At 56.4% G+C, this 53,382-nt stretch overlaps 3 protein-coding genes and 1 long non-coding RNA gene across 9 annotated transcripts; 2 read left to right on the forward strand and 2 right to left on the reverse strand.

The window, feature by feature from the left end:
- Positions 1 to 1,947: 1,947 nt before the first annotated feature.
- Positions 1,948 to 16,789, reverse strand: ABCB8 (ATP binding cassette subfamily B member 8). Of its 2 annotated transcripts, XM_010952466.3 has the most exons (16): positions 16,591 to 16,789; positions 13,404 to 13,716; positions 12,908 to 13,063; positions 12,736 to 12,830; positions 12,485 to 12,590; positions 11,540 to 11,701; positions 11,341 to 11,426; positions 11,128 to 11,225; positions 10,593 to 10,698; positions 6,954 to 6,987; positions 6,601 to 6,737; positions 6,327 to 6,421; positions 6,067 to 6,200; positions 5,004 to 5,151; positions 3,402 to 3,652; positions 1,948 to 2,687 (listed from the first exon to the last, which is right to left on the reverse strand). In XM_010952466.3, exons 1-16 carry the CDS (start codon positions 16,683 to 16,685, stop codon positions 2,562 to 2,564), a joined length of 2,142 nt encoding a protein of 713 aa, XP_010950768.2. In that variant the 5' UTR covers positions 16,686 to 16,789; the 3' UTR covers positions 1,948 to 2,561. The 2 variants fall into 2 exon arrangements, with proteins under 2 accessions (XP_010950768.2, XP_045370799.2); XM_045514843.2 differs by lacking the exon at positions 13,404 to 13,716 and having other exon boundaries at positions 16,591 to 16,788.
- Positions 16,790 to 19,014: 2,225 nt separating this feature from the next.
- Positions 19,015 to 26,648, forward strand: ATG9B (autophagy related 9B). Of its 4 annotated transcripts, none has more exons than XM_074366781.1 (15): positions 19,015 to 19,116; positions 19,519 to 19,663; positions 19,804 to 19,847; positions 19,997 to 20,061; positions 20,252 to 20,413; positions 20,931 to 21,072; positions 22,594 to 23,348; positions 23,498 to 23,651; positions 23,850 to 24,029; positions 24,623 to 24,859; positions 25,051 to 25,184; positions 25,348 to 25,444; positions 25,638 to 25,764; positions 25,850 to 25,991; positions 26,122 to 26,648. In XM_074366781.1, the coding sequence occupies exons 1-14, from the start codon at positions 19,114 to 19,116 to the stop codon at positions 25,975 to 25,977; spliced, it is 2,373 nt and encodes a 790-aa protein (XP_074222882.1). In that variant the 5' UTR covers positions 19,015 to 19,113; the 3' UTR covers positions 25,978 to 25,991; positions 26,122 to 26,648. The 4 variants fall into 4 exon arrangements, with proteins under 4 accessions (XP_074222882.1, XP_074222880.1, XP_074222879.1 ...); XM_074366782.1 differs by having other exon boundaries at positions 19,088 to 19,116; positions 19,541 to 19,663; XM_074366779.1 differs by having other exon boundaries at positions 19,025 to 19,663; positions 25,831 to 25,991.
- Positions 26,649 to 27,093: 445 nt separating this feature from the next.
- On the reverse strand, positions 27,094 to 44,897 carry NOS3 (nitric oxide synthase 3). 2 transcript variants are annotated; one of them, XM_010952465.3, is made up of 26 exons: positions 44,641 to 44,884; positions 43,044 to 43,146; positions 42,541 to 42,689; positions 42,167 to 42,329; positions 40,755 to 40,846; positions 40,523 to 40,664; positions 40,202 to 40,341; positions 39,914 to 40,088; positions 39,251 to 39,352; positions 38,493 to 38,687; positions 38,292 to 38,365; positions 37,961 to 38,105; positions 37,620 to 37,724; positions 34,889 to 34,956; positions 34,313 to 34,429; positions 34,037 to 34,211; positions 32,289 to 32,421; positions 32,086 to 32,164; positions 31,760 to 31,947; positions 31,008 to 31,180; positions 30,509 to 30,719; positions 30,331 to 30,418; positions 29,195 to 29,316; positions 28,237 to 28,385; positions 27,628 to 27,822; positions 27,094 to 27,483 (listed from the first exon to the last, which is right to left on the reverse strand). In XM_010952465.3, the coding sequence occupies exons 1-26, from the start codon at positions 44,796 to 44,798 to the stop codon at positions 27,322 to 27,324; spliced, it is 3,603 nt and encodes a 1,200-aa protein (XP_010950767.2). In that variant the 5' UTR covers positions 44,799 to 44,884; the 3' UTR covers positions 27,094 to 27,321. The 2 variants fall into 2 exon arrangements, with proteins under 2 accessions (XP_010950767.2, XP_074222870.1); XM_074366769.1 differs by lacking the exons at positions 27,094 to 27,483; positions 27,628 to 27,822; positions 28,237 to 28,385; ... (8 more) ...; positions 34,313 to 34,429; positions 34,889 to 34,956 and adding an exon at positions 35,176 to 37,144 and having other exon boundaries at positions 44,641 to 44,897.
- On the forward strand, positions 32,293 to 34,999 carry LOC141578102 (uncharacterized). Its single transcript, XR_012508002.1, has 4 exons — positions 32,293 to 32,430; positions 32,885 to 33,045; positions 33,945 to 34,177; positions 34,376 to 34,999. It is a non-coding gene; the product is annotated as an uncharacterized LOC141578102 (long non-coding RNA).
- Positions 44,898 to 53,382: the final 8,485 nt, after the last annotated feature.

Here is a 53,382-nt window from a genome sequence, read left to right on the forward strand (position 1 = left end):
ACTGGCCTGACGTGGGACTCGGGTATCTTGCTGACCCAATGTACAGGGCACAGTGGGCAGCTGAGGGTGGTAGCTGTCATGGACAATCAGGACTGCTTGTCAGGGTAAAGCCCTGTGTTTTTGGTTAAACACTGACCTGCCCCTGTGGACCTGGGAGATGCTACACTGCAACCTGACATAAAGCAGGTTTATTTCCACTAATTTATTTACTGAAATTTATTTCTAATCTATCTCCTTCCACAAAGCATTTGAGGTTAAGGGTTCATGTTGGCGGGCTCTTGGCAGTTGAGTGGAGGGGACGACATAGTTCGCAAGCCGAACTTGATGACACTGTGCTGCTGCGGCCGCCTGGCCTCCTGTCCATCCTCCCGATGAGACCACAGGTTCCACGGGGGCAGGGATCATCCCCTGCGCAGGCGCGGTGCACGTGGTAGGTACTTAATGAACACATCTTGAAGGCGTGAATGACAGGGTTTATTGCAGCTGTCACCAGCTTCTGAGGCTGTAGCACTGTGAGTTTTAAGTACCTTACTTCAGATTGTTTAAATTCTTAAAACAAGCTCTCAGAATTAAGTACAGCTGGGTTTATGATCTGCGTGGAATTCCTACAGGAGCCAAGGTCGAGGTTAAGGCCACACAGCAAGCGTGCAGCTGACCGCAGGGCCTTACAGCTCAGGGCTTGCCATAGATCTCACTACGTCCCTAAAGGGGGTGCAGGATTTGGAAAGGCTGCCCTGAAGAGGTAAGGAGAGACCTAGGAGCTGGTGTCAGAAGGTGTCTCGGGAGGTTGGAGGCTGTGGCTGGTGCTGGTAGAGCAGGAGGTGGCCTCCGCTGGCTCTCCCTTGAAGGAGGGGCCAGGGCAGGCCAGTGTGGACTTGGCCGGTAAGTTGAGGCCTGCCCTTGACTGCCCTCACTAGGGGGGGCGTTGAGTGGCAAAGCAACCCAGAGCTGCTTCCTGGGCTGAGCTGGCCCTGGAGTACAACCTCTCATCACCAAGAAGGCAAGGTGTCAAACCAGGGTGGCTTCGGCCCTGGGATAATTCCAGTGTTTTGTCCCTAAAATAGCGTCTGGTCCTAAACCACATGCAGAAGAGACTGTGGGAACTCTCAACCTTGGTTCCTGCACTCACACCTGAGCCGCTGCCACCTCTTCCAGGCTGGCCTCCAGTTGCAGCTGCCCCAGCGTGTCCCATACATTGCTGCTGCCCCCCAAAACATGGCATCGCCCTTCTATGCCACAGGATAAACCCAAAAGGGCAGCACAGGCAACCCCTCTTCCTCATGCCAGGGCGAGGACTCAGTGGAGTCCCCAACCTGGACATGGCTGTGACGGGGGGAGGGTTCCTGGTGGTAAGCGACATGAGCAGAATCAAGGCAGGGGGTGGTTACCAGTTCTGGGAGTCGACCGTGGCTGGTGGGAAATCCTGGCTGCTCCTAGGTCCCCAGAAGCTGACCGGAGTCCAGCCCCACCCCATTAGCTTTGGCGCCACGGGCCCGTGCTACCTCAGAGGTTGGCCCATCCTCTTTCAAGGTGAGGTTCTGGTCCCACCTGCTCCAGGGAACCTCCATGACCACCAGGGAGGCTGGCCTGGCAGTGACCCCTCTTGGTTGTGGACTGATTTTGGATTTTGTCAGCCCGAGGAGCTTAGCATCAGCTGCTCCTTAGTGGTTTGGCGACTTTTAGCACTGAACGTCCCCCCATGGCTGGAGTTTAGGGTGTGTGTCCTCCTCTGTCCCCTTCAGAGGTAAGTGTCCTCACACGGGGCAGGGAGGGTGGTTCCCAATCTCTGCAGGGGACAGACTTGAGATGCACAGGGCTGGGGCAGTGGTGAGACAGCCTGGCTCCAGGGAGCTTCTCCTGGAACCGACCACAGCTCCACAGCTGCCTACCCCGCCCTCCCCTCCCCAAGGCAGGTCAGGCGCACGTCCCATCTAGACAGGGGGAGGGCAAGGTCTAGAGAAATTTATTTCTACTCCATCAGTGGAGCAGGAAGAAGGAAGGGATGTTGTTCCCAGAATGGGGACCGTGGATTTGTGGGGTCAGCTCAAAGGGTGGGCTCCTTCTCACAGGGCTGTGAGAGGCGTGTTGGGAGTCAGTGGAGGGGAGTGAGGTCCTGGCACGGGTGTGGGACAAACCCTGGTGTGGGTCCCCATTCTCACTCCCTAACAGTGTTTTGCAAACATTCCCTGCAGCTGTGGCCTGGACACCTTTAGGCTGTCAGGTAGAGGCGGAGACTTGGCAGGGTTGGGAGAGGGGCTGGGGAGGGACTGGGCAGAGGGAGCAGACAGAGCAGGGGCCCGGGGACTCTGCTCCCTCCCTGTGCAGCCCAAGGACTCTCAGCTCTGGCAGGAAGGAGACAGCCTGGAGGCAGGACGGGCAGTGGTCCCAAACTCCTCCTAGTCCAGCGCTTGGCCGCTTGGCCAGGTTTTATCGTGAGCAGGGGAAGCAGTGGCAGCAGCCCCCACTGCAGCATGCGGGCCCTCCTGGGGCCTCGGTCCCCAGGAGCTCCCCCGCGCTGAGCCCTGGCCCTGGGCACTGATGCTCGGCAGTGACCAGACCTCTCAGGACTTGGGGTGCCGGTTCCTGGGGCCTTTGGGGGTCTCAGGAAGTGGGGCATCCAAGGCTTGTCTCCGGATGAGCTCGGAATAGAGCCCGCCTTTCTTTAGGAGCTCCTCGTGGGTCCCCACCTGGAGAGAGTAAGGAGGGGCAGATGGTCATCCCAACCCAGATAAGAGTTCAGAGCCCTCCGAGGGCTAGCTTCTTATCCAGCGCTTCGGCTTGCCTTCACCTAAACCGGTATCCCTTCTGCCGACACCATGAAACCAAAGCACAGGTGGTTACAAATCGCTGCTGGCGCGTCTGTATTTGTTCGCATCACTGCCCTGCTTAGCTGGATGGTGGAAGAGCATCTAGGTCCCACTGCCTCCCTCACGGGGCCCCAGTGCCCCTTGCAAACCCCCCTCAGCTTTAGCTTAAAAGAGTGGCCGGGGGATCCAGGCCCCACACAGCCTCTAAGCCCTGCTGCAGCCCAGCCTCGGGGTGCTGCTCTTGGCTGGTCCCCGATCAGCTCCTGCACCTCAGCCCCCACGGTCCCCCCACCCACTAAGCCCAGTACGCTTCTCTGAGAACTTTCCCCTTTGATCCTGGGAGCCATGTTGCAGCTCTGCTCACCCCCACCCTGCCCCTCCAGGGGACAGAGGAAGAAAGTCGGGCCCCAAGAGGCCAGGGCTCATCTAAGGGCAGGAACTGAATCCACATGGGTGCTGTTTCCAGAACATGATCCCAAGCCCTCAGGGCCAGGCCAGACCCTCCTCACATGGCTCAGCTGAGCCACCCGTTCCACTGTGTCCATGGCTGAAGCTGTCCCAGCCCACCGACCCATTCCCTGGGCCCCAGCTGACCTCGCAGACTCGGCCGTGGGCCATGACGACAATGCGGTGGGCCCCACGGACGGTGCTGAGCCGGTGGGCGATGACCAGTACGGTGCGGCCGGCGCTGGCGCGGTCCAGGGCCTCCTGCACAACCCTCTCAGACTCCGAGTCCAGTGCGCTGGTCGCCTCATCCAGGATCAGCACTGTGGGCTGCTTGATGAGGGCTCGAGCGATGGCCAGGCGCTGCTTCTGGCCACCAGACAGGGTTGTACCCCGCTCACCTGGGGAGGAAGGGGATGGGGCAGGGGCCGGAAGCAATGCTCAGCTCTGTACTTAGACAGATATACCTTGCAGATGGGCACCAGGGTTGCCTGGATCTTCCCATCTGAGCCCTCAGGGCCCTCCCCTGGCCCTGTGTGCCTTCGGCCCGCCTCTCTGAGGGAAGGGACGATGGCCGGCAGCACCCTGATCTCACGTGCCTGTGCAGATGTGAGCAGGCACTCACATGGATGACCAGGGTCGTGCACACAGTAGGGCTCAGTACCACCCAGGGTGGGCCCTGAGCTCCCCTCCGGCACCAGGGCCAGGTCTCAGAGCCACGACCGGCCTGGGCCCCACCCCTTGCCCTGGCCCTGCAGCTCTAGCTGCCTTCTCCTGGCTTCCCAGGTCTCTCTTGCTCTGGGGACATCCAGGACCCAGAGGTGGCCTCCTGGGGTGTGGTGGCAGCCCTGTGTGATTTGTAACCCACCTGGGTATTCTGGGAAGCCCACGTTTGGGGTCCAAAATACCCACAGAGAACAGCAGAAGTGGCAGCCTAGAAGCCAAAAAGAGCCTCAAGGTAACAGCAGTCACAGAGCAGCGAGGGTAGACTGAATCCCCAGAGAGACAAGGAAAGTGCCCAAGAGAGATGTGGGCCCGGATGCTCCAGGAAGAACGAGGTTCACGGGAATCCAAGAACCCAGAACATGAAGAAAGGCCACACACAGTGGGGGCACCACTCGGGAAGCTCAGCTCAGCCAGACCGAGGCCTAAGTTTCAAGAAGAGTGGAGAACCTTGGATGTGCCCACACTGTGAGATAGGCTGGAACATTGTGCAGCAAAGCCAAGGGGCTCTGGATGATAAACATGGCCCAGAGGTTGAGAAAAAGACCTCTGAGACAAACACACAAAGCTACAAGCTAGAGGAGAAAGATTCTAGGGTGATGCTACAATATTTCAGTGTTCCCGAATCACCAAAGCCCTCTTCTGGGTAAGTCAGGAGAGAGACGTGCTCAACCAAATCAACCCCTATGGAGAGCAAGAGGGGAAACACCGTTCAGTGAAAGGATGAAAGGACAGGAGCGAAACAGGGCCAGAAAGAGAAACAATTACATGGAGATAAAAGCCCGCTGCTGCTGGCCAGGTCTTGGGGGTGGAGCCCTGGTGAGCAGATCACCCGTGTCCCTGCAAACTCCTGTCTCTGCGGCCTGCCTGTGCCTGAACCACATGGGCTGGTCTCCTTTGTCCCCGCAAGTTATCTCTGTCCCCCTCGGTCTCCCCTGATGCCATGACTGCGTTCCCGTCCCCCTTGATCCCAGTCCCACACGTGGGCCCCGCAGACGTGAGCAGGGTGCCTGCCATCCCTGAACTCACCCACTATGGTGTTGTAGCCCTTGGGGAAGCTGGTGATGAACTCGTGGGCATTGGCTTCGCGGGCAGCTGCATAAACGTCTTCATCGGAGGCACCCAGCCTCCCAAAACGGATGTTCTCCATAATTGTGGTTCCAAACAAGACTGGCTCCTGGGGGTGGGAGGTGGTGGGGTCCACAAGGAAACATTCTGACTTTGCCCTGAATACCCAAGGGGCGTGTCAGGAGGGGCTCCTTGGAGGGCAGGTAGGGGTAGCTCGAAGTTACAGGTCAGACAAAGCAGAGGGGTCATCAGATGGGGGAAGAGGCTGAGCTCCCTGCAGGACACGGAGCCCCTCAGGAAGGGGAGCAGGGAGGTGGCTGGGAGAGCAAGGCCAGCTGGCCAGGCAGGGCTCCTCCTCTCTGGAGAGATGGGCGTGGAGGGGTTTTATAATTTGGCTGTCTCCTGCTGTAAGGGGATCCGCTTCATCCACATGTGGGGGCAGGTGGACCCTCGCTGGGAAAGTGGTGGGGCTGGCGGGGTCTTGTTTACCGGGTGGGCGGGCCACCAGCTGTCCCCAGCAACACCATGTGGGTGTGTAGATCTCCTGGACACCATGGGCTTGCCAGAACCCAGGGATCCTAAAATGGCCATCCTGCTCCCACTTGTTTGGACATTTTATTTGTTTTAAATTTATTTTTTATTTATTTATTTTTTAGTGGAGGTACTGAGGATTGAACCCAGGACCTCATGCACGCTAAGCATGCATTTTACCACTGAGCTATTACCCTCCCTGCTGCTTGGACCTTTTAAATCAAGGAACAGAGTTCCAGCCATGGTGATACAAGGGCAGAGCTGCAGCAACCAGGACCTGGATGAATGCTGGGGACCAGTGAAGACAGCCAGCCTGCCCGCCCCTGCCCCTGTGAGAGCAGCAAATGATGGGGGTGGGAAGGGAAAAGGCTGGGGGCCAGGGCGTAAGGACTGAGAGAAGCAGGGCTGCAGGGAAGGGGAGAGGGGCTCAGTGGGAGTTAAGACACCCTTTCTGGGTGTCGCACACCATGGGGAAAGCCTCTCCCCTCCTCACCTGGCTGATGAAGCCGATGACCTGACCCCGGAGCCATGAAGGGTCGAGGGTGCGCAGGTCTTGCCCGTCCAGCGTCACCATGCCCGCCGTGGGGTCATAGAAGCGCTCAAGCAGGGAAGCCACAGTGGTCTTTCCTGGGAGTTGGGGTGGGGGACAGGGGCAGTTAGGGAGTGTGCCAGGAGAGAGGGACCTGTCCTTCCACACTAAGTGGCTACCGCAGGGAGGAGTCACAGGGTGGGAGGGTGGCGGGCTCCTCTTACCTCCCCCGGACTGGCCCACAAGGGCCACGATCTTGCCTGGGGGCAGCGTGAGGGTGAAGTCTTTGAGCACTTGGAAGCCAGGGCGGCAGGGGTAACTGGGAGGAGCCGAGAGACCCTCAGTCAGAACAGGTTCCAGGCCCCTCGTTGCCCTGGTCCCTCCTGAAGGCTCCCTGAACCCCTGAGAGGAGCTTATTTAGGAGACACTGACCCACAGGTCCGCAGACAGGCTCCTCGGCCTGGCGGGAAGCACCCGTGTCCACCCACTGACACTGACCTGAAGCAGACGTTGTGAAACGTGACGGAGCCATGGAGGTGCTCCCTGGGGATGCAGCAGCCCCCTGACAGCCGGATGTCTGGGCTCAGGGTCATGTACTCGAAGACCCGGGTGCCCGCGCTGAGCCCCCGCACCACCTGGGGACAGGTTTAAAGTCTGTGATGTGGGAGTGTGGTCTGGGGAGTGGGCAGCATCTCTGGGTCCCCACGCGGCGGGGAGTACTTAGGGGGCTGGTGATATCCCCTCCTCCCGCCACCCAGTTCCCGTAGCACATTAATGACATCAGGGACGGACAGGACTCCAGCCCAGATCCCATGTCCACACCCCTGGACCCATCCCGGACTGCCACTCACCTGACCAAACAGGACAGAGAGGTTGGCCATGGACCTGTGAGCAGAAGAGAAAGGCTGAAAGACGGGGGATGAGAAGAGCCTGAGAGGAGGCCAGGGCTGGAGAGGAAGGTCTGGGTCTCAGCTGCATGGGGGGCATGTCCGCTGGGGCAAGAAAACAGGTGGCCAGAAGGCAAATGCAGAGACTGCTCCTGAAACCGGAGTCCCCAGGAGCCCTGGGATCCAGCGACACTAGGTGATCACCTGGCAAATAGCTTCTTTCAGAGCTGCGTTCTCTCCTAGCCCAGACAGGGCTGACGAGTGTCAGCTCCCTCAGGACGGGGGCTCCAGGGGGGAAGCAGGTCTGGAAGGCAGACACCGGGTGCAGTGGGGTGGGCTCCACGGGCCTGCAGCCCGCGGGGCGGGCGGCTCCCGCGCGAGACCAAGGCCGGCCGTGAGGGCCAAGGGGAGGTCGGCTCTAGCGCTGTGACTCCTGGGGGAAGCGAGGTCTACTGACGGTGGAAAACAGGATGGCAATCCTTTCAGAGAGAGAAAACGAAAGACACTGGACCACAGGGGAAACACTGGGGGGACCCCAAACCCATATTCCCTTGGGATATTTTATTATGGGCTTGCCCTGTGTAAGGAACGGTGCAAGTGTATCTGCCCAGATGGTGGGTCGCTGCCTCTGCCCCTCAGGGTGGGTGGCTGCGGGGAGGAAGGTGAGTCATTACCCCTTAGTCACCAGCCCCTGACTGGCCCGTGACAGTGTGTGTCTGCGACTGTGGATGCAGGTCCTCCCTGAAGAAGAGGAAAGGCTGACTCTCCAGAAATCTCACTTCTCCCAGCACCCGGGTCGAGGGAGGGGAGGAGGAGCCTGCGAGGAAATGGCTCAGAGCACTTGCCAAAGGGAGCAGGAGGCACCAAGATAGAAGAGCCAGGACAGCCTGTTATCTGCTGATGAGAAGGGAGAACATTCGCCACAAGAGATCTGGAGGTCATTAGGGGCTGGTGGAGGTGCTGGGCGCAACTGAAAACCAGATGCACATCACCGAGCTCTCAGAGATGGCTCAGAAGGCAGGCCTGGGGGGTGGGTAGAACTCAGCAGGCATGATCACGAGGACTGGGTTCAATTCCCAGCACCTCTGTTAAGCGGGGGCGGTGGGGTCGGGGAGAAGGCCCCTGGAGGCCCGGAGCGGGTTAGGGATGGGGTGGCCCATCCTGAATGCAGACCAGGCGGCCTGGCCCTGACCGTGGTCTGTCTGGGCACCTCCCCATCTCTTCGAGAGCCCCAGTGCCACCAAAAGGAACACCTAGGATGGAGTCCAAAGTTTGAGGCTGCTTGAAGCTGGGACTGCTAACTAAAAATTGGCACTTGCCATCTGCACCTACAAGAATTGTATCACATTGGCACTTGCCATCTAACTCTGCTTGGATTAAATCATGAGCCACTGCAGCCACTGATCTCCAACATGCCCTGCAAGGAGTTCAGGATGGAGATCAGGAATGAGGCTCTCTGTGCTCTGGGAAAACTGGCTGAACAGGCCTTCAGATAGTTAGGTATTTGCAGAAGATTTTATGAGCCTAAATTCTTGCGACTCCTCATATCTAGGAAAGCACTAAAATCATTAACGGTGGCATCTGCTCCTCTTGGCTATCAGCAAGTCTCTGCCTAAACATGTGTTTGACTGCGCGTCCCCCCCTCACTGAAATCATATATAATACTGAGCTCTTCCCCTGCCTCTTTGGAGCAGTTTCTCAGAGCTCTCTGGGATGCTGTCTCCCGGGATATAGTCCTCATTCTGCCCCCAATAAAACTTAACCCACAACTCTCACACTGTGTGATTTTACTTCAGCGGACAGGGCCCTGCCTCCTTCCTTCCCGACCCACCCGCCCTGGCTAGACCCCAGGAGGAAACACACCAGCTTAACAAAATGAGACCCAATTCCTCCAAGGTGAGTAATGAAGAATCTCCGTGTGGTGAGGGGCCTCCCAAAAGGCTAGACCTAGTGGGAGCAGCCCCATCCAGCAGTCTGCGAGAGATGCTTTCTTGAGCCTGTAATAAAACTACAACTGGCTAGGAGGTGCAGTGGGGAGGGAAGGAAATGTACCCCAGCCATAAGGGGAGGGAGCCACAGGGGACGGCCAGTCTAAGGGAGGAGGGCCAGGCCTGGGATGTGTGGCTGCCTTTCCTCAGGGGGGCAGCTCTGCCACTGCCCCAAGGGGAGGGCCGTGGGGTGACTGTATGAAGCCAGCCAGCGGCGTTCCCATGGGTCAGGCCAGGGGAGGGGCAGCAGGGGGAGGCCAGAAGTTCCATTTACACAATAATCAGAGCCTTTTAGTCCTAAGGCAACAGTTCTGGGCCTCTAGGAAGGAAGGATGAGGCTGGCCAGGACCAGAGAGGGTCAGAACGGGCCCAGATTAGAGAGCACCTGGTAGAAATGGAGCCAAGGATGGTGCTGTGTAGAATGCTGGGGAAGCCAGGGCCAAGAGAGGGTGTGTTTTCTACCTGCCTGCGTCTGGGTTAGCGCCATCCTGCCCAGGCCAGCAAGGCCAATGGTGAGGGATTCTGTAAGAAATGGCTGACACACAGAGGCGGTAAGGCAGAGCAGAGCCAGGACACGAGGACCACAGGAATCAGCAGTGAGGAGGAAGGGACACAGAGGGGCGTCTGGGTGATGCTCTAGTCTCTCGGTGTAGCTGGTGGTAACACAGGTCTTCACTCTTCGATTCCTTATTAGATCATATCTACACTGATTATTGACCTAACATATCTTTGTCATGTTTTGGTGTAAGTGGTATGTGGGGTGGGGGGGGGGGCACAAAGTGAACAGAGATGGTGGGCAGAGATGCTAGTGCTTGGCTTGGAAGGGACAGAAGGGAGGCCTGTCTGGGGGCTCCGGTAGCAGAGCCGGCTGGGAGCTCTGGTGCCCATGGGCAGACGGAGCCAGCGGGGCAGGCAGATCTCAGAGCCGTGGACCCAGTGAGCCACCAGGGTGGACCATGCAGGGAAAGGTCAGGCAGAGGACGGCAGGCCAGCTCTTAAAAAGCATGTCAAAGATGGTCTATCCAAACATGGAGTCTTACTCAGCCTTAAAAAGGACGGAAATTCTGGTACCTGCTCTGACATGTATGAACCAGGAAGATGTTATGCTTAGAGAAATAAGCCTGTCACAAGGGGACAGGTACCATATGATGTCATCTATATGATGAGGACCTAGAAGAGCCAGACTCACGGAGACAGAAAGCAGAATGATAGTTGCCAGGGGATGGGGAGGGTGGGTCACACAGATGCAGCATTTCAGTTTTGCAAACTGAAGTTCTGAAGGGGACGGTAGTGATGGCTGCACAGCAACATGCATGCATGCAACTCTATTAAACTGAATACTTAGAAATGGTTAAGATGGTAAATTTTGTGTATTTTACTGAAATTTTTTAAAGAAAAAAGTTTGTCAAGGAAACTTCTGAATTGTTTGGAAGCTGAAGATGACAATCGTATTTCTGAATTAGGCTGGAGGCGCGGCTGGGAGCCTGGGGCTCCCTCTCCCCCGCCCAGTGCTGCGCTGGGGGACCGGGGTAGTCGTCCCCAGAGCAGACTGGCAGGCATGCCCTGTCCCTTGGCCCAGCTGGGCTCTTAGGAATGGCAACAGCCCCACACTCACCTCTGCACTGTCTGGGAGGCTACCAGGAAAGACATGAGGTCTCCCCCTGTCAGCTGCTGTCCAGCCACGAGGGAGCCCCCAATAAACAGGGTTCCCAAGACCATGCCTGCGTGGGGAAAGGACAGGTGGTTAGGAAGGCGGCTGTGGAGGACAGAAGACAGACCCGGCCCACGTGTTGGTCTCCAGTTCCAGTCCCTGCTGTGCTCCCAACTGACTGGAATTTTGGCAAGTCACTCGAATGGTCTCTGCCTTTGTTTCCTCATTTGGAAATGAGTGGGTTGGGGGCAGCTCCATGGCTCCCTCCAGAGTGGCCCGGCAGCACACTGCACATAGTGACGCTGGGCCTACCTGCCCGTCGCCTGCCGGCATCAGCAGGCTCCACAAACTGGCTAACTGGCACTCAACAGACATCTGAAGGCCATCAAGCAGGTGGAAAGCCGCCCCTTGCCTGCCTTGCTGGGACCTGTCCTTCCCGCCTCTGCGCTCACCTCCAGCCACAGCCTGGGTCCCCCCAGGTGCGGCCTTGCTCACTCACAGTTGAAGGCGATGTTGGAGAGCCCTTGGAACAAGGCGATGCCTCTGCCCAGCTCCTCTGCCTTACAGCGGGACGCCTCCAGCTCTACTCTGTAGCGTCTGGGGACAGAAGTCAAACTGGCCCTCAGGAAATAGGCGGGGTGGGGCGTGGGGCAGGTGGGAGGTACATTTGGGGGTCCCCCTGCTTTTGTGCTCCGCCTCTGCCCCGACTCACTCCTCTTCCCACTGCTCCATGGCGAAGGCTCGCACTGTCCGAACGTTGCCCAGGGCCTCATCGGCTACACCTGTTGCCCTGGCGACCTGCAAGAAGTCCAGGAGATAGGGAGCCAGGTTGGAGATGGAGAGGGGTTGACAGAGGAGTATGGGGCAGAGAAGGAGGGTAGGGTAAGGAGGGTGGGCAGGACTTCTGGTACCTGCTCCTGACACTGGCGAGACAACTTCCTGAGAGCTGAGCCCATTAGGGTGCCAGCTCCCATCAGGGCAGGCGTGGCCACCATCAGGAGCAGCGTGAGGCGCGTGGAGAGCATAGATAGGGACACCAGGCAGCCGGCCACTTGGGTACAGCTTCGCAGCCCCTGAGGAGTGGGAAGGAAGGCTGTTTGACATCAGCACCATGACATGGGACATGGGGGACTTTACCAAGAGTCAGCTGGCTACAGCTAGCTCTATACTCACAAGGGCAAGGCCACAGGTCTGACCCCTGGGAAGTCAACCTGCAGTCTGCGGGACACAGAACTTAACCCTTCCTTGACCAGGCATAAAGGCGCTGGGTGAGGATGCCTATGGACAAAGGCATCCTTCCCCTAGACAAATCCCACTCTCCTGGTCTTCCGCTCTAGAAGCTGAACAAAACAAGAATCACCTGGGGATGCCACCTGGGGACTGCTGTTGGCCAGTGACTGGCAGGATCTGGCAGCTACAGTGACAATCTGGGGGTATGCAGAGGGGACATCAGGACACAGCAAAGAGCCATTGCTTGTTCTCCTGTTAGTGAGCCAGGCATTCTGAGGACAAGACAGGCCACTGCGATTTTGCTCTTGGCAATCTGGGCTGAGACAGGCTCTTGTCTGAGTTTTTGAGAAGGTTTTCCAGGGAAGTAAGATTTCAGGACAGGAAAGAAACAGCCTGTCCTGACCTTGGACAGTGCCGTGGCACCTCGCTTCTGTGAACTTCCCTGTTCCCTCACCCACACCCTCACCAGACAGCAGGCTTCTCACTTCAGTGTGAGCCTAGGCGCGAGGCCCAACAGTGGGGTGGGTGGGGCAGGGCTGGCCTGGTGCATCTGCACCAGGGAGTGAGTGTGCGTGCGTGTGTGCGTGTGTGTGAGTGTATGAGTGTGGGGGACCTGGGGCACTCACCTGGGAGATGACAAGTTTGAAGGACGATTTAAACTCCTGCACGTCCGTTGTCAATCGGCTCACCAGCTGCCCTGTCCTTTTAGCATCAAAGAAAGCAATGTCTTGTCTGGCGGTGGGACACGGGGTTAGCAGGTTGGGGAAAAGAGAGAGATGTTACCTGAGGACAAGGCCCCACCCCCAGACATTCACCCAGACCCCCTCAGGGCCCCTCAGCCCCCTGCCTGCACCCCGCACCCCACGGCTGGCAGTACCGAAGCAGGTTGCTGAAGAGGGCCCTCCTCATGTCCACTGCCATGCGTTCACCGATGCGGGACAGCAGCACCAGGTACCCGAAGGTCAGCAGGCCCTGGGAGAGAGGACGGGGCTCTCAGGGGTGCCCAGGCAACTCCTCTGGGTGCCCCCAGGCCCTCCCTTCTGCCGTACCTGGATGCCATAGAGAATCAGCAGGCGGGTGCTAAGGTTCCGGGACTCAGTCAGGAAGCTGCCCGCACGGTCCCTTGTATACTTGGCCACAATCTCCACCAGCTGACCCAGGAGAAGGGGGATCTGCACGTTCACCAGTGCTGCACCCAGCGCCAGCTTCAGGGAGGGGACAGACGTTTAGGGGAACCACACTCTTCCCAATCCCTGGCCTTTCCTCTCCCACTGTTGTCCATGCATTGGAGGCTCCCATGTCTCTCTGAGAGTTAAAGTTCAGCTGCCAGCCCCTGGGGACCCCCGTGTCCACACAGCCACCCTGTGCAGGTCCTCAGCCCCTGTCCCCAAGCCAGCTGGCTCTGCTGCTTCCTGAGGTCTCCTCTGAGATTTGGCCAGGCAGGAGAGCTGTCCTGATGTGTCCTCTGGCTGGGGCTTCTGCAACCCCCTGGCTGGATCCTTCCCTGTCCCTGATGGGGGCAGAGGGGGCGGGAGAAGACCTCACCACGATGGCTGCCCCCAGGATCAGCAGGTGGGGGCGTAGAAACTGCCAGAAGAGCTTCCAGTTAAAGCGGGACTCCACGACCCAGGGTCTGGAGCAGTCAGGAGGGGCCTCTTCTGCCTCACACAGTGCCACAGGGCAGAGGCGGGGGCATTTAATCAGAACCACAGGGCCCAGGAGGGCTCCCCCAACCCAGCACCAGGCAGAGGGGCTCCGGCCAGGAGCTGGGGGTGCTCGAGGGATGCGGGCCTGGAGCTGGGACCGCAGCTGGGCCACGGCCCTGAGGAGGTAGGAGCTGGGGCAGCCGTCGGAGGACCTGTGGGGAGAGAATGCCATTGATGGCTTGAGGCCCCAACTGTCCCTCGACTGAACGACAAACTGCTTGAGCCCTCAGCGGAGCCCCATGGAGAGCAGCATTTCCTCTTCTGTTGGACCCACACTGCCTTTCTCAGGGTGTTCTTAAGCAACCTCGGTTTCTGAGACAAAAAACCCATGACGGAAAGCAGTGGAGGAATGAGAAAACTGAGTGGTCGAGTCTTAAAGGCGTCCTCAGACAGCTGGGCCCTGTCAGCCTCCAGAGGCACCGGCCCCCTGGGTCAGTGCCAGCTCCAAGCCCTGCTCTTTCAGAGTCACGAGACATTGGAGCTGGAGGGCACTGCTTTCACAGAGAACATGGAAGCTCTGAGTGAATGCAGCTCAGAGAGGTAGAGCGGGAGAGTGCCAGCCACGTCACCAACGCGGCCACCGCCCCACTGTCACCAGCCCGTGGCCTGTGACCCTTGCGTCCCTGGGAGGGGGCCGCTGTTATTCTCACTTGATAGACGAAAAAACTCACGTGAGGCTGAGAAACTGAAATAATCTGTTCCCAGGCAGCGGAACTGGGATGAGAGAGGAACCCTGCTGTCGGATTCCAGGACCCAGGCTCATTCTACTCTGCCCTGTGTAATAAGCTCAGGTGATGTGTTGCAGGGCCAGGACTAGACCCAAGTCCCCTGAGCTTACTACACCCCATCAGCCTCTCCCCTTCCAGGCCTACAGTGCTTATGTGACAATGCACAGAAGGAAAGGGTGACAGACTCCTCTGTCTGCTGAAGATAGAAAAAGAAATAAAAATCCAAATAATGTATCTTGTCATCTTGCACAGGCCAAGATCGTCTCCTTCCTGCAGTTTTGGTATCTATAGGTGGCAATGTAGGGTCTCAGGCCTACTGTGCACCGGTGTTCTGCTCTGAGGCACAGGGAACAGGAGGTGAACAGGACGGACCAAGTAACTACCCTCATAGTGGTTAAGCTTTAGTGTGTGTGTGTGTGTCCGGAGCCGGGGGCAGATAAGGGGGAACAAATAGCTAATGACAAAGCTTGCCATGGGTGGGGGGCTGGGTAGGGGGAGTCATTACAGTCTTTTTAAAAGACCTGGACTTGAGGCAGCAAAAGGACCGTAATCAGATTTGCATTTTGAAGATCACAGCAGAGGGGAGGAGACTGGAGGACAGGTGTGGTTATAGAGAGGCCTGTTAGAGGCAGAAGTTATCCAGCTGAGAGAATATGGTAGGATGCTCAAAGATCCAAATGAGATTATTGATGGGGAAAGACTTCAAAACAAACAGAGAGGTTTTCCCTTTACTATGAGGGTCTTCCATATTTCCAGACCCACCTAACTGCAGACTCCATCTCATCGTTCCCTTGTCTCAGTGAGGCCTGGGCTTCTCTGCTACCTTTATATTATGCCTTCCCTCACCCTATCCACCTGTCTGTTTTCTGCTGGGCACTTTATGTCTATCCAAAACTTAGATAGAGAAGCTCACTCTCCTTCTGCACTGGGTAAATGTCTCATTTCCCCATTAGACTATGTATTCCTTGAGGGGCAGGAAGCTCTATCTTATTCACCACTGTATCCCTAGCAGTTAGCAGAGCTCAGGTACATAACATCATTCAGCCAATAGTTATGTTTGTTGAGTGCATGCCCTCATTAGAAATGCAGAACAATCTGACCTGACTCGCTACTGCAGCATTTGCAAAGTTTTAAACTTACTGTGACAACAGCAAGGAATACATTTTACATTGCAATCCAGTATAATGAACACAATATGTCACAGAAAATTGAAATGCTTCACAAAACTACTTTCTCTAATTTCTTTTTAACACATATTCCATCATATTCACTTTTAAATGGCTTGTACTCACTAAATTCACTTTATGATCTATTGTGATTTGCACATCTGAAAAACACCAATGAACATACAAATACTAGAATATTATTTGATGGCTTTCCTTGGGTTTCTCTCTGGTTTAAATAATATCAACACCCCTACTCTTTTCCTAAGGACTGTTTTCAAGCCTTTGAATAATTTACCATGGCCACTTTCCAGCTTTTCTCATCTTCTCCAAACTAAGGCTCTAAGCAGTACTCGGCCCCTGCCAAGAACTGGCGGATTGCTTCTGAGCACCGGTACTTGTAGCTTCAACTCCGCCTGGCTCTTGCCCTCCATCAATCAGATAGGCTTTCCAAACAGCACAAGTCCACATCCACCCGCCCCTGCGAATCTGCTGCCTGCCTGGCCCACAGGTTCTTCACTCCAGGAGTAGAAAGGAATCAGTCCCTTTTCATAAAGCATTTACCAGTAAGTCGCCGTTTCAGAGTCCTTGTTCATTTCCCACCTGTGTGTCTTCCTCTTAGGACCAACGTGTAGAGCCAACATACAAGAACACATACATACACGTGACTAAATTGACTCTTTAACTCTGCTGAAAGTATCCAGATTTAGGAACCATTTCACACTGAATCTTGGGAACAACAGCAATACTAAATGACTCTGGACACTAATAATTTTTGTCCACATCGCAAGACCAATTCCAAGAAGGACAGGGGCAGGAAACGGGGGCCGGAACACCCGTGCAAAACGGCGCCCCCTGGTGGGGAGTATAGGTCGGGAGTGGTCACCACCCCGGAGCGTCCCCTCCGTCCAGCCCACACGTGCTGATACAGACGCACCGAGTCTCCTGCTGGTACCTGGGTCGTCGCTATAAATAATTGAGGCCAATCCCTCAGGGAGTGACATTCAACTCTGGGCCGGGCCAGCCTACGACTCCCAGCAGGCCTCGCGCGAGCCCGGGACTCCATCTCCCGGCAGGCCCCACGCCCTGCCGGCAGGTCAATGGCCCGCGCTCCCGTAGGTTTGTCCCTTTTTACCTGACGGCCGAGAATGTCTGGAAGCGGAGGGGTAGCAGCGGCCTGCCTGGGACAGGGCCACCCCGAATCCCGACCCGAAATAAGTGCACCAGCATGGTGGAGGGAGAACAGGAACAGCCGGCAACAGCGGTTTCACCCTTATCCCGTTGAGGGCTCCATGTTGGCTCCGGCCCCCATCCCGACAACCCCTTCGCCACTTGCCGATGATTGGTGGAAAGAAACATCAATTTCGTTGCAAGCTGTGATTGGAGAACACCTTGTTCGCGCGTCTTCTTCTGGAGCTGTGATTGGAGAGAGCCGCCTGTAGCCCGCCCCCAGTCCTGGCCTGGGGCCAAGCAGGATGTGGCACCGCCCTCTGACCGCTGCCGGAGTAGGCTCTGGAGTGACGTTTTGAGGGTGTGCGCTGTACGCCGTCCGCCCCGGGGTATCCATAGTAACGCGTCAGCTGCTGACCTCCGGGCTGTTCTCTTATGGGTGCTTCTAGCGGACTCGAGACGTCCTGGAGTCCCGAGGGAGTGTAGAGCGCTGGTTCTGGGTGACGAAGGGACAAAAATCGTCTGGAGCGTTTTTTCAAAATAAGTGCACGTTGCCCATCACAGTCCTCCCCGGGCGAATCAGAGCTCCGGGGACGACAGTCACTTATACTTGGAAAAGAACTCCTCTGGTGATTCTGATACTCTTCCCCCTACGCAGTGGTTTAAAACCACTGGTGTGGAGGTACTGTAGCTTATCACCGCACGCCCTCAGTTCCATCTCCCCAACAGATGCCTTCCTCACAGTATATCAGGCTCGCTTGCCTAAGGCTGCCAAAGCACAACTCTTGTACCTTTGTGTGCTTATTTATTTTTTCTGTGTAATGATTTGTTTGCATAGCTGCCTCTCTCACTGGGCTGTGACTTGCTTTTGGGTAGTGGCTTTGTCTCATTCATCTGTCCCCTCCTTCCCCTCCAAATGCCTGGCAGGGAAGTGTCCTTTATAATAAATGGACTTGAATTGGGGGTGGTGGTAGGAAGGCTGCCCATCGATGAATCTGGAATGAAACTCGGTAGGAAAATGTGGCAGGATTAGTTTGAGGTTGGGCTGGGTGCGGAGGGATATAGGAGAGTCCTAAAGTGAGTATGGTGGAGTATCTCAGGGTGAATGAAGTTGGGAAAAGACCAGAGGAAACCCCTTGTAACCCATCTTGACAGACGTCTCAGAGAGATCGTGGGAATTTCCTAGCCCCTCTGCAGTGTGGGATTCCATTTTGGGCACTAGGAGTCTTGTTTTTATAGTTCAGCCTCCTGCTTGGGGATAAAACTATGCAAGTCCTGAGCTACTGTGACAATGCCCCTCACAGGAAGGAGGCGCAAGGAAAAAATAGGTGTACCTGGACTCAGATTTTGTGAGCAATTCCTCGACTGCCTCTAAGTTCCTCTGGTGGACAACATGGGAAATGTTCTGTTCCTCTCTCTCCGGTTCCTGCATACTGGTCTCTACAGCAGCCCTGGAGCCTAAGCCCTGGTGGCTCTGACACCTGGGTGGCTGAGTCAGCACCTCTGGAATGGCCATCAGTAGGTAACCTGATGATTCAGGGACTCAAGAATGGCGTTGGACAAGCCACCAAACCAGTTGCCTGGGCCTCCGCCTCCTCGTTGAGGTGACAACAAGGAAGTCAACTCAGTCAGTTCATCCATGGGGCACCCAAATTATCCTTCCAAATTCCATGCCCTCAGCTGCCCTCTGCCATCAACCCCGATGCTTCTCAGAAGGCCCCAGAAACTGGATCAGGATTTAGGGGAGAGGGTTTCAAGAGGATAAATAAGTAAACAAGTAAACATAGCGGCGCATCCAAGAATCCCCACTTTTCTACTGTAAGCTCCCAGAACCATCTCACATCCAAGATAATTAAAACCTCTCCTATCTTTACTTCCTCTCCTTAGTTTCCCCCAACCTGGTTGCAAAGTCAGGCAGTCTCCCCCTTTTCTCTTCCTTAGTACTGTCACACACACAAAACATACAGCCTTTCTTGTCTTTTTCTTTTTTTCTTTCTTACTGTTTTTTGTCTTAAAGCATTTCTCTGTTGATCACTCTGTGTTTGTATATGCAGGGAGGAGAGATAAGGTTTTAAGAAATCAAAGATTCACTATCTTGACCCCATAGTCCTATAGTCCTTAATAGGATTCTCTTTGCTTTTGTTATTGGCGGCTACCCTCTGGCCTCCTCTGAAATCCACTGGGAGTCTGAAGATGGGACAGCAGGGATCTCCTTCGATCTACTGTTCTTCAGCTCCTGCCTCCCCAGCTACTGTCCCTGCCAGGCTAGAGGTGGGGCCCTAAGAGGTTTGGCTGCAGGTTGCCCTGGAAGGGGTGTGAGTGGTCAGACAGGTGACTGAGAGTTGGGACGCCTGAGGCCTGCCCCACCTGAGTCACCAGGCTGTTGTTGTCACTGGCCTTGTTGAAGTCCCTGCTCAGCCAGCCAGACCTCGGCGGGAACAGCAGCATCTCCCATCCTTCCAAGCTTTCAGGAGAAGCCGCTGGCCTTATGGTGAGGCGAATGGGTTGGGGGGGGACCAGGGGGCGGTTGGGGCGGTGGGGAGACTTGGGGCCTGGATCAGTGCCCCTCCTCCCCATGCCACTGCCTCCTCTTCCTCCTCCTCCAAGTCGGGGGCCTGGGGGAGGGAGGGTCTCCATCTTCCCTCTGTCCCCTGCCCCTCACACAAGAAGTGCCCCGTCCTCGGCTCCTCCTTCAGCCCTGGGGCTCCCCTGCCCAGCAGTGCAGGCGTCAGGGGCTTCTCAACCTCACCATAGTGCCATCTCCACCCCAGCCACCCCCACAATGCAGGCCAGGCCTGCGATGACACCCATCTCTGTACCCCCCTCCTGGGGTTCCCGCTCTGCCCCACCCTTGGCCTCGGTGACTCCCCCTCCCCCATGCCGGTGCCCCCAGGACCCTCCTGGGCTTCGGATAGGCCCTCTGATCCCTGAGCAGGATTACGAGCGGCTGGAGGACTGTGACCCTGAGGGGTCCCAAGATTCACCCCTCCACGGGGAGGAGCAGCAGCCCCTGCTTCATGTACCTGAAGGACTCCGAGGTGAGTGGGTAGTGGCGGGGGCTGGGGAGGGTCTGGGGGCTCCAGAGTTTCCTCTGGACTAGGCCTCTGGCAGTAGCTTGAGGACGTGGAGAATTGTCCCGGTGAGAGCCGAGTCCCCATGCTCTTCCCTCTGTGCCCAGGCTCCTGGCACCATATCCAGAACCTGGACAGCTTCTTCACCAAGATATCCTTTTGTGCTTGGCCTGGCAGCAGTGGCACCGAAGGCAGGGAGCCAGGGGTGCAGTGGGTTGGGGACTTGGGGGAGGGAGGGGGAGGCGTCCTCAGGAAAGGCCCATCATCACACCTCAGGCTTATTTCTTGATGGGTGGCCACATCTACAGCTACCACCAGAGGAGCGGCTTTACCTGTATCCTGCTGGAGGATGTCTTCCAGCTGGGGTGAGATGCCTGTCCCTGGCCCCAAACTCTTCCTCTCATTTCCTCAGTAGCGCCTGCTGCTTCTAGTTCCTCCACTGCCTCCCCAGGCAGCCCCAGGGCTCAGCAGGTTGGGTTAACCAGGCCAGCCTGGAGGCTGGGGCTGGAGCCCACTGGCCCTTGGGCCTGACCACTGCACTCCTTGCCGTCCCAGACAATTCATTTTCATCGTCACCTTCACCACCTTCCTCCTTCGCTGCGTGGATTACAATGTTCTCTTTGCCAACCAACCAAATAACCGCACAAGACCTGGGCTGCTCCACAGCAAAGTGACCTTGTCAGATGCCATCCTACCCTCATCCCAGTGTGCCCAGCGGTGAGTGACAGCCACTGGGGGAGGTGATGGAGGGGACTAGCAGATGAGAGCCCCCACCTTCTTTTGTCTTTTGGTCTAGACCAGCTGTTCTCCAAGTTTTTGGTCCTGGGACACCTTTAATACACTTAAAATTAGTTGAGAACTCAACTCCCAAGAGATTTTTCTTATGAGAATCAAATCTATCTCTATTTACCTTATTTGAGATTCAAGCTGAGAACAGCTTTAAAACCTGAAAATGTCCAAGCACACATTCCATTGACTGTGAATGTGATGTCACGTAGCCTCTGGAAAAGTCCTCTGTATATTCTTGAGAGAATGAGAATTAAAATGGCAGAAAACCTTAATATCTGAAAAGTTTTGAACTTGTAGATACTTGCGAGGGTCTGGGGAGCCCCAGGGCCCACACTTTGAGAACGACCGGCCTGGCTGGGTCCCCTCTCAATGACCTCCATCGCTCCCCAAGTCTGGTCTCCCTTGCTACCAGGCCCCTACTTCCTGTCTGTCCCACCCGACACAGGATCCACTCCAGCTCCCTGATGGTCTTCCTTCTGATCCTGGCTACTGCCTTCTGGCTGTTCCAGCTGCTTCGCTCTGTCTGCAACCTCTTCAGCTACTGGGACATCCAAGTGTTTTACAGGGAAGCCCTCCACATTCCCCTGGTGAGTTGGGTGAGCGTGTCTGAGGAGAGGTACAACGTCGGGGGGGAAGAGGGTAGGGAGGAGTGAGGGGCTGCAGAGACAGAAGGACCTACTGGAAAAAGGGCAGAAGGACTTACTGACCCCTACCCTTGGCCCAGAATATTGTTAGGAGGTGGGTTACCACTTGTAACACAAGGCCCTTACTGTGGTGGAGCTTAGTTGATTTAGATGGTTATAGAAGATGATGTATGGTCACATGCTTGTGGTTCAGGCAGTGGGTATTTAGAGGAAGGGCAGTCATCTGGCTTTATAGGGCAGGGGGGTTTGGGATGGGGCTGGGAAGGGTAGGAGGTGGGGACGCATTCCAAGCCTTGGGCAGGGAGGGGGGAAACGCTGAACTCTGTGGGCAGCAGTGAGGAGACTGACCCACCAGCCTGCATCTGAGCATTCCAGTCCCCAGTGGGTAATCCTGCCTCCCTTTCTGGCCTTCCCCCTGATTGCAAGAAGCCACTTCACAGGCCCCTTCACTGTCCCTGGTCACGCTTTCCTCTTTCTTTCCTCCCTGCCTTGCTCACACTCCTTCTGGCTCTGTACCTAAATTCTTTCCTTAAGGCAAAGCACAGAGGCTACCTTCTCCCCTCAGAAGTGCAGAACCTTCTGCACAGCCCTCCTGTACAGCAAAAGGGAGAGGTTTCAGAAAGCCCCTTTGAGTAGGAGAGCACAAACCATAGCACAGGGAAGAGTCACGGGGGCAGGGGTGGAGGCAGGGAAGATCAGGAGCTGGACCGCTGCTCCGCTGGGAATCAGCTGACCCTTCTTTCTCCTTCCTGCTTACCCCATTTCCCCTATTCCTTCCAGGGGAAGGGGAGACCCTGGGATGGACTGGAGAGGCTGGCCTGGAGGGACTTGACTAAGCTGGACTGGGGAAGCTGGGTGAAACTGGGCTAAAATGAGGTTTGCAGATGAGTGAGATCTGACAGCCCCCACCTCCATGGCCAGATGTGGCCATTGTCTTAGGAAGGTTAATCTGACAGAATGGGATGGGGCTGGGATTCTCAAAGCAGGCTGACATAAAAAGTGGTGAGGCTTCTGGGTTGGTGGGTACCCTAGGAACGGGGAAGAGGGATTTCCCTGTTACCTGCAGCTGGGATGTGCCTTCTACGTGTAGGGCTGTGTGTGTGTGTGTGTGTGGGGGGGGTGCTCAGGAAAATCTACTCTTAAGGAGCTGTGCTCAGATACGTGTAGAGTTTAGCTTAGGAGGTGTCCCTGGGAAGCACATGGCTCATGGCCTCAGGAGTGGCAGGGGTGTGAGGAACACAATTCAGAAGCAGATGAGAGGAAGTAAGGGTTCCCATTGTTAGAGACAAGGTAAAGGGAGAGCGAGAAGGCAGAGAGCGGAAGGTGACAGGTGTCATGCCTGAGGGACACTGGGTGAGAGTGGTGGGCACGGGAGGACACTCAGGGACTCTGGTCACGGTGAGTGTGGGCATCACTGTGGAGAGGAATCCAGGTCGCTGGCTCTCAGCCGTCCCCTCTCCTCAGGGGGAGCTCGGCTCAGTGTCCTGGGCAGAGGTGCAGTCCCGCCTCCTGGCGCTGCAGAGGAGCGGGGGCCTGTGCGTGCAGCCGAGGCCGCTGACGGAGCTGGACGTCCACCATCGCATCCTGCGCTACACCAACTACCAGGTGGCGCTGGCCAACAAAGGCCTGCTGCCGACCCGCTGCGCGCTGCCCTGGGGAGGCAGCGTAGCCTTCCTCAGCCGCGGCCTGGCGCTCAACGTCGACCTGCTCCTCTTCCGCGGGCCCTTCTCGCTCTTCCGCGGCGGCTGGGAGCTGCCCGACGCCTACAAGCGCAGCGACCAGCGGGCCGCCCTGGCCGCGCGCTGGCGGCGCTCGGTGCTGCTGCTGGCCGCCGTGAACCTGGCGCTGAGCCCTCTGGTGCTGGCCTGGCAGGTGCTGCACGCCTTCTACAGCCACGCCGAGCTGCTGCGGCGCGAGCCGGGCGCGCTGGGGACGCGCCGCTGGTCCCGCCTGGCCCGCCTGCAGCTGCGCCACTTCAACGAGCTGCCGCACGAGCTGCGCGCGCGCCTGGCCCGCGCCTACCGCCCCGCCGCCGCCTTCTTGCGCGCCGCCGCGCCCCCGGCGCCCCTGCTCGCGCTGCTGGCCCGCCAGCTCGTCTTCTTCGCCGGCGCGCTCTTCGCCGCGTTGCTGGTGCTCACCGTCTACGACGAGGATGTGCTCGCCGTGGAGCACGTGCTCACCGCCATGACTGCCCTCGGGATCCTGGCCACCGTGGCCAGGTGTGGTGGGAGATGCCCAGGGAGGGGGGCGTCTTTCCGGCCTGGGGCTGAACCTCTCGCGAATCTCTACCCCTCCCACCGCTAATGCATCCCACCCGCACATCCTCTTTACTCGCCGGCCCCTTCTCCACCCCGATGCCGCCCTCTAGGTCTTTCATTCCGGATGAGCAGGCCCAAAGTCGTTCACCGCAGCTCCTGCTGCAGGCGGCCTTGGCCCACATGCACTACCTGCCGGAGGAGACCGGCCCTGCCGGCAAGGCCAGCGCTTACCGGCAGATGGCGCGGCTGTTGCAATACCGAGCGGTGAGGGTCCAGGCTGAAATGGGGCTGCGGAGGAGGCTGTGTAAACCTCGAGGTCTGAGAGAGGGCGGGGACAAACGGGCTCAGGGCTGGCTATCCCGGGAGTCTGGGAAAGGCGGAATGACGGAGTTGGAGGTTTCCTGCCTGGCGAGTGTGGTTGCCCTCAGCAACCCCTTCTCAGCCTCGCCCCTGCTTCTCCAGGTCTCCCTCACGGAGGAGCTCCTGTCCCCTCTCCTCACCCCACTGTTTCTGCTCTTCTGGTTCCGCCCTCGCGCCTTGGAGATTATTGACTTTTTTCATCACTTCACTGTGGATGTGGCCGGGGTTGGAGACATCTGTTCCTTTGCCCTTATGGATGTGAAGCGCCATGGCCACCCTCAGGTTAGAGCCTTTCACTGGCTGTGCCGGGTTGTGGTTAGGTAGGAGTTTGCTTGCCTCACTCAAAGCAGAGCTGGGTTCCACCCCCAGCTCCATGGTTTGCCACCTGTGACCTTGAGCTAATCACCTCACTTCCCTGTACCTAATGCCCTCGTTTGTCAAACGAGGACAGTGACCAATGTGCAGGGCTATCATGGGGATTACATGAGATGACGTGTGTAAAGCCCTAACAGAGTTCCAGCACATCCTGACACCAGTAAATGGGAGCCAAGACTGGTAGAATGGCTGGAAAACAGGTTGATCAGTGGATGGGGCTGGAGTAAGGATGGGTTTCCTGACCAAAGCTGTAAGGCAGGCCCTGGCATCCAGTGTGCACCTGCTGGCAGAACATTGAGCCTACATCCCAGTGCTGGATCTGGACCCAAGTTCTGCTCTGCTGCTGTTTTTGGGTGATCTTGAGCAAGTCCCCATTGTGACCTCCATCCTTTCACCTGGAAAATGGGGCTATTGTCTTCCATCCTGCCCACCCCACGAGGCACCCACTGCAGGTATACAAGCAGTGTTCGTGGCACTTGAAGGATTGTCGTTGCTTTCAGTGGCTCTCGGAGGGACAGACAGAGGCCTCACTATCTCAGCGTGCCGAGGATGGGAAGACTGAACTGTCCTTGATGAGGTTCTCCCTGGTTCATCCACAATGGCGCCCCCCAGGCCACAGCTCCAAGTTCCTAGGGCACCTTCGAGGCCGGGTACAACAAGATGCAGCCACCTGGGGCGCCAACTCTGTTCGCAGTCCCCCCACCCCCGGGGTCCTCAGCAACTCTTCCTCACCTCTGGTGAGTTGAAGCTTGGTTTGCCCTTCCACCTTCACACCCTGCCCCCTCCTCTCCCCTCCCCTCCTCTCTCCTCCCTCAGCCTCACCTTTTGCATTAACCTACTCACTAGTTCAGCCTGCTCTCCCACCTTACTTAGCCCTCCTCCCTCCCTTTCTGTCTTCTCTTCTGACCCTCTCTTCTCTTGCTCCCAGCCGGAGACCTTCCTGGCCAACCTCTTGGTGCAGCCCCTCCTGCCCCCACAGGACCTGAGCCCCACAGCCCCTTGCCCAGCTGCAGCCACAGCCAGCCTCCTGGCCTCCATTTCCCGAATTGCCCAGGACTCAAGGTGAGGGGTGGGGACTTGAGATGCAGGGGTCAGGGGTGGTGGGGCTGATCAATGCAGGGGTATTGGGGGGCTGAGCAGGACGAGGAGATAAAGCCTGGCGTTCCTTGTGGAGTGCAGGGGGGAAAGGGCATGTCTTTCTGATCTACTGCACCTTCTGTTTCAGCTGTGTGTCCCCAGGAGGCACTGGGGGCCAGAAGCTGGCCCAGCTCCCAGAACTCGCATCTGCTGAGATGAGTCTCCATGCCATCTACCTATACCAGGTGAATAGAGGGATGCCAGATAGATGGGGAGAAAGCCTCAAAACAAATGGAGACTGTGGAGGGGGCTGGAGTGTAAGAAATTATCCAACAGGAGCTGGGTAGGAGGTTTCAACACCCTCTGTACGTAGCCTGGGGGCTGGGTCTCACGCTGCTGGGCAGGAGGGAACCCCTCATTCTTCTCCCTTCCTTTTAGCTCCATCAGCAGCAGCAGCAGCAAGAACTGTGGGGGGAGGCTTCAGCCTCCTCCCTGTCCAGGCCCTGGTCCAGCCCCCCACAGACTCTCTCGCCAGATGAGGAGAAGCCTTCCTGGTCGAGTGATGGTGAGGCAGTTGGGGTGTGTAGGGGACAGACTCTGGGTGAGCAGCAGGCATCATGGCACTGCCCAGCTGATGGATTTCTCATCAGGCTCCAGTCCCGCCTCCAGCCCCAGACAGCAGTGGAGAACCCAGAGGGCCCAGAATCTGTTCCCTGGAGGGTTTCAGGAGCCCACAGACACGCAGAAGGAGCCTAGCCAGGCCCCTAGCATTGACTGAGAGGGCTCCTTAAGGTCAGTATTACCTAACTGGCATGGGGGTGAGGGAATGAGTAGGGAATTGGGTGGAGTCAGACTTGGAGGGATGGGAATCCCGGGAACCCAAACCCCTGGACTGTTTGCAAAGAGCTTTCTCCTTCTCCAGGTTTCCTGGCTTCTCCAGCCCCAGGAGATCAGACGAAGTGGAGTGGAAGGACGTGCCAAGCCCCCCTTAAAGACCCCCATGGATGCTTTAGTTGGGGAGTTGGGCAGGACTTGGAGTCAGTGATGCCCTGCCCCAGAGAGCAGAGAAAGGGTAGGAGAGGAGAGGCAGCTGGAAACACATGTTAGAGCCCACATGGAGGGGCAAAGGGGACAACTATTTGTCCTGGAGTGGTTGCCTGGGAAGAAGTTCTCAAGTGACCTCAACGTGGAGGGCTGGGCCAAGGTGGAGGCCAAGCTACACAGAAGGGAGCAATGAGGGACTGGATCTGAAAGGCAGTAGGTTCTTCAAGCTCGCCTGACCTTCAGGTTCCCCTGGGACTCGTGGAGGGCGATGGGGGTGGGTGAGTGGAAAGCCTCTAGGGAGGCCTGCTGTTTTTGGAGTTCAGCCTTGGTGTGATGCCTGAGGAAGTGGGTGTGGTTTCTCATCCTGTCTGAAACAAGCAGTAAAGGTTACTCCTGGCTGTGGTGCACATGTTTGTGACTTTAGTCCTTGGAATCCCCACTCCTGGTAGCTGAGGGCTGCATCTGCTTCTCAGTCAAGATCAAAGGAGCGACACAACAGAATTGCCTGTAATTGGCTGGAAACCATGTTTTTAGAGGGCTGGGTCAGAGAGGAGTGTGTAGGGCAGGACTCCCAGTCGAAGAATTACTCCCTCCACCTCCCTCTCACTGCAGAAGTTAAAAGACAAAGCTTGTCATTCTGTAACTGTAATTGACAGTGCTGGGTCGCACATCTTAGTAGCTCTCATAACTTCTGGTCCAGTCTCTTATGGTGAATCTTCAGTAATAAATATTTGAATGATTTAGAGATCAGGTTTCAAGATAAGATACTCCTTCCTGAAAGAGATGAGGGGAATCTAAAATTCACCTATCAACACGAAAGGGCTGACAGTAGGCTCAGGAACACCACTGCTGGGAGGGGCCTTCCAGATTTACTCAGACCTGGGTTAGGGAAACAGGCCTAGAGAGAGATAGAGACATTCCCGGGAATAAGGCCAGTCTCTGGACAGGCGTGGGAAGGCACCTCGGGAAGGGGGCGGGGGAGGTGGCTGGTCCTGGTCCGGCAGACAGGAGAGCAGCACCGCCGTCGTGGACTGATGGCCCCTCTTTCCTGGAACTGAAGTGGAAAGCAAGCGGGCTCTCAGGAGCCAGGGGTGTCTGGTCCCGGCAGGTCGAACGCCCAGGGCACTGCGCCCCGGAGATGCCGCTCCTGCAAGGAAAAGCTCTGGGTGCGTATGCGGCTTGTCACCTCCTGGGTGCGCAGCGTGAGCCCAAAAATGTCCTCGTGATAGCGTTGCTGATCCTGCGGGCAAAGAGGGCGGAGGATCAGGACCCCGGCCGAAGCTCCGTGCGGAATGGGCCCCGCCCCTGGCATGGCCCCCTTGCCCCGGCATGGCCCCGCCCCCGGCTGGACGCCCCCCGGGCATCTGGCCCCGCCCCTCCGCACCCGCAGCACGCCGATGACGTCGCCGGCCTCGTCCAGCTCCATGTCGCCCTCCGTTGCCAAGATGCGCTGCACGGTCTGCAGGACGTTGGTTGCCATGGTGACATCGCCGCAGACAAACATGTGGCCCCGCTCGAGGCAGAGGACGCGATGCACCTCGGCAGCAAGCTCTGTCCGCAAGATGTCCTGCACATAGGTCTGAGGGGAGGCGGGATTAGGGGCAGACAGTGATGGGGCTGCCGGGGAGGGAAGGACAGGCCCCCGGGGTGCCGGGGAGGGAGTTCCCGGGTGTGGAAAGATTGCTGGAGCGCCAGGTGGGTCCTAGGTGCGCTTGGGTTGGGTTTAGAGAGGCAGAGCCAAACAAGGGGCGGGGCTTGGGTTTGGATGGGTAAGAACCGGAGGGGCCTTGGCTCGAGGGTGGGGCCGGGTGGGGCCAACTGGGGTGGGTGTCTGAGTGCCATTAGGTGGAAGCTGAGTGGTGGTGAGCGGAGGGTCAGCACTGCAGGGGGCGGGGCCGGCCTGACCCTGGACCCCTATGTTCCGATGGAGCGCACGTCAGTTCTTTTCCTGTCCCTAGCTTCGGGTTACCCCAGCGTCCTCAGAGTCCCGCACCTTAGGACTGTCGGGTTCCCGGGAGAAGGCGGTCAGGACGCGGCCAAACACCCCGCGCTGCTGGGCATCCTGCACCTCGTCACGGTAGAGATGGTCGAGCTGGGAGCATCGGCAGCCGAACACCAAGGTCATGGGGGCGGGTTGCAGCCCTGCGAGCATCACTGCGGCTTGGGAGAGCCCTCCTCCCTCGGGACATAGCCCTAGCGATACCTCCCACTGGCTGCCCTCACCCAGGTTGACAGACCAAACTTCCAGGCAGATACAACTACTCTTGGCTGTTTGGCCTCCAGGAGAGTGCAGGATGCTTTCACAGAGACCCTGCCTGACTCTGATTTACAGAGAAGTCGAAGGTCACAGGAGGTGGTGACTTTCCACTGGTGGAATGGCCAGTGGTGACACTGTGCTACAGCTGGGGCTTCTGACTCAGAATCCATGCCCTTTGTACCACTGACACTGCAGTCTGAGACTCTGTCTAGCTCCTTTCTTGCTCCAACCCCACATCCTCCCACACTGTCTTCCTTCCTCTCAGTCACAGCCCTCTTTTGATTTACCAGTCCCCTGGGCACCCTATGCCCAACCTGAATACCCTGTAGCCTCTTTGGGTCTTGGACACATGTAGGTGACCTCTGGCACAGTCCAGAGTCCACCTGGAGCATTTCTGACTTCTGAGTCCGAGCCCCACCTTCTCCAGACTTCCAGTTCCCTTTGTCCTTAATCTCACCAACACCTACTTTGTGCCCGGCACCAGGAAGCCAGACCAACAGTGCCCTGCCGTTTCCTCTAGGGCCCCTTCCCCCAATACTGTGCCCTTGGTCTGATATGCTTCTTTCCACCTTTGTAGCCCTGTTCCTTGCCCTCTTTCCTACCTGGTTCCTGCTTTCCAGCCCTGTGTCCCTTTGCCCCTAAATTGTGTAACTCCCTCCTACCTTCCAGTCATTCCCTTGGCTCCCAGCCTCACCTTTGCTCTCAATGTCATGCAGCCGCTCCTGCCAAAATCCTCGAAAGGGGGCGATGCCAGTGCCAGGGCCCACCAGGATGCAGGGCAAGCTGGGATCAGGTGGCAGCCGGAAGGAGGGAGCCCTAGCAAAGAGACTTTCTAGCAGGCCCCCTTTCCTTCACTAGCTACCTCATTCTTATCAACCTCAGCAGGGTGGAGAGGAGAGCTTCCACTGAAAATGAGTTAATGTTTGTGTCCAGCTCATAGTAAGCATGATGTGTTTAATAAAGGAACTGCTTACAGGCAGAAGCTCTCTGGACCCGTGGTTTCTGGAGGCTGGGTCAAAGGAAATATAGCTTAAACTTGAACTGAAGAATGTTTTGATGTTTAAGAGATATAGAAAGTTTGGGGAGGAGAAGGACTGAGCCTTTTGGTTCATAATGGGTTCACTGGGTGTGTTAATTTTAAGCCATAGCCCCGGTATTGGTATTTGGTTTGTGTGCACTAGATTGGCAGTTTATTTGTAATTTAGCTTCCTGGATGGGTTTGGGTCACTGGGCCTAGCTGGTGCCATCCTGGGAACTCTTCTTAGTCCCACCTGAGACTTTCAGCTCCTGGGCGCTGGATGGGGCAAGACTTCTGAACACAGCACAAGGGAAAGGTAACCTGGATCCTCCACTTGCTTTGAGTCCTCAGTGATACTATCATCGCCTAACCAGTTGTCCCTGGGCTAAGTGGGGACGGGACATGTTCCCAGGTACCCTGCCTGCCAACATCAGGCCAGCCCCAAGGATGCAGGGAGGGGCACAGTACACCTTCTAAAAGGAACAGGGCCTGCTGAGTCCAATCCCAGCCCTGTTTCTGGGAGCTGCAGTTTCAAGGCAGGACCCTAGGTCCAAATTAGTGAAAGACCCAAAGCTTAGACAGAGTTCTGAAGTGGTTTAACTGGATGCCCCGCCCTTGATATGCTAAGTGGGTCCTCCCTGCTACCAATCAGACCCCGCACCAAAATTTCCACCCCGCTCCTGTACATACCTGGAGATCCCTCCATCTGTCCCCAGCCATCCATGTGGCACTCTGTCCACCCCTGCTTGGACTGGCACTCTCTTCTCAGTGCCCCTCCCACCTCCACCCCCCCCCCCACAGTGCTCACTTACCCTCTGATGAAGCAGGGCACAGGGTCTCCAGTCTTGAGTTGGCTCAGCCATGTGGAGCAGACCCCGTAGTGCAGGGGACCCAGCCCATCTAGGGGGGTGGGGAGGGAGAGGGCCAGTGAGGGGTCCATCCCAGGGTCACTGGGTGACCCTGGCCCTGCCCTGAACTCCCTGGCCTCACCTTGTGTCCTGTATGCCAGCACGGCGACTGTGAGGTGGATCTCTCCTGGATTGGCGCTGGGTGCTGAACTGACCGAGTAGTACCGGGGCTGGAGCAGGGGCAGCTGGGTGAGGAGCAGTGGGGCAGGCAGTGCCACAGATGGAAACTGCTCCAGCACCTCCAGCAGCGTGGGGCAGCGGAACCACTTCCACTCCTCATAGCGCCGGGGGTCCTGGTCGGGGCAGAGGCAGTGGACTTGGAACCTCCTAGCCCTGCCTGTTGACCTCCCTTCTTGACCCCTCCTGAGCTGAGCCTCCTGGGGGGTTTCTCCCTCCTCAGTCCAGACCAACAAACATTTCTCGAGTACCTTCTCTGTGCCCCTTTAAGGCATGAGAATTCAGAGATGAATAGGAACTCCAGAACTGGCTGTTACAGCCCCAGTACTTGTTAGCCAGGTGGGTTCCTCTTCCCCCAGCTCATCCTGCCTCACTGGCCCCTGCTCCCCACTGAGGTGGCCAACCTGGCTGAGGGTCTCAAGCTCCTGCTGTTCGCTGGGCTCTTCGGCTAGGGTGCTGAGCAGTCGAAGAAGTTGAGGGCTGGGCGGGGAAGTGATGTCCAGAAAGAAGGTGAGAGCCTGGCGCAGCGTGCACGGGGGCAGCCGGGGATCCCGCACCCAGCAGGGAGGAGGTCCACCTGCGGGGTGGTGCAAGGGGAGGGGCTCTGAGGAAGGGGCCAAGCCTGGACTGCATTTCCTGGAGTGATGACTGCTTCTTGGGGGTCCACGTGGGCTAACCACACCTCATCGTGTTTTATCTGAGACCTGGCCCTTGAACAGTGGTGGTAAGCCTGTCTGGGCAGCCTCTGTGTGTGTGTGTGTGTGTGTGTGTGTGTGTGTGTCTGTGTTTGACGGTCCCTACTGGATTGGGTTGGTCTGGGTTCCTGCCTCTCCCCCACACAGCTTATTTTAACTCCACTTATTGGAGCGGCAGAAGGTAGACCCAATGGCAGCTCCAGAGCAGGCTAGGGTGCCTGGGGGAGCCTTTGGGAGGAGCCCAGAGGGAGGGGATGGCTGGGGTGGGGCGTGGTGGTGGGTTCTGAGAAAGGAGCTGCGCTCTGCAGACCATCCAGCAGCAAGGCCAGCCTGGCAGGATGTAGCTCAGCCAGCTGTGAGAGGAGGTGGCAGCCTCCTGCCAGGTCCTGAACCCGAGGGGACCCTGGGGCCAGAGGGATGGGGGCAGCTCTCACGGTCATGCCCCAGACCACGCCCCTCACCAGGGCTGCCCTTCTCCAGCTGCTCCACTGCCACAGGCTCGGTGGGCGGCGGCGGGTCCTCCACACGGCTCAGCAGCGCCTCCACGAGGCCCGGCCGGTTGGGCGGGCAGATGCCTATGTGGTCTCCTGGCTGGTACTGGAGCCCCTCCTGGCCTCCAGTGTCCAGGCGCACCAGGATGGTGGCCCGGCTGGGAATGGGGAGAAGAGGAAGTTACAGGAGGGCTGAGGGGATGAAGGGGAGGGAAGGCAGGATGCGGGAGGAGGGCCCCGGGGTCTGGGGAAGGAGGGGCAGGGACAGGTGTGTGTTGGGGAGTGGTCCTCCTCACGTGGACTTGCTGCTTTGCAGGTTTTCCACTGAGCGGACTGTAGCTTGGAACATCTTCCGCCTGTGCACGTGGATCAGGCCTGAGGGGTGGGGGGCCAACGAGACTGAGCCTGAGCTGGGGACCTGGGCCTGGCCCCCGAGTGAGTCTGGGGACCCCAGAGAGCCCAAAGGGCCAACAGAGTCAGGGTGAATTCACGGTCGCACCTGGCAGCAGCTGGAGGCTCTCGGCCTGGACACTCAGTCGGTACCTCTGGCGTTTCCAACTCCGTCTGGGGCTGAATATGTCCTGGGCAGCGGCCTTGGCATCTTTTCCAACGCAGAACGTCTCACAGGAGGCCTGGGGGCGGTAAGGAGATGAGGGCTGAGGACCTCTGGCCACCAGGGAGGGCTCAGAGGGGCTGGTGGGCCACCAAGCTGGGCGGGTGGCGTTCCCAGTCGTCCCCTTCCATTCCTGGGGCTGCTGGAGCGGAGGCACCATCTGAGGCTGGCACTTGTAGGATAGGCAGCCCCAGGGGCCGGAGGGAGAGTGGGCCTGAGACGGAGGCTGAGGCTGCCAGCACCTGGTTCTTCAGCCCATTTCGTACCTTGGCCACTGGGCTAGCTCTTACTTTGCATATATCTGTATCAACATCCACTCGCTTGTTAATCTGGTGAGTGTTAATCCCATGTCCCAGGGAGCACAGTGCTTGGCACACAGTAGGGCTCCATGAATACGTCCACGTGTTCAGAGCTGTGTTCACATTCTACTCCTGTACTTGCAGCTTACCTGCCTCCGTGTCCCCGTCTTTATACCTCTTCAGGGTCTGGTGAAGGCTAAATGAGATACTTTATGGGAAGCCCTTAAGTGCTCCTGGAGTGGGACACAGAATTCCGGCAGCCATGCGAGGGGGTCTCTGGCTGGTCTCTCATGCCCTGCACTGCACATAAGGAGCTGGAGGGAGCTTCTGGGGCAAGACCCCTGGTAGGGTGGATCTCCTATTTGTCTCTGCTCAGGCGCAATTCTGGCAAACTGCTTGGCCAGTCCCCAGCTTGAAATCTAGGGCTCACCCATGATTGGTTGCTCCCTCTCCTCCTGCCCGGTATCACCAGTCCTGTTAATCTTTCTTTTGTGTGTGTAAAGTCTTATATCTCTTCCTTCCTTCCTTGGCCCCCTCCCTTCCTTCCTACCCCTACTGCTACCACCCTGGTTAGCTCAGGGCCTTCCTGCTTCTAGTTGGTTGCTCCTCCGGTTAACCCCGAGCCTCTGAAGTGGTGTCCCCAGTTCACGCTGTTCTTTTCCCTTCTCTTGTCCCACTCCCAGCTTCCTGTCGCTTCCCTTTGTCTGGATTCTTTAGTCTTGTTTTCCATTCCCGCTTCTCCTCCCCAACAAACCCTCCATCTGTCTGGCCGGCTCTCCCCAGCACACCTCCTAGGATGCCTCCTCCTCAGATGCCTTCCTCCTTGCCATCACTCTTGAACTCAAGCCTCGGAACCCTGGTGAGGCCAGCGCTGCCCTGGAGCGGTGGCTGGACTGGGAGTAGGAGCCCTGTTCAATTCCAGGCATAATCCCCAGACCAGGAAGAGCTCCTCTGGAGGAAGCCCAGGCTTAGAAAGTCACAGCCCTGGACCGGGGCCTCCTTGTACTCCCCTAGGCCAGGACCCCCTCCAGTCAAGACACCACCCCAAACCTGTCTGGCCTCTGCAGTTTCTGCGTCGGCCTCAGCATCAGCCCTTGCCTTGGTCTAACTCTCTCCTGATCCCTTCTCCACTCAGCCAGAAGGGCTGACTGTGCAGTGGCAAAATGGAGGTGGATTTTAGAGGAATAGAAGGGGCCAGAGAACCACGTGAATCAGGGCACTGGTGAGGTCCTCTGTATTGCAGGTCTCTGGGGCAGATGCCCAGGTTGGCATGAGTCAGCATTGGGGTTGGAGGAGGGTGGGAGTGAGATGTCGCGACAGGCTCGGGGAGCTCACCTGGAAGGCAGCCTGGGCCCAGCCGCGGAAGGCCTCCTCCTGGCCACACAGCTCGTCGCCCTGGCCCAGCTGCAGGAGCCGCTCCCCACCCAGCTCTTCCAGCCGTGTGTCCACCGCACGAGCAAAGGCGCAGAAGTGGGGGTACGCCCGGGAGCCCAGCCCGAACACACAGAACCTGGGGTGCAGGGAGCCATCACTGGAATCCCCCTTGTCCTGCCTGTGTGCCCAGACAGCTTGTCCCTCTCAGTATGCCTCCCCTCGCTGCGGCCCCCAGACCTGAGGGTCCCCAGTGCCCCTGCACTGTCTGTGTTGCTGGACTCCTTTCTTTTCCGCCGCCAGGAGGACACCAGTGGGTCTGAGCAGGAGACACTGTTGAAGCGGATTTTGTAACTCCTGCAAGAGAGGAGAAAGACAAGGGTGTCACAGGGATCTGGAGACAAGGTGCAGGCCCAGACACAGCCAGGGGACGGCTTCAGGGTCTGCACTGGGCAGGATGGACGGGACCCTGCCTTTAGGCCTGGCCTATCTCTCTGGAGCAGGCTTGGGATTGGGGCTGAGGGCTGGTGTCCCAGGGTCTCTGAGCCTCCAGGCCCTGCTTCCCTTCCTCTCTCTGAAGGAGACCTCAGGACTGGTCGGCCCTGACAGAAGTGGGGACTGAGGGTGGGCAGGTCAAGAGGATGAGGCATCCTAAGGCTGTCCTGGGGGCCCAGGCGTCTGCTCTTCTGTCCTCCCGCTTTTTGGGAAAATGACTTGCATCCCAGAGGGAGAGGTCTTTAGACCTCCTTTCCTTTTGTGTCTCCAAATGCCTCACCGCCCTGATGCCCTCCCCCCAGAACTCCTGTCCCCACTCACTTGTGTTGTTCCGGCCGAGGGGAGCTGTTGTAGGGGCCTGACATCTCCATCAGGGCTGCTGCAAAGCTCTGGCGAGGGGAGGGGAGTGTTGGCGGCGTAATTAGTTTATTTCAAACTGTATAGGAGTTTGTCCTGCACCAGGCTGGTCCTTATTATTATTATTTGTACCTTTTTGTCTTTTGAAAATTTCAAAAAAAAAGGTATTGACTTTCTGAAAATGTTACAGAAGTGGGTAAAGTAATGAAAGAGAAACTCTGTCCTTCCCCAGTTTGATCCCCTAAGGCATGTGTACCATGGACAGCTGTTTAACTTCATAGCCTTTATTTCATTGTACTTACATACATATCTATATTTATAGTTTATTTTTAAAAAATAAAAGCGGGACCATATTATACTTCCCTGCTGTTCATCAATAACCTATCTTGGGTGTTCTTCAAGGTCATCACACCAGGACTGACCTCATTCTTTTGAGTGACTACATAGGATGCCCTCATTTGTAGGAACCATCATGTATAAGACTTCCCTCTGACAGGACGCCTGGATGATCCACACGCAACGCGCAAACACTCACACACGCGGTTCCTCATTTGCGTATTTCAGTAGGGTAGTCCTTAGAAAGGGAATCGCTGAGTCAGAGGACATAAAAGCTCGATGGGGTCATCAAATCGTCCTCCAGCATCAGGGTAGAGGGTGCTCTTTCCTCACTCCTGTCAACACTGGGTGTGACCAGTCCTTAGCATCTCAGCCAGTTTGATAGGTGGAAAACAGCTCAGTCTCCCTCCATTGCCCTGGTCGCTAGTAACACTGACATCTTCTAGAAGGCTGAGCCACATCACATGCTGCCACAGAAACAGCTCAGCACTACATGCTACAAAAACCTTTCCACAGGAAACATCTAAACATGGCAAGGCCATAAAATCCCAGTGGTAACTGTAGATGCATTTAGGTGGCAGGTCTACAGGCTTACCATAAGTAGCGTGTACCCTAATTTTACTTTTTGAACATTTTGTTGGTGTCTAATGTTCATACAGAAAAGCAATAAATTGCTTTTATAAACATGTTATAAATGCACAGCTTTATAGATCTTCACAAACTGAACCTACCTGTTCAATCAGCATTCCATCAAGAAGCATTGTCAGCATCCTAGAAGTCACTTTCGTGGCCCCTCCCCTCCCCCTCCAGTCACTCCCACTCCCACCCTGGGGTGACCACCCACTTCCCTGATTAAAACACCACGGGTTAGTTTTGTCTGTTTCTGAACTTGATCCAAAATGCTTCCTATGGTCTGATTCTTTTGTGTCTGGCTTCTTTCCCTCTACGTGATATTGGAGATTCATCTGTCTTGTTGTGTGTGGTTGTAATTTGTTCACCCTCATCGCTGCATCGCATTTGAATAGACCATGATGTGTTATCCAGTCTACAGTTGAGAGTCATTTGAATCTTTTCCAGTGTAGGGGTATATCATGAACAATGCTGCTATAAATATTTTTGTTTGTGTTGTTAGTGAATATATGCCATTTTCTGTGGGGCAAATTCCTAGGTTTGCTCCATTAAAAAAAAATGAGGTGAAATTTATGTACATTGAAATGCACAGAACATAAAGGTGCAGTTCAATCTGTTTGGCTGTTTGGCAGTCTCATTAGAAAAAATTAAACATACATCTACCCACTGACCCAGCAATCCCACTCCTAGGTATTTATCTAAGAGAAATGAAAACATAAGGCCACAAAAGCCTTGTGCAAGAATGTTCATAACAGCTTTATTCACAATAGCCAAGCGCTGGAAACGGCCCAGGTGTCCGTCAGCAGGGGAGTGGAGAAATAAACTATGTTCATGCTATGGGTGCGGTTCGTGGACAGAAATGAACCACTGAATCATTCAACAGCGAGATGAACCTCCAAGGCAGGCTGAGTGAAAGAGGCCAGAATACCATGTGGTCCCCAATCTATGACGTTCTAGGGCGGGTGATAGATGCCAGAACGGTGGTTGCCTTGGGTGGGGAGATTGGGACGCAGACCGACGGGAAACTGACAAGGGGACTTTTCAAGTGATGGAAATGTTCTCTATCTTGATAGGGTTGTGGGTCACATGGGTGTAAATATTCCTTTTATACTAAAAAAAGTTAGTGACTATTTTTCTTTGAAAGGCAGATCAGAATGAGGACGGAAATGGGTGGCAAGGCAGGGGAGAAGGCTTCCATCTGCACTCTGCTCTGGGGACTGAGGAGGTGCTTAGTGCTAAGAAGGCATCTATCACCTAGAAGCAGAAACAGAGAAGGGCCCCAGAAATGCAGCTGGGGACAGCCTAAGACAGAAGTGGGAAAGATAATAGTTAACAATGACGTATTCAGAGGTGAGACTCTAGTTTGTTTCTTTAAAGATTTGCTCAGAAAGTGAAGTTACCTAGTCTCTGTTGGCACCTGAGTGCTTTTTTTTTTTTTTTTTTGTTAAGAAGACAGAGCTTAGATCTCACTTGAAGTGCAGTCTTTCCCATTTGTCAAAGCCTGAGCTCATTCTCACTTCACTTCCAGGAATGAAGTGCCTTCTGCGTATTAAACACTTGCTCTGATGATGGAAATGACTGGGGATACGGTTAAGAAGGTGTGTGTGTGTGTGTGTGTGTGTGTGTGTGTGTGTGTGTGTGTGTAGGAGCCACAAGGATGGGCCTCAAGTATGGCTTTAAGTTTTGAGTCTCCCCTCATTTCCAGTAGCCCCTTTCCCGGCAGCCTCACCTCTCCATTCTCGGGCGGATCGCCATTCCCAAATGTGCTGGTCACCACCAACACCAGAGTCTCATGCTCCAGGGACACCACATCATACTCATCCATGCACAGGACCTGTGGGCAAGGAGAAGACGGATGTCTTAGGAATTTGGGCCCCGGTCCTTCTCACTCTGACCCTCCCTGGCAGGGCAAGATTCTGACCCTGACTTGATCCTTGAATCCCTGAGGATCCTGGGGTTCCTTGTGGGCCCTGATTTGTGACCCTCTCCTGACCTCCAGGGTGTGTCTGAAGATGGGGAGACACCCCCTCCCCTGGCTTTCCAGACCCTGCCCTCTGATCTCAGTCCTACCCGGGGGTCGAAAGCCTTCCGGAAAAGCCTCCCCAGCTGCTGCGCGTAGCTCTGGGCCCGGCCAGTCTCGGAGGCATACAGAATTGTTGCCTTCACTCGCTTCGCCATCACGGTGCCCATGAGTGAGGCAGAGATCTTCACTGCGCTGTGGGTGAGGGCGGGGTGAGGGAATCCCAGGCGTACAGGGCCAGGACCATTCCAGGCGCCGGGCCCAAGCATGGTCTTGGTGGGTGTGGGTTGGTGTGGAAGTGTGGAGGGGTGGTGTGCCCAGACCACTGCTGGGGAGGTCCCCCTGGGTATGGGGGAAGGGCAGGACTCCTAGAGCACCTACTTGGCCACTTCCTTAAAGGTCTTCTTTCTGGTGATGCCGACGCCCTTGGTCGCACTCCCCTTCCAGGGGTCTGGCTGCAAGGAAGTGATGGGGGGGGCGGGAGTGGAGGGAGAGGTGAGGAAAGAAAACCGAAGGTGGGAGGCCCCTGGGTGCTGCTCAGTTAGAGCTGACATAGTAGGCGAGAGCCACTGGGGTGGGCACCTGGTAGCGGAAGGCAGGGGACAGGACATAGTTGACCATCTCCTGATGGAAGACAGGTGTGAGGCTGCCCGAGATAGGGGGCACGATCCAGGCCCAGTCGGCAGGGCAGCCTCCCCTCGCCTTCTGCTCATTCTCCAGGTGCTTCATGAAGGAGGCCGTGGCTGCGTGGTGATCCACGATGGTCACTTTGGCCAGCTAGGGTGAGGGAGGGAAGGAGGGATGGGCTTAGACTCGGCCCACAGACCCCACCCTTCTGTCACCCCCAAATCTGATGTATACCATCTTCCCCCAAACCACCATATTGCCCCTAACTGCAGCATCCATGGTCTTGCTCCAAGTTCAGCAGGCCAAATCTGCTCCAATCTCCACCTTCTGTATTCCCTCCATAGCAAAATAGCCACAACCCTTGAGACCTTATAGAAATACTCAGCAAACACTGGTTTCCTCAAATTACAACACTCAGCTTGCCTTTGATCCTGGAATTAGAGTTCCCAGAATCCAGTGGGTCCCACAAAATGCAATACTTAGTATGCCCTGGGGACCAGAATGACTGAGTATGAGCTGGTGGGCGGGGCCCCCATACTGCAGGGCCCAGGATATCATGTGCCACGTGCCCAGAACTGCAGGCCTGGTGTGTCCCATGGCACTCAGGCTCTGGAACTCCTTCCAGCTGTCTGTGACCCCTGCCCCAGTTTCTAAGCGCCTCCCTCTCTTCTAGCCCCGGTCCCTCACACTCTGGCCAGTCAGAGCCTGTGCACCTGATAACTGTGCAGCACAGCCAAGTTGATTTCCACTGCAGCCTTGTCTTTCCAGAGGGACGAGGTGGTCCGGGTATCCAGGTCCATGCAGACGGCCACATCCTGGGAGCAGGAGTGCATGGCATTGTTAGGGATGGGGCAGTGGAGGGTGACAGAGAGCATCTCTCTCTCTGACTCGTGAGTGCAAGGAGTCAGGGTGGGTGTGCGGCTGTCAGGAGGCCTGACCGCTTCGTTTGGAGTTGATTCAGGTTCTAGCTGGCAAAGGCACCACAGAGCAGAGAGGGGCCCTGGGCCAGCCACTCCTCAGCCCTAGCCTTCATTTCTCATCTCTAAATGGGCTTTAACACTTTTCAAGTCAAGACCCACTTTGAGAGTCTGATGAAAGCTATAGAGCTAGAGAAACTATCCACAGAAAAATAACTATATATTCATGCTTTGGGATGTGCCCCCCTTTACCCCAAACTTGGTGGTTCCAGAACCCTCCTCTGCCCTTCTAGCTTAGGAGGCAGACTGGACCTGACCTTGCTCAGATTCTCCCCGTTGCTGACATCCTGTATACTTGTTTGTGAGTCAAAACCTCCGGCCCTGGATGGGGTGGGGCACACAGTTCCTAGTGTGTCCCTCCACTGGCCCCCGCCCCTGCCACCTGCGCCCAGTCCTCACCTCCAGGATGTTGTAGCGGTGAGGATCGCACAGATTCCGAGTGCCGATCTCAGTGCTCATGTACCAGCCGCTGAAGGGGGCCGCAGGGAACTCCAGGCCCCCAATTTCCAGCAGCATGTTGGACACTGCCGGGAGGGCGTACCAGCGCAGGCCCAGGGTTGCAAACCACTCCAGCCTGGGGGCATCAGGGCGTGGGATCAGTCCCTGTGGAGCCTTGCCTGCCTGCCCACCCGCTGGGCAGCCCCTCTTTTCCCCTCTTCCACCTGACCCAGTCCCTCTTGTGCTCACGTTGGGTGCTCCAGGGGCACCTCAAGGACCAGCTCGGGGGGCAGAGCAAAGAGTTCTGGAGGCTCATCTGGGGCCTGGAGCAGCAGGGGCAGCACATCAAAGCGACCGTTTCCTGGGGTCCAGCCATGCTGGATACAGAGCTGCAGGGAGTGAGGTCGGAGATGGGTCTGGGGGGCCCAACCCCCTTCTTTGGCATCTCACATCCTTCATCTCAGTGAGGTCCCCTCTCCCTGCTGCACTGACCACTCTTTGACTGGACCCCCTTGCCTCCTTCTCAAGCCCTCAGGGGCTGGCCTCCCCCTTCTCCGCCTCTGTGTCCACCTCAGTGATCTCCACGTTGGCTGGATCGCCCCGCACGGAGCCATCCTGCTGCCTGTAGCCTGCGTAGCGCACCAGCTGGCTGTTCCAGATTCGGAAGTCTCCACGGCCCGGAGTGCGCTGGGGGAATACTGTGATGGCCGAGCTGACATGGGGACGAGAGCTGGTCAGAGCCCAATGTCACTGGGTGTGCCTGGGGGAGGGGTGGGGTCTCGAGAGCATGCGGGGCACTCACCGAAGGTTGCCCCGGTTAGTGGCATACTTGATGTGGTTGCAGATGTAAGTGAACATCTCCTGTGCAGAGCCGCAATCCCGGGCATCAAACACCTGAGCCATCCGAGGCAGGGAGACAGGAGGGAGATGGGGGTCTTGAGGATCAGCCCCAGGAGAAGGGAAGGAGGCAGGGGAGGGAGTAGTGACCTTGTCCGAAGCTTTCAAAGGCTGGGGGAGTCACAAGCTGTCAGGCATGGTTCTTTCTCCTCTGGGGGGCCTCCCTGACCATTTGCACCCACACTTACCCCTTCCTGCCCTTCACCCAGTAAGCCTGGCATAGCATGGTCTTCTCCTTGTCTCCTTGCTGGGGCAAGTGTCTCCCCATCCCTACAGAAGCTGACTTGGTGCCTGGTACTGAGGAGGGACCAAGTCATTGCCAAATTGATGACCGGGAGGCCACCTAGGGGTGTGGGTGGTAAGTTCCCCTTCACCCATGGTGCTCAAGCAAAGGCAGGTGACTCTCGCCAGTTTTCTGACTCTCCTTGAGCACAGTGATGATGGGAGGAGGGTGGCTGCAGTAGGTGCCTCCGGGGACTCTGCACTTCCTGACTTTCTGATGCTAAGCAAGTCTTCTTGACAGTTGGGTGGAGGCCCCAGCAAGAGGCTGGGAGGTCCCTTTCCTGCTTCAGGTAGGAGACTTGTGTTAGTGACAGGGGCAGAGGTGGCAACGGTTGGCCTGAGGGCATGTGCGGGATCAAATATAGAATCTCTGATGGGTTCAAAGCTGAGCTAGAGCTTTGCACAGTTTAAGGGATTATGCAAGTGTCAGACAGGATTGTTCTGATTTGATTCGAGACTCCTTTGGGATTTACTGAGCATGTGGCTTTATTCAGATTCTCTGGTGTCCAGTTATAGCTAGGGATGCCAAGGTCATGCATTCAGTTCCCCTGCGGGTCAGCTTGCTTCTCTGAGTGCCTGGCCACAGGCTGTTCCAGTAACTCCGGGTGCGCTGTGGGTCATGTGTGAAGGAGGGTGTGGGGACCAATCACCAGAGACTGGGAGGTGTGTCTGGGATGAGGAGGCTGTGCTGGGCAAGTGAGGCCCACGAAGAAGAAGCAGTCAGAGGCCTTTGTTCTGACAGTACCCCCAGGGATCACTGCTCATCTGTCCTCAACTACTCAGTGTGTCCATCCGTCCATCCAACCATCCATCCAAGTGTTTCTCCCCCGACCCAGGCACTGCTATGGGGCTTAACAACCAGGTGTTAGCTCCTGGGCTGAGGGCTCCCCTGGGAGGTACCAGTCTCTCAGGGAACAGGCAGGAATGTCCCCACTGCTTGGGGCCCCCCAGGGAAGACTCAGGATTTGTTGCACCTCTCTTTTCCTCTTCTATGTCCCCCAGCCCCCAACCTGGGTGCTTGCTGGCCAGTCACACCTGCAGCTTCCCCCACTGGATCCGGCCCACACAGCGGGGAGCGTTGCGCCAGGCCTGCTTGGCCCCGAACACCAGCTCGCTCTCCCGAAGCTGGTAGGTCCCCGTGGCTGCCACCTCAGCTTCCACCTCCTGAAGCCGCTGCTCGTGAGCCTGGGAACCACTCCTGGGGAGGAGAGGGAGCAGAAAGAAGTCGTGGGGGGCGGGCTCAGGCCTGTGTGAGTGTTGCGGAAAGGGTGGTGAGCTCAGGCCCTGCTCGAGAGTCAGGATGGGGGAATAATGAGAGTGGTCCTGGGAGAAGGGACGCCATTTCTAGGTCTCAGCAGGACCCAGTCAGAGGACAAGGGTGGGCTGTGGGTCTCCAAGGAGGCTCTCACCTCTTGATGGAGCTGTAGTACTGGTTGATGAAATCCCGGGCCTGGCTCAGCAGCTGCTCAGCGGGTGGAGGGCCCTGGGAGGGCCGGCCTGGCAGTTTCCGTGGAAATACGAGGGAGCCCAGGCAGCGTCGGGGGGTACAGGGCCCGTCCTGGGTCAGAGTAGGGGGCAGCCGAGAGAGCAGGGAGCACAAAAGTCAGGACCAGATCAGGGGGAAGGGGCTGGGGCTGGGGCCTGGAGGCCAGAGCCTGGGGCCGAGGGAGGGAGGGAGGGTGCCGGGAGGAGTCAGCGGAGAGCCTGGGCTAAGACTGGAAATAAGGCGGAATTGGGCAGGACTCAGGGCAATGGCTGGAGGCTGAGAGTGATAGAAGTCCCCTGAGCATCCCTTTGCCCCTCTGGTTCTTCCCAGTCTCCTCCACTTTTGGAGAGGAGGGGCCAGTGCTGGAGGGGATGGGCCTCAACCATCTTGACCCCCAACTTGGGAGGGGGGTGCTCTGGGCCATACCTGCTGTGACTGAGCACTCAGAGTGTCGTAGGCGATGCTTCCCACCTCCCAGTTCTTCACACGAGGGAACTTGGGCGCCTCTGGAGGCCGGGTAAGCGGGGGGCTGTTGGGAGCCAGGGCAGGGTCATGGGAGAGAAGTGTGGCTTTTGGATGTACAGCACTAGTAATCTAGTGATTTACTGCTTGCCTGCCTTCTCTCTCATCAGTTGTCACAACTGCCTTAGGAAGTAGGCAATAGCGTACTCCCATTTACAGATGAGAGATCTGAGGCTCAGAGAAGTTAAGGATCTTGCCAGGGCCCACATGGGCAGAGCTGCCCCTTCTACACCCAGGCCTGCCTCACTCCTGCCTTGTTCAGCCTCTTGATGCTCAGCCAGACCCTGGGCTGCCGGGGCTGTGGTGCTGGGATCCTGAGCCCCTGGCCCCAGGCTGAGTCCTCATCTCCACTGCTCCTTTGGGCCTGGGGTGTCCAGCCCCCTGAAGTTGAGATGACCCTGCCTTGAAGGGAGGGAGCCTCCTTCGCAGTGGAGGAAGCCCCAGCAGGGATTCCTCAGTCCAGATTTCCCAGATTTCCCTCCGGCTCACACCCCTCCTGACAGTGGCCATCGTGTGAAGGGAAGCCTTGGAGGCCTTATCACTTCCTCCCAGAGCTGCCAGCCTAGCTTCAGAGAGGAAGGGAGGGACTCAGGCCTCGGGTACGCCTGTGCGGCCGGGCCCCTGGCCCCTTAGCCCTTCCCCACACAGCTGCCCGCAGCCCCAGCCACCCTGCCTGGCCTGGCACTCAACCTGGCCTCTGCCTGTGTCCTTCTCTCCAGGGACCTTTGCCCCACAGGGGCCCCTTCTGGGGACTGGGGCTGCAGGGCCAGTTTTGGGGTTGATGGCTAGAGGGCAGAAGGGCCTGGAGCAGAAGAAAAGAGCCTAGCTGGGGGTGGCGGGGGTAGGGTATGGCTCAGTCATAGAGTGCGTGCTTAGTATGCAGCATGAGGTCCTGGGTTCAATCCCCAGGACCTTCCTTGAAATCTAAATAAATGAACCTAATTACCTCCCCTGCTAAAAAAAAAAGTTAGGGAAAAAAAAACCCTTAAAAAAAAAAAAAAAGAGCCTAGCTGCTCTGTTTTCTTAGAACCTCCCTGAGGACCCCGTTTCCTGGCCCAACTCTCTCCCCCATCCTCTCACTCCCTTGTACCTATGTCTCCCCAGCTCCTTTCTTCTTCTGTTATCATGGCTGTTTGTTGAAGTCTTGCCGTGAACTAGAAACTTACAACAACCCCACGGGGTGAGTACTGCTATATCCCTATTTTAATATAAATGGAGGCTCAGAGAGGTTAATTAATTTGCTCGAAGTCCAACAGCTCTTGGCGGCAGAGAAGAAATCAAACCGTGGCCACTCGCACCTGGTAAGCTGGCACCCTCACCCCCGGCTTTCACCTGTTGCCCGCTGGCCCTGTCCTGGTCTCCTGTCTGAGCTTCCCTGGCCGGCTTGTTCTGTCCACACTGACAGCCTTTTGCGCTGGCAGCTCCAGCCCTTCTGAGCCCTGGCCTTCAGGCCTTGCCACCCATACTCTTGCCATCTGTTCCTAGCCTCCGTGGCCCTCACCTGTGGTCTGGCGCCGGTGGGGGTGCAGGTGCTGGTGCCCGGCTGGGCTCAGGTGCTGGGGCGGCCGGGCCCTGCTTGCCACACAGCCCGAGGCCCAGCCCCAGCCCCAGGCCGCAGGGCGGCCCGGGCTCCTGGCCCACGCTCTTCAGGTTGCCCATGTTGGCTTCGGCCTGGCGTCTTGGGCCTCGCGTCTGCTGTGCGGCTCCCAGCCGAGCCTCAGCCTTTTCCTTAGGAAGGGGAGGGGGCAGTGGGAGGGGGCTCTCCGCTGCTGGCCCTCGCCCCGCCCCTGTCCCACACACAATGGGACAGGAACAAGGCCGGCTGGGAGGCCCTAAACTCTCGGCTCCCCGCCCGCAGGCCCAGAGGGTGGGGGGGGGGGAGGCCGGACGCCTGGGTTCCGTTCTGAGAACGAGGGATGACAAGTGGGAACCCAGGTGTCTGGCAGAGCCCTGGGGCCCAGGAAAATGGTGGGGTGGAACAGCCCGAGCAGCAGAAAGAGCCCTCTGTGGTGCCGACCAGCGGAGAGGCCTTCCACCTCACCCTTGCTGGCCTTGCCCTGAGGGGTCAGGCAGCAGGTGAGCCCTCTGTCAGTTGCAGGCAATGATTCCCAGACTCTTAGTGACACCAGGGAACTCTAGGGTCACCCTCGTACTCTCCTTCACCACCCTCCCTACATCTAGGTGCTCCTGGACCTTTGAGCCCTTTCGGATTCTTGAGGATACAGGCCCAGCAAGAATGCAGTGACCCTTTGTCCTTGGGTCTGGCATTAGGGTATCCCTTTCCCCCCCAGCTCCAATTTCCTGGAACCCCCACCCCCTGTGACTCAAGTGGGGGACACAAAAGAGCAGGAAGCTGCCATCCAGGGCCTCCACCCCAACCCTGTCATCCAGTGACGCATGCTTCCCTGGGGGTGGTAGGTCAGAGATAAACCCAGCAGCCAGGGCTGAGGCAGACACTGCCCACTGGGGAGATCTTGGAGCCCTAGCAAGAGGGTGGGGAGAGGGGAACTACAATTTCCAGCATGCAGGTGGTGCCCACTGACACTCTCCAGGCACCTTGAGCAGTAGTGCATGCTGGGGTTTGTAGTTCTAAGACATGGAGGGGCTGGAGAAAGGCCATGAGCTGGGGCATTTGGATCTACAGGGGTCGAAGCCCTGTGGATTTGAGACCACAGAGGCTAAGAGAATCTGCAAGAAAGAAACAGAAGTTGAGAGACTGGGATAGGCAGAGACCAGGAGAGGCAGACAGGCAGACAAATAAACATGTAGATTTGTGTTGGCTGGACTCCTCTGAAACACAGTGGAGGATGTGATTGGTGTGGACCTGGGTGTGGGTGTCGGGGGGCAGCAGGCAGACCAGCTGGAAGGAATGGGCTGTGCTCTGAGCTCTGGGATCACACCAAGAAGGTAGGGTCTGCCAGTCTGGAGGGAGGAGGGTGAGTGGTCCTTGTAAACATGGACAAGCCTGAGTTCTTGGGTGCCTGGAAAGCTTTGCTGGCCCTCCTGCAGGCAAGGGGCAGGTGAGAGGCAGAAGGTCCAAGCCTGTGCTCACTCCTGGCCTGTCCCCCAGCCTGCCTCTGCCCTGGAGCCTGAGGCCCCACCCGACTCACCTCCCTTTCCAGTGAGGCTGGAGTTGGGATCCAGGCCCCTACCTCTCAGACACATTTCCCCACTGTGCCTGAAGCAGGCCGACCCCATTTCTGGCTCCCATTCGGTCACCACTGACTGCACATCACTCCTTTTTTCCAGATTCCAATTAAGAGAGCTGTGGCTGGCTTCCTCAGGGACAAGGAGCGTAACAGGCTGAACTCTTCATGACCTCTCACCGATAGCACTGACCCTAGCCCTTCCATGTGGTCTCCTAACCTTGGGGTCTCCCCTCCCATCTGTGCTCCACACTGCTGCCAGACTCATCTCGAAATCAGGGCTTCCCTCATGCTTTGGCTCTCCCTGAAACCTTCAACCCAAGGTCAGAGCCACTCCAACACACTGGCCTGGCCCTCAGTTTCCCAAATGTGCGGCTCACACCCTCTGTTCTACACAAACAGGCTTCCTCACAGATATCCAACCAGTCCTGTGTCTTCCTGCCCCTGGGCTCTTGCTAATGCTGCCCCGTCCACCTCTCCCTTTGCCTTCTGACTAAAGAGCTTTCTTTTCCTTCCTCACGGCCCAGCTTTGGCATCTCAGGAGGCACCCTGTCCATAGGGAACCTGCTGCAGGAGGTGTAGGTGTGATGGCCTCAGAATCTGCCCAGCAGCAAAACCCAAGCCCTCACGCTCCTCCGAAGCGCCAATCCCTGAGCCCCGGCAGGTACATGGCTCACCACTGCTGCCCTGGGGGCGTCTACAGGCGGTCTTTCTGTGGTGCTCCCGCTGGCCTGGTGAGACCATCTCAGAACTCACTCTGATCCGAGGCTTCTCCCACCTCATCCTCTTTCTTTTTCTCTCCTTTCACAGATGTCAGACCTGCATCCTGTTCCAGAGCCTTTCCCTGCCTCCCCATTATGTTTCACGGGCACAAATCTCTTAGGCTTCTAATTCCTTCTTAGTGCGCTTCCTGGCGGGTTTGACCACCACAAGGCCCCACTGTGTTTCTTCTGTGACGCCTTCCTCCCAACCCCTTTCTCCATGCTCCCCAGGCCACGGGAACATCTCTCGCTCTGGTTCCTCCCAGAGTGGTTCGTGGGCAGCTTGCTCTGTGTCTGATCTCTCTTCCAAATGAATTCGTGTGCTCTGGAAGGACAGGTCAAGTTTTGCTCATTTGGGATTCTGCCAGGCCTGTGTCCCCCACACTGAGTAGGTGCTTCGTGAATACTGGCTTGTTCAACTGCTAATGTGTGCGGCCGCCCAGGGGCCCATGGCTCTGTTCTAGAGGCAGTTGGAGAGGGGCCATTGAGATGGGAGGCCCGAGGCTGGCGGGTCTGGGAGGGCAGAGGGAAGGGATTGTGCTGCTGAGGGTGATGGCGCCAAGAGGGGGCATTCTCCAGACATAGGGAGGTCAGGGACAATTCAGCACAGCAGCACTGATGGTGGGGGCGGGGGTGGGCCTGAACTGGTGTGCATCTGGGCAGAGGGAGCCATGGCAGTGGTTTTAGGAAAAGAGGGAGAAAAAGTACAGCTGGAGAACGTCGAGGTGAGGCTTTGACGACAGGGGAGTCCCCCTTTGGTCACTCTTCCTGGAGTTGCAGCCAGCACTGCCCATGTGTCCTAACTTCCATCAAGGGCTCTGGCCTTCCTGATGGTTTGTGATTCTTCCACCCCTGGGATGGGGCCTTTCCCACCCTTCCTCGTGTCCTGCCTTGTTTTTGGCCAGCCACCCTTGATGGGTATTAAGACTTATGCATTTCAGTGGCTGACTGTTCTTCTTAGCAATTGCATTTTAGAATCATTGCAAAAAAACCCCCAAATTTCAAAACGCACAGAGTTGAAGTTTCCACTGCTAGGAAAGAATTTTAACTTTAACTCATGAGATTTCAAGCTGGAAAGGACTTTTGAGAGAATCTGTTTGGGAACCCAGTTGCTTGGTCTCTGACAGTGGCTGTGTTTTCTGCCACTGGGGGAGGACAGCCCAGTTCCCAGCCCCCATCGGCCTGGTCAGGGAGGGTGACAGACCTTCTGCAGGCTAGTAGTCAGGCCCTCGGCTCCTCCTGCTCCCTGAGAAGGCAGCAAACCTTACTCCTGCCTTCCCTTTCAGACCAGAGAGCTGTGCAGGGCTTGGGGTGGGATGCCCTGACCTTGAGGGAGGAAGGCCCTGGCCCCAGGGGTGTGTGTAGGGGCTGTGGGGTGGTGGAGGGTGGCGGGTGACGGAGCGGAAGGCACTGGCTCTTTATAGCCCAGCCCGGGGTTGTTCAGTGTGAGCTGGAAGCGCCCCGCCCTCCCCACTATGAGCAGCTTCCTTCCTGCCTGCTGGCAAGCCTGGGTGGGGAGCTGAGGGGAAAAGAGGGAAGGGAGGTGGGGAAGCAAGCAGAGGGGAGGGGAGCAGTGTTCTGTGGCTCAGGGAGGCCTCTGTCCTTCTGTCCTCAGGATGCAACTCAGGCTGCGTCGGAAAGCTTTGCTGAGATTCCAGACTGCAAGATGGAGGTTGGATGTTTGGGGAGGGGCTCTAGGCAGGGTCTGGGGTGTTCAAGGCTCAGGCAGTGGAAGATGTTGCCTGTCTGAAGGGGCTCCAGGCTGGCACTAGGGCGCCTTCAAGTAGCCCAGCCCTTCTTCAGGAAGCCACATGGGGGCAGCAGAGAGCTGGAGAGAAGAGATTAGAGCAAAGGCCTGAGCACAGACACCCTGATTCTCCGTGAGATCCAGGATGAGCGAGGGTCAGTGGCGTGTGCCTCTGGCTCAGCTGGGGTGGTGGGTCCACACTAGCCCTCTGGGACCCTGAAGTGGTTTGTTTGCATAAGCCTGAAGTTCCTGATGATGATTCCGTGAGGCGCAGGGATGCCTTCCCCAGGGAACCTCTCTGCTTCCGAGCAGACCACACGGGTGTAGTGAACTGAAGGCACAGGGAGCACATCTAGCCGAGCCCAGGGTGTGATCAGCAGGTGCCCCGTGGCTCCCGTGAGGGGAGGCAGTTCCCGCAGCTGTGGGGGTTGTGGGAAGGAGCGCTCCCAGATGCTGCCCCATCCCGCAGGGGGTTCCTTAGGGACATTGATCCTGTTCTGGAGACTCTTGTGCTTCCTGATCCTCAGACTGGTAAGACAGTCACTGGGCTGAGAGGACTGTGAGAATCCCAAGACCTTGCCCTGGGAGTGACAGTGACTGTCGACCTTTGGGAGTTCCTGGGAGGGGATGGCACTAACTTCCTGAGGGAACCTGGATATTTCTAGGACTTGATTCTCCTTGAGGTTTAGAATCTTCCTTCTGAACCACAGCCTTGGGCGGATTCTGTGCTTGTGTGTGTATGTGTGTGTGTGTGTGTAAGTATGAGTCTGTGTGATTGTGTATGGCTATGTATAGTATGTGCATGTATGTGTGTGTGTGTGTGTGTGTCTGCATGTGTGTGTGTGCCCTTGGGCAGTGTGGCCTGGGGCTCACTCCTTGACCTCCTCTTCTGGTCCCTTCCGAAGCTAATTTGGACCAAGAACATTGGGGTGGATAGGAATGTTTTCACAGGGACTTGAAATTGCCCTTTCGTCCTGGGATCCAGAGTGAAAATGAGGAGTTTTTAGGGTTAGGCTGAGGTTTCTCAAATGATGACCATGTGGCCCCCTGTCTCAGGCCATGGGGGCCCTATACAGAAGGCCAAGGTTGTCAGGGATCAGTGTGACAGGCCCTATCCCCTTCCTCCCTCCTCCTCTCCCCTCTTCTCTCCTTCAGTCCCTCAGGCTGGCCCAGTTTCCTAGTGTGGTTGCTGTGGTTCCAGGTCTCTTGGGAACTGGGGCTTTGAGCATCCAGCGTGCCCAGCATGGGAATTCTCCAGCAACCATCACCAGAGGTTGGCTGGGCAGAATCCCTTCCCCTTGCCTCTCGGGTGTCCCAGGGAGGGGCCAGACTCCAGACTCTCTCCAAACCAGGGTGGGAGGATGAGCCTTTATATCCCTGCTACTGACCTGTGAGACAGAGACACTCTGATCCCAGGTCCTGATAAACCTTCGGTCCTTGTGTTGTGTTTTTTCCTGTCTTCCTGCTGAATTATAAGCCCCTTGACCTCCAATGACCAGAAAACGAGCCATTCCTGGTGTATCTGCTGTTGGTGGTGATCTGGGCCTTTCCTGGGTCCCCACTGTTGTCTGGCTTCCTTAATTCTAGTCTATGCTGCTGTAGGAACTGGTCCACCCATGATTTAGAGGAGCCTGATTGAGATGGTGTTCTGCCTTGTGGGTCCAGAAGGGGGAGCTCTCAAAGCCCTTTCTTTTCCAGAGAACAGAGACATCTCGCTTCCTGAACATTCTGGACCCCTGGCCCGTGATTGGCCACTGCTGTCACTTTCACACCCTCACCAGCTTAGCCTTCCTATCAGAAGGCTCCCCACTGGGCTTCTGTTCTCCAGAGGGACAGAGATGAGGGTGTCCCGACGGATGTTCTCAGCTCAGTCAAATTCTCCTTAAACTCTGCTCCTTTGTGAAGTCTTCCCTTCCCTTTCCAGCTTTAAAATGATCGCTCCCTGTTCTGAAGTCAAAGCATTCATGGTCTGAACCACTTCTTGGCACTTGGGATCTAGGACCATGTGACTTTTCTAGTTGGCTGTCATTATTTGTATTTGGCCCCTCTAATATTGTCTATTTGTGTGTGAGCATATTTTCTTCCCAACTAATTGCAAACTCTTTAAGGCCCAGGGGCTGCATTTTATGCCATGTGTTTCTCTAGGGGTCCCTCACAGCATGGGGCACATAGAACGTGACAGATAATTGCTTGTGGATTGGGGAGATGATGGAGAGGGAGACATGGTAGGGCCTGAGTTCTGTTCTCTGGTCCTTCATATTGGCTGAAGATTCATAGGGTGGGATAGATACCCTTTAGGATATGGAACTAGTGTTGGGTTAGCATTCCCATGCCCATCCCTCCCACCCACACTGGGGGAGGCTTAAATTCCACCTGATGAATTTAGCAGAGTGAACAAGGAATAGTTCTGGAGAGCTAACATAGCTACCTCTGTGTCTAGAGCTCTCTGGGTCTTGTATCTTTCCTCTCTCCTGTGCCACAACCCCGAGGAAGGGTCTGCACTGCTCTGAATCTGTTTTCTCATCTAAAATAGGAAAGTGTTTCTTTCTGGCTCTAATATTTCATAAAGCAACAGATAACTTCAAGGGAAAGAGCTGCAAGTGTAAAGTTCAGAGGATTCATATCTTTTCCTTGATGACTTGTGTTGGGGTGAGGGAGGAAGACGCATCCTGGACAGATGAAAGCGAGACTTGAGGCTTCCTAGAACCAATGGGCAACGCGAGCTCTTGCTTCACCATGTACTGCCTCCTGGAACCACTGTCCAGTTCCAGAAGCATTTTTATGGTTTGGAGTGACTGTCTAATTCTCTGGGTCTGGAGGAGAGCCCCAGTCTTGGTCACCTGAGCTGCCCTCCCTGGTTTCCTGCAGAGCCTGGCATGGAGGGTTTCAGCACCTTGGACAGAGACACAGCTCCTGGGCAGCCAAGAGAGCTTGGGATTGCCTGCCAGGCCAGCTTCCCTGGCGAGGTGGCACCAAAGCACGGTTTGCTCCTTAATATTTTTCAGTCTCTCAAGGACACCCTAAAATAAACCTCCAATCTATGTCAAAATAATGCACTCGTTCTGCAAACCCTGATGGCATTATTTAACAACATCCATCACCAGAACTATATCCTAGAACAGTGTCAGGTACGTAGTAGGTGCTTAGTAAATACTCATTTTAAAGGAATACATGGAAATTCAGTCTCCAGACAAATTTCCCAGCCCCCTATCTTTGTAATCAGATTCTCCCTCCTCATCAGTGCCTCCTATATAATAATTCTGGAGTTTCCGTTACTTGCTAAGTTTTGGAGGGCCCCTTCCTGTGTATGAGAAGGCTGAGCCCCACCCTTAAATCAAAGGGACAGATGGCTGTTAAGTTCTCAGACAGAATCAACTTAAAATGTCCCCTCTTCTTTTTTCATTTTGGGGTAAGTAGATTGGTGGGAGGACTCCACACCTGACTCCTATGGGATCCTGCTTTATGAAGATGGTCATTCCTTTCTTCTGTGCCTGAAAAAGCCCTTACAATCCAGGAGGCCCAGCCTTCCCAGGAGGCACCCCTGGCTGCTTCAGCCCACTCAGGGCCCTCCCTCTTCTGGATTCCCTTGGACATATTGTCAGTAGCACAGTGTCACACCTGACTGTTTTCATGGCATTTCATGCCCATTGGTTCTCTCTCCCCAGTTGGATTGTGGATTCCTTGCAGGTACCATATGTCTGTTTTCAGAAGACTCTGCAGGGGGAGCACAGAGCAGGGTGGGATGGGAGACTGGATGGGTCTGAGGGTCTTCTCACCTTCCCTTAAGGGGTCTCCCACTCCATTTATTTTTAGTATGAAATAAACATGTAGGAGGGACCAGGGTCCTAGTTGTGGCATAACCATTATCCTCAAGGGCACCTAGGACCAAAAAGCAGAGGTAGCAGATGGAAGTGGAGTGGAGACGGGTATTGAGGGAAGTGGAGGATGGTTGGCGGGTGGAGAACACGGCTGTGCAGAATTAAGGAATCACTCACTGTTGAGGCTAAGAGGGATCTCAGAGATCAGCTTGTTTGGTCTCCTCATTTTACAGGCAAGGAAAGTGAGATTTAGTGACCCTCCTAAAGTTACCCAACAAACAGGCTCCTTTCCATCACCTCTGACCTGGTTCAAGTCTTCTCCCTCTCTCCCTGGACTACTTAATAGCTTTGGGTGGCGGATTATATTTTTCCAAGGTGGTCATGACAATAGATCTGATTGCACGTGCTTTTTTTTTTTTTTTATGTTGGTGACACTTCTTCATTGAGAAGTAGGGGGTCTGTGTTCCTCTCTTTAAATCTGATGGGCCATGATTGTAGCAAAAGTTATTTTATGTGACTTTCTAGGTTAAGTTATTAAAGGTGGTACAGCTGCTGCCTGGACCTCTCTTGGGACACTTGCCCTTGGAACCCAGCCACCACAGTGTGAGGAAGCCAGGCAGCCACGAGGAAAGTCTTCATGGAGGCATTCTGGCTCTTGTCCTAGCTGAGGTCCCAGCTGACAGCCAGCATCAACCACCAAACGTGAGTGAATGAGCCTCTCAGTCCCAAGTTGAGTGGAGCAGACACAAGAGGTCCTGGCTGAAACTGCCC

The sequence above is a fragment of the Camelus bactrianus genome, chromosome 7 (assembly GCF_048773025.1).
Source record: "Camelus bactrianus isolate YW-2024 breed Bactrian camel chromosome 7, ASM4877302v1, whole genome shotgun sequence".
In the NCBI taxonomy this organism is placed as follows: domain Eukaryota; kingdom Metazoa; phylum Chordata; class Mammalia; order Artiodactyla; family Camelidae; genus Camelus; species Camelus bactrianus.

Coding starts and splice junctions, on each gene's coding strand:
- ATG9B (XM_074366778.1), top strand. CDS start 19,114: ATGGTGAGGCGAATGGGTTGGGGGGGGACCAGGGGGCGGTTGGGGCGG. Junction 24,860..25,050: donor GCAACTCTTCCTCACCTCTG/GTGAGTTGAAGC, acceptor TCTTGCTCCCAG/CCGGAGACCTTCCTGGCCAA. Junction 25,765..25,849: donor GCCTTCCTGGTCGAGTGATG/GTGAGGCAGTTG, acceptor ATTTCTCATCAG/GCTCCAGTCCCGCCTCCAGC.
- ABCB8 (XM_010952466.3), bottom strand. CDS start 16,685: ATGCTGGTGCACTTATTTCGGGTCGGGATTCGGGGTGGCCCTGTCCCA. Junction 10,699..11,127: donor CTCCAACATCGCCTTCAACT/GTGAGTGAGCAA, acceptor TTCCCCACGCAG/GCATGGTCTTGGGAACCCTG. Junction 6,422..6,600: donor TTTCACAACGTCTGCTTCAG/GTCAGTGTCAGT, acceptor GGCTCCTCCCAG/TTACCCCTGCCGCCCTGGCT.
- NOS3 (XM_010952465.3), bottom strand. CDS start 44,798: ATGGGCAACCTGAAGAGCGTGGGCCAGGAGCCCGGGCCGCCCTGCGGC. Junction 31,948..32,085: donor CTGCAAAGCAGCAAGTCCAC/GTGAGGAGGACC, acceptor CCCCATTCCCAG/CCGGGCCACCATCCTGGTGC. Junction 29,317..30,330: donor GTGCCCTGCTTCATCAGAGG/GTAAGTGAGCAC, acceptor TCTCTTTGCTAG/GGCTCCCTCCTTCCGGCTGC.